This window comes from Phyllobates terribilis, unplaced genomic scaffold, assembly GCF_046119375.1.
Source record: "Phyllobates terribilis strain yellow unplaced genomic scaffold, ASM4611937v1 Scaffold_9__5_contigs__length_417890890, whole genome shotgun sequence".
In the NCBI taxonomy this organism is placed as follows: domain Eukaryota; kingdom Metazoa; phylum Chordata; class Amphibia; order Anura; family Dendrobatidae; genus Phyllobates; species Phyllobates terribilis.
In genome coordinates, this window is record NW_027362769.1 from 191,053,246 (window position 1) to 191,125,334 (window position 72,089).

Here is a 72,089-nt window from a genome sequence, read left to right on the forward strand (position 1 = left end):
TTTCTCATTTTCAGAGTCCATTGGCCCTCAAAGACTGCCCAAGTCGGGATCTGGAGGTTGGGTTGAGTTTGTTAAATTCTAGCAGGATCCCCGAGAAGTACTGGGACTTGACTTGGCGCTGCTTCCATGGTAAGCTGTATGTGAGGGACAATTTGAAGTTCAGGAGCTCCGAGGACAGGAATTGCCCCCGTGAGGCTTGTGCTAACGTGCTGGAAAGCATGGAGCACTTCCTGCTTCATTGTCCCTTTAATACAGAGGTGTACAACAGGGTGGGGGCTTCCATTGGTTGGCCGCGGCTGGCTACTCTGTCCTACGCCGGGTGGGCCTATGGAGCGTTCGGAGACCTTGGGAGAAGGGACCGAGACACTTTATTCATAGTCAGCGCAGTGGTGAGGTAGATGAAGTCTGTAGGAACATCCTAGGTGACCTGGTGAAGGTACGTTCTCTGGAGTATGAAAGACTGGGTGCCCGGAGGGCGGCCCGTCTCTGGAGGGGCTTTTCCTTCAGGGTGCCTTAGTCCGGTAGTACTCCTATATCCTGGTGGTGGGCTGATGTCTTTCCACCCTAGATTTTTGTTTTGTATTTCTGTCTCCTGAATAGAAGGTTTGCCGGCATCGAACTTGAGCCTTGGATGGTGAGTGTGTAGGTTGTGTTCTGTATATATTGTATATAATGTATAATAGGGGTCTTTAGTTAGGTTGGGTGGGGGATTTGGGGGGGTTCTTCATCAGCGGTGATAAGAGGACTGATCTGGCCTGGTCCAGGCCCCGCCTGGGGAAAAACTTTGGGGCCTGATCCTAGCTCGGAGTAATCCTGAACTTTGTGGCCAGAGCTGGATCAGGGGTGGTGGGATAGTTAGTGTAGGTCTGTGTTTTATGTATATATTAAAAAATTACAAAATATACAAAAAAAAAAAAGGTTTAAAATTGTTCATGTCACTATTGTATATATTGTTATTTTTGGTTTTCTGTGGTGTGAATGAGGTGCGGTAAGGGGGTGACTAAGGTCAGGCAGTGGGACCAGTAGGTCAGTGTTAGTTCCCGGTTGTATATACGTTATATTAGGTTTAGTGTTTTATTGTATATAATCTTGTATATAGGACGGTGTTTTATGTGTATATAGGATGGCGTGAGCGTTGTGTGGGATTGTATATAGTAGTATGAATGAAGCTGGGCCAGGGGTCTTATAGGTTTTATAATATTTATTTCCTGTATATATATATATATATATTCCTGCGGTGATTTATTTTGTTTCTATTTTCTGTGATTTGTCGTCTTGTTTTGTTCTTATGTTCGGTGTCCTGTAATGTATTATTGTTCTGTCATGTACTGTACTTATTCTATCAATAAAAAAAAGACCTGCAGTGTATATATACAGGACAGGAGGAGTGGTACTGTGCAGTGTATATATACAGGACAGGAGGAGTGGTACTGTGCAGTGTATATATACAGGACAGGAGGAGTGGTACTGTGCAGTGTATATATACAGGACAGGAGGAGTGGTACTGTGCAGTGTATATATACAGGACAGGAGGAGTGGTACTGTGCAGTGTATATACAGGACAGGAGGAGTGGTACTGTGCAGTGTATATTTACAGGACAGGAGAAGTGGTACTGTGCAGTGTATATATACAGGACAGGAGGAGTGGTACTGTGCAGTGTATATATACAGGACAGGAGGAGTGGTACTGTGCAGTGTATATATACAGGACAGGAGGAGTGGTACTGTGCAGTGTATATATACAGGACAGGAGGAGTGGTACTGTGCAGTGTATATATACAGGACAGGAGGAGTGGTACTGTGCAGTGTATATATACAGGACAGGAGGAGTGGTACTGTGCACTGTATATACAGGACAGGAGGAGTGGTGCTGTGCAGTGTATATATACAGGGCAGGAGGAGTGGTACTGTGCAGTGTATATATACAGGAGGAGTGGTGCTGTGCAGTGTATATATACAGGAGGAGTGGTGCTGTGCAGTGTATATATACAGGAGGAGTGGTACTGTGCAGTGTATATATACAGGAGGAGCTGTACTGTGCAGTGTATATATACAGGAGGAGCTGTACTGTGCAGTGTATATATACAGGAGGAGTGGTACTGTGCAGTGTATATATACAGGACAGGAGGAGTGGTACTGTGCAGTGTATATATACAGGACAGGAGGAGTGGTGCTGTGCAGTGTATATATACAGGAGGAGTGGTGCTGTGCAGTGTATATATACAGGAGGAGTGGTACTGTGCAGTGTATATATACAGGACAGGAGGAGTGGTGCTGTGCAGTTTATATATACAGGAGGAGTGGTACTGTGCAGTGTATATATACAGGACAGGAGGAGCTGTACTGTGCAGTGTATATATACAGGGGGAGCTGTACTGTGCAGTGTATATATACAGGACAGGAGGAGTGGTGCTGTGCAGTGTATATATACAGGACAGGAGGAGTGGTAATGTGCAGTGTATATATACAGAACAGGAGGAGTGGTACTGTGCAGGGTATATATACAGGAGGAGCTGTACTGTGCAGTGTATATATACAGGAGGAGCTGTACTGTGCAGTGTATATATACAGGGGGAGCTGTACTGTGCAGTGTATATATACAGGAGGAGCTGTACTGTGCAGTGTATATATACAGGGGGAGCTGTACTGTGCAGTGTATATATACAGGAGGAGCTGTACTGTGCAGTGTATATATACAGGGGGAGCTGTACTGTGCAGTGTATATATACAGGAGGAGCTGTACTGTGCAGTGTATATATACAGGAGGAGCTGTACTGTGCAGGGTATATATACAGGAGGAGCTGTACTGTGCAGTGTATATATACAGGAGGAGCTGTACTGTGCAGGGTATATATACAGGAGGAGCTGTACTGTGCAGGGTATATATACAGGAGGAGCGGTGCTGTGCAGTGTATATATACAGGAGGAGCTGTACTGTGCAGTGTATATATACAGGAGGAGCTGTACTGTGCAGTGTATATATACAGGAGGAGCTGTACTGTGCAGTGTATATATACAGGAGGAGTGGTGCTGTGCAGTGTATATATACAGGAGGAGTGGTGCTGTGCAGTGTATATATACAGGAGGAGTGGTGCTGTGCAGTGTATATATACAGGAGGAGTGGTGCTGTGCAGTGTATATATACAGGAGGAGTGGTGCTGTGCAGTGTATATATACAGGAGGAGCTGTACTGTGCAGTGTATATATACAGGAGGAGTGGTGCTGTGCAGTGTATATATACAGGAGGAGTGGTGCTGTGTAGTGTATATATACAGGAGGAGCTGTACTGTGCAGTGTATATATACAGGAGGAGCTGTACTGTGCAGTGTATATATACAGGAGGAGTGGTGCTGTGCAGTGTATATATACAGGAGGAGCTGTACTGTGCAGTGTATATATACAGGAGGAGTGGTGCTGTGCAGTGTATATATACAGGAGGAGTGGTGCTGTGCAGTGTATATATACAGGAGGAGTGGTGCTGTGCAGTGTATATATACAGGAGGAGCTGTACTGTGCAGTGTATATATACAGGGGGAGCGGTACTGTGCAGTGTATATATACAGGAGGAGCTGTACTGTGCAGTGTATATATACAGGAGGAGCTGTACTGTGCAGGGTATATATACAGGAGGAGCTGTACTGTGCAGTGTATATATACAGGAGGAGTGGTGCTGTGCAGTGTATATATACAGGAGGAGCTGTACTGTGCAGTGTATATATACAGGAGGAGCTGTACTGTGCAGTGTATATATACAGGAGGAGCTGTACTGTGCAGTGTATATATACAGGAGGAGCTGTACTGTGCAGTGTATATATACAGGGGGAGCTGTACTGTGCAGTGTATATATACAGGAGGAGCTGTACTGTGCAGTGTATATATACAGGAGGAGCTGTACTGTGCAGGGTATATATACAGGAGGAGCTGTACTGTGCAGGGTATATATACAGGAGGAGCTGTACTGTGCAGGGTATATATACAGGAGGAGCGGTGCTGTGCAGTGTATATATACAGGAGGAGCTGTACTGTGCAGTGTATATATACAGGAGGAGCTGTACTGTGCAGTGTATATATACAGGAGGAGCTGTACTGTGCAGTGTATATATACAGGAGGAGTGGTGCTGTGCAGTGTATATATACAGGAGGAGTGGTGCTGTGCAGTGTATATATACAGGAGGAGCTGTACTGTGCAGTGTATATATACAGGGGGAGCGGTACTGTGCAGTGTATATATACAGGAGGAGCTGTACTGTGCAGTGCATATATACAGGAGGAGCTGTACTGTGCAGTGTATATATACAGGAGGAGCTGTACTGTGCAGTGTATATATACAGGAGGAGTGGTGCTGTGCAGTGTATATATACAGGAGGAGTGGTGCTGTGCAGTGTATATATACAGGAGGAGCTGTACTGTGCAGTGTATATATACAGGGGGAGCTGTACTGTGCAGTGTATATATACAGGAGGAGCTGTACTGTGCAGTGTATATATACAGGAGGAGCTGTACTGTGCAGGGTATATATACAGGAGGAGCTGTACTGTGCAGTGTATATATACAGGAGGAGCTGTACTGTGCAGTGTATATATACAGGAGGAGCTGTACTGTGCAGTGTATATATACAGGAGGAGCTGTACTGTGCAGTGTATATATACAGGAGGAGTGGTACCGTGCAGTGTATATATACAGGAGGAGCTGTACTGTGCAGTGTATATATACAGGACAGGAGGAGTGGTACTGTGCAGTGTATATATACAGGAGGAGCTGTACTGTGCAGTGTATATATACAGGAGGAGTGGTGCTGTGCAGTGTATATATACAGGAGGAGCTGTACTGTGCAGTGTATATATACAGGGGGAGCTGTACTGTGCAGTGTATATATACAGGAGGAATGGTGCTGTGCAGTGTATATATACAGGAGGAGCTGTGCTGTGCAGTGTATATATACAGGAGGAGCTGTACTGTGCAGTGTATATATACAGGAGGAGCTGTACTGTGCAGTGTATATATACAGGAGGAGCTGTGCTGTGCAGTGTATATATACAGGAGGAGCTGTACTGTGCAGTGTATATATACAGGAGGAGCTGTACTGTGCAGTGTATATATACAGGAGGAGCTGTACTGTGCAGTGTATATATACAGGAGGAGTGGTATCGTGCAGTGTATATATACAGGAGGAGCTGTACTGTGCAGTGTATATATACAGGAGGAGCTGTACTGTGCAGTGTATATATACAGGAGGAGCTGTACTGTGCAGTGTATATATACAGGAGGAGTGGTGCTGTGCAGTGTATATATACAGGAGGAGCTGTACTGTGCAGTGTATATATACAGGAGGAGCTGTACTGTGCAGGGTATATATACAGGAGGAGCTGTACTGTGCAGTGTATATATACAGGAGGAGCGATACTGTGCAGTGTATATATACAGGAGGAGCTGTACTGTGCAGGGTATATATACAGGAGGAGCTGTACTGTGCAGTGTATATATACAGGAGGAGCTGTACTGTGCAGTGTATATATACAGGAGGAGCTGTACTGTGCAGGGTATATATACAGGAGGAGCTGTACTGTGCAGTGTATATATACAGGAGGAGCTGTACTGTGCAGTGTATATATACAGGAGGAGCTGTACTGTGCAGTGTATATATACAGGAGGAGCTGTACTGTGCAGTGTATATATACAGGAGGAGCGATACTGTGCAGTGTATATATACAGGAGGAGCTGTACTGTGCAGTGTATATATACAGGAGGAGCTGTACTGTGCAGTGTATATATACAGGAGGAGCGGTACTGTGCAGTGTATATACAGATACGTAGATTTGCACGGTCTCAGCCCGGCACCTTGTCGCTTTTGGAACTCTTGCCTTGTTAACATGTCCCAGCTCTGCTTCATGAGCACTGTCATTTTTGTTAACCACATTAGTATTTTCCCAGTGAATACTGGAGGAATGGTACCTGTGTGAATGACTGTTCTGACAATGACAAACTCTTCAGAGCAAACTCTGCAGTTAGAGGCATTAGAAGCTATTAATTAATGCACAATATACAAGACCAGCTTTTCAAAGTCAAATCTGTGTCTGGATTGCCCATCCTAAAGGCTTAAGGCCCCGTCACACTTAGCGACGCTGCTACGATCCCGACAACGATAGGACCTGTCAGAGATCGTTGCTGCATCGCTATGTGGTCGCTGGCGAGCTGTCAAACAGGCAGGCTCACCAACGATCAGGGGAGCAGCGACATCGTGGAAAGAATCGTTCCACGATGTCCTGCTCCTGGTTACCAGCCTGCTGAAGCAGGAGCAGGCTGGTAACCATGATAAACATCGGGTTACTAGGGGCACACGCGCACCTAGTAACCCGTTGTTTATCATGGTTACCACTCTGCTACAGTGAGCGGGAGGTTACCGATCACTTTAGCAGGCTCGTAATCATGATAAACAGTGGGTTACTAGGTGCGCTTGTGCCCCTAGTAACCCGATGTTTACCATAGTTACCAGCCTGATCGCTGCTCCCGCTGGTCACACACAGCGATGTGTGCTGACCAGCGGGAGAGCTACGACCAAAAAATGGTCCAGGACACTTTGCAGCGATCAGCGACCTCACAGCAGGGGCCTGATCGTTGCAAAGTGTCACACATAGCGACATCGCTGTTGCGTCACCAAAACCGTGACACAGCAGCGATCTCGCTATGTGAGACGGGGGCTTTAGAACTCAGTTGTCCAGTCATTTGTTTATTTACCTACCATAAAGATAAGCAGATAACCTCAGACTCCATACAGAATGCAGGACTCACTCATACACAATGGTACTCTGACAACAGTAGCCAGGCAGCCCATTTTATGACCTAAAAGACCAGCCCACCGGGCATCTGCCCGATAAGGCAGATTAGCAGTCCAGGCCTGTACACAATACTTACTATATATTATTATTATCTATCTCGTTCCTCTACTGTTCCTTTATTTTAATTCACTTGTCATTTTACCAGTTGTTACCAGCTTAGTACAATATATATTGATTTGATTGATGGTTTTGGCTGCACCTTTCCTTGTAGGTTGTACTATTTACACGGCTAAATTTGGTGCTTCATGCGCAGTGCAGACGCCGAATTGAAGGGTGACAGAACCGTATTTGGGACCATCCGGTACGATTGGAGTCTCTGTAATGAGGCCCAGCGGGTTGTAGAGGTGAGTCTCTGTAATGAGGCCCAGCGGGTTGTAGAGGTGAGTCTCTGTAATGAGGCCCGGCGAGTCATAGAGGTGAGTCTCTGTAATGAGGCTCGGCGAGTCATAGAGGTGAGTCTCTGTAATGAGGCTCGGCGAGTCATAGAGGTGAGTCTCTGTAATGAGGCTCGGCGAGTCATAGAGGTGAGTCTCTGTAATGAGGCTCGGCGAGTCATAGAGGTGAGTCTCTGTAATGAGGCTCGGCGAGTCATAGAGGTGAGTCTCTGTAATGAGGCTCGGCGAGTCATAGAGGTGAGTCTCTGTAATGAGGCCCGGCGAGTCATAGAGGTGAGTCTCTGTAATGAGGCTCGGCGAGTCATAGAGGTGAGTCTCTGTAATGAGGCCCGGCGAGTCATAGAGGTGAGTCTCTGTTATGAGGCCCGGCGGGTCATAGAGGTGAGTCTCTGTAATGAGGCTCGGCGAGTCATAGAGGTGAGTCTCTGTAATGAGGCCCGGCGAGTCATAGAGGTGAGTCTCTGTAATGAGGCCCGGCGAGTCATAGAGGTGAGTCTATGTAATGAGGCTCGGCAAGTCATAGAGGTGAGTCTCTGTAATGAGGCTCGGCGAGTCATAGAGGTGAGTCTCTGTAATGAGGCCCGGCGAGTCATAGAGGTGAGTCTCTGTTATGAGGCCCGGCGGGTCATAGAGGTGAGTCTCTGTAATGAGGCCCGGCGAGTCATAGAGGTGAGTCTCTGTAATGAGGCCCGGCGAGTCATAGAGGTGAGTCTCTGTTATGAGGCCCGGCGGGTCATAGAGGTGAGTCTCTGTAATGAGGCCCGGCGAGTCATAGAGGTGAGTCTCTGTAATGAGGCCCGGCGGGTCATAGAGGTGAGTCTCTGTAATGAGGCCCGGCGAGTCATAGAGGTGAGTCTCTGTAATGAGGCCCGGCGAGTCATAGAGGTGAGTCTCTGTAATGAGGCCCGGCGGGTCATAGAGGTGAGTCTCTGTAATGAGGCTCGGCGAGTCATAGAGGTGAGTCTCTGTAATGAGGCTCGGCGAGTCATAGAGGTGAGTCTCTGTAATGAGGCCCGGCGAGTCATAGAGGTGAGTCTCTGTAATGAGGCCCGGCGAGTCATAGAGGTGAGTCTCTGTAATGAGGCCCGGCGAGTCATAGAGGTGAGTCTCTGTAATGAGGCCCGGCGAGTCATAGAGGTGAGTCTCTGTAATGAGGCTCGGCGAGTCATAGAGGTGAGTCTCTGTAATGAGGCTCGGCGAGTCATAGAGGTGAGTCTCTGTAATGAGGCTCAGCGAGTCATAGAGGTGAGTCTCTGTAATGAGGCCCGGCGAGTCATAGAGGTGAGTCTCTGTAATGAGGCTCGGCGAGTCATAGAGGTGAGTCTCTGTAATGAGGCTCGGCGAGTCATAGAGGTGAGTCTCTGTAATGAGGCTCGGCGAGTCATAGAGGTGAGTCTCTGTAATGAGGCTCAGCGAGTCATAGAGGTGAGTCTCTGTAATGAGGCCCGGCGAGTCATAGAGGTGAGTCTCTATTATGAGGCCCGGCGGGTTGTAGAGGTGAGTCTCTGTAATGAGGCCCGGCGAGTCATAGAGGTGAGTCTCTGTAATGAGGCCCGGCGGGTCATAGAGGTGAGTCTCTGTAATGAGGCCCGGCAGGTCATAGAGGTGAGTCTCTGTAATGAGGCCCGGCAGGTCATAGAGGTGAGTCTCTGTAATGAGGCCCGGCGAGTTATAGAGGTGAGTCTCTGTAATGAGGCCCGGCGAGTCATAGAGGTGAGTCTCTGTAATGAGGCCCGGCGAGTCATAGAGGTGAGTCTCTGTAATGAGGCCCGGCGAGTCATAGAGGTGAGTCTCTGTAATGAGGCCCGGCGAGTCATAGAGGTGAGTCTCTGTAATGAGGCTCGGCGAGTCATAGTGGTGAGTCTCTGTTATGAGGCCCGGCGAGTCATAGAGGTGAGTCTCTGTAATGAGGCCCGGCGAGTCATAGAGGTGAGTCTCTGTAATGAGGCCCGGCGAGTCATAGAGGTGAGTCTCTGTAATGAGGCCCGGCGGGTCATAGAGGTGAGTCTCTGTAATGAGGCCCGGCGAGTCATAGAGGTGAGTCTCTGTAATGAGGCCCGGCGAGTCATAGAGGTGAGTCTCTGTAATGTGGCCCGGCGAGTCATAGAGGTGAGTCTCTGTAATGAGGCCCGGCGAGTCATAGAGGTGAGTCTCTGTAATGAGGCTCGGCGAGTCATAGAGGTGAGTCTCTGTAATGTGGCCCGGCGAGTCATAGAGGTGAGTCTCTGTAATGAGGCCCGGCGAGTCATAGAGGTGAGTCTCTGTAATGAGGCCCGGCGAGTCATAGAGGTGAGTCTCTGTAATGAGGCCCGGCGAGTCATAGAGGTGAGTCTCTGTAATGAGGCCCGGCGAGTCATAGAGGTGAGTCTCTGTAATGAGGCCCGGCGAGTCATAGAGGTGAGTCTCTGTTATGAGGCCCGGCGGGTCATAGAGGTGAGTCTCTGTAATGAGGCCCGGCGAGTCATAGAGGTGAGTCTCTGTAATGAGGCCCGGCGAGTCATAGAGGTGAGTCTCTGTAATGAGGCCCGGCGGGTCATAGAGGTGAGTCTGTTATGAGGTCCGGCGGGTCATAGAGGTGAGTCTGTTATGAGGTCCTTCTGATCATAGAGGTGAGTCTGTTATGAGGTCCTTCTGGTCATAGAGGTGAGTCTGTTATGAGGCCCGGCGGGTCATAGAGGTGAGTCTGTTATGAGGTCCTTCTGGTCATAGAGGTGAGTCTGTTATGAGGCCCGGCGGGTCATAGAGGTGAGTCTGTTATAAGGTCTTTCTGGTCATAGAGGTGAGTCTCTGTAATGAGGCTCGGCGAGTCATAGAAGTGAGTCTCTGTTATGAGGCCCGGCGAGTCATAGAGGTGAGTCTCTGTAATGAGGCCCGGCGAGTCATAGAGGTGAGTCTCTGTAATGAGGCCCGGCGAGTCATAGAGGTGAGTCTCTGTAATGAGGCCCGGCGAGTCATAGAGGTGAGTCTCTGTTATGAGGCCCGGCGGGTCATAGAGGTGAGTCTCTGTTATGAGGTCCTTCTGGTCATAGAGGTGAGTCTGTTATGAGGTCCTTCTGGTCATAGAGGTGAGTCTGTTATGAGGTCCTTCTGGTCATAGACGTGAGTCTCTGTAATGAGGCCCGGCGAGTCGGAGAGGTGAGTCTCTGTTATGAGGTCCTTCTGGTCATAGAGTTGAGTCTGTTATGAGGTCCTTCTGGTCATAGAGGTGAGTCTGTTATGAGGCCCGGCGGGTCATAGAGGTGAGTCTGTTTTGAGGTCCGGCGGGTCATAGAGGTGAGTCTGTTATGAGGTCCTTCTGGTCATAGAGGTGAGTCTGTTATGAGGTCCTTCTGGTCATAGAGGTGAGTCTGTTATGAGGTCCTTCTGGTCATAGAGGTGAGTCTGTTATGAGGCCCGGTGGGTCATAGAGGTGAGTCTGTTATGAGGTCCTTCTGGTCATAGAGGTGAGTCTGTTATGAGGTCCTTCTGGTCATAGAGGTGAGTCTGTTATGAGGTCCTTCTGGTCATAGAGGTGAGTCTGTTATGAGGCCCGGCGGGTCATAGAGGTGAGTCTGTTATGAGGCCCGGCGGGTCATAGAGGTGAGTCTGTTATGAGGTCCTTCTGGTCATAGAGGTGAGTCTGTTATGAGGTCCTTCTGGTCATAGAGGTGAGTCTGTTATGAGGCCCGGGGGGTCATAGAGGTGAGTCTGTTATAAGGTCTTTCTGGTCATAGAGGTGAGTTTGTTATGAGGCCCGGCGGGTCATAGAGGTGAGTCTGTTATGAGGCCCGGCGGGTCATAGAGGTGAGTCTCTGTTATGAGGTCTTTCTGGTCATAGAGGTGAGTCTGTAATGAGGCCCGGCGGGTCATAGAGGTGAGTCTCTGTTATGAGGTCTTTCTGGTCATAGAGGTGAGTCTCTGTTATGAGGTCTTTCTGGTCATAAAGGTGAGTCTGTTATGAGGTCCTTCTGGTCATAGAGGTGAGTCTGTTATGAGACCTGGCGGGTCGAAGAGGTGAGTTTCTGTAATGAGGCCCGGCGGGTCATAGAGGTGAGTCTCTGTTATGAGGTCTTTCTGGTCATAGAGGTGAGTCTGTAATGAGGCCCGGCGGGTCATAGAGGTGAGTCTCTGTTATGAGGTCTTTCTGGTCATAGAGGTGAGTCTCTGTTATGAGGTCTTTCTGGTCATAAAGGTGAGTCTGTTATGAGGTCCTTCTGGTCATAGAGGTGAGTCTGTTATGAGGCCCGGCGGGTCATAGAGGTGAGTCTGTTATGAGGCCCGGCGGGTCATAGAGGTGAGTCTGTTATGAGGTCCTTCTGGTCATAGAGGTGAGTCTGTTATGAGGTCCTTCTGGTCATAGAGGTGAGTCTGTTATGAGGCCCGGGGGGTCATAGAGGTGAGTCTGTTATAAGGTCTTTCTGGTCATAGAGGTGAGTTTGTTATGAGGCCCGGCGGGTCATAGAGGTGAGTCTGTTATGAGGCCCGGCGGGTCATAGAGGTGAGTCTCTGTTATGAGGTCTTTCTGGTCATAGAGGTGAGTCTGTAATGAGGCCCGGCGGGTCATAGAGGTGAGTCTCTGTTATGAGGTCTTTCTGGTCATAGAGGTGAGTCTCTGTTATGAGGTCTTTCTGGTCATAAAGGTGAGTCTGTTATGAGGTCCTTCTGGTCATAGAGGTGAGTCTGTTATGAGACCTGGCGGGTCGAAGAGGTGAGTTTCTGTAATGAGGCCCGGCGGGTCATAGAGGTGAGTCTCTGTTATGAGGTCTTTCTGGTCATAGAGGTGAGTCTGTAATGAGGCCCGGCGGGTCATAGAGGTGAGTCTCTGTTATGAGGTCTTTCTGGTCATAGAGGTGAGTCTCTGTTATGAGGTCTTTCTGGTCATAAAGGTGAGTCTGTTATGAGGTCCTTCTGGTCATAGAGGTGAGTCTGTTATGAGACCTGGCGGGTCGAAGAGGTGAGTTTCTGTAATGAGGCCTGGCGAGTCATAGAGGTGAGTCTCTGTAATGAGGCCCAGCGGGTTGTAGAGGTGAGTCTCTGTAATGAGGCCCGGCGAGTCATAGAGGTGAGTCTCTGTAATGAGGCCCGGCAGGTTGTAGAGGTGAGTCTCTGTTACAAGGCCCGGCAGATCGGAGAGGTGAATCTTTGTTATGAGGCCTGGCGGGTTGGAGAATTGAGTCTTTGTTATGAGGCCCGGCGGGTCATAGAGGTGAGTCTCTGTTATGAGGTCTTTCTGGTCATAGAGGTGAGTCTCTGTTATGAGGTCTTTCTGGTCATAAAGGTGAGTCTGTTATGAGGTCCTTCTGGTCATAGAGGTGAGTCTGTTATGAGACCTGGCGGGTCGAAGAGGTGAGTTTCTGTAATGAGGCCTGGCGAGTCATAGAGGTGAGTCTCTGTAATGAGGCCCAGCGGGTTGTAGAGGTGAGTCTCTGTAATGAGGCCCGGCGAGTCATAGAGGTGAGTCTCTGTAATGAGGCCCGGCAGGTTGTAGAGGTGAGTCTCTGTTACAAGGCCCGGCAGATCGGAGAGGTGAATCTTTGTTATGAGGCCTGGCGGGTTGGAGAATTGAGTCTTTGTTATGAGGCCCGGTGGGTCGAAGAGGTGAGTCTTCGTTATGAGGGTCGGAGGGGTGAGTCTTTGTTATGAGGCTTAGCAGGTCGGAGAGGTTAGTCTTTGTGATGAGGCCCGGCGGTCGGAGAGGTGAGTCTTCGTTATGAGGGTCGGAGGGGTGAGTCTTTGTTATGAGGCCCGGCGAGTCATAGAGGTGAGTCTCTGTAATGAGGCCCGGCGAGTCATAGAGGTGAGTTTCTGTAATGAGGCCCGGCGAGTCATAGAGGTGAGTCTCTGTAATGAGGCCCGGCGAGTCATAGAGGTGAGTCTCTGTTATGAGGCCCGGCGGGTCATAGACGTGAGTCTCTGTAATGAGGCCCGGCGAGTCATAGAGGTGAGTCTCTGTAATGAGGCCCGGCGGGTCATAGAGGTGAGTCTCTGTAATGAGGCTCGGCGAGTCATAGAGGTGAGTCTCTGTAATGAGGCTCGGCGAGTCATAGAGGTGAGTCTCTGTAATGAGGCTCGGCGAGTCATAGAGGTGAGTCTCTGTAATGAGGCTCGGCGAGTCATAGAGGTGAGTCTCTGTAATGAGGCTCAGCGAGTCATAGAGGTGAGTCTCTGTAATGAGGCCCGGCGAGTCATAGAGGTGAGTCTCTGTAATGAGGCCCGGCGGGTCATAGAGGTGAGTCTCTGTAATGAGGCCCGGCGGGTCATAGAGGTGAGTCTCTGTAATGAGGCCCGGCGGGTCATAGAGGTGAGTCTGTTTTGAGGTCCGGCGGGTCATAGAGGTGAGTCTGTTATGAGGTCCTTCTGGTCATAGAGGTGAGTCTGTTATGAGGTCCTTCTGGTCATAGAGGTGAGTCTGTTATGAGGTCCTTCTGGTCATAGAGGTGAGTCTGTTATGAGGTCCTTCTGGTCATAGAGGTGAGTCTGTTATGAGGTCCTTCTGGTCATAGAGGTGAGTCTGTTATGAGGTCCTTCTGGTCATAGAGGTGAGTCTGTTATGAGGTCCTTCTGGTCATAGAGGTGAGTCTGTTATGAGGCCCGGCGGGTCATAGAGGTGAGTCTGTTATGAGGTCCTTCTGGTCATAGAGGTGAGTCTGTTATGAGGTCCTTCTGGTCATAGAGGTGAGTCTGTTATGAGGTCCTTCTGGTCATAGAGGTGAGTCTGTTATGAGGCCCGGCGGGTCATAGAGGTGAGTCTGTTATGAGGTCCTTCTGGTCATAGAGGTGAGTCTGTTATAAGGTCTTTCTGGTCATAGAGGTGAGTTTGTTATGAGGCCCGGCGGGTCATAGAGGTGAGTCTCTGTTATGAGGCCCGGCGGGTCATAGAGGTGAGTCTCTGTTATGAGGTCTTTCTGGTCATAGAGGTGAGTCTCTGTTATGAGGTTCAGCGGGTCAGAGAGGTGAGTCTCTGTTATGAGGTCTTTCTGGTCATAGAGGTGAGTCTCTGTTATGAGGCTCAGCGGGTCAGAGAGGTGAGTCTCTGTTATGAGGCTCAGCGGGTCAGAGAGGTGAGTCTCTGTTATGAGGCTCAGCGGGTCAGAGAGGTGAGTCTCTGTTATGAGGCTCAGCGGGTCAGAGAGGTGAGTCTCTGTTATGAGGCTCAGCGGGTCAGAGAGGTGAGTCTCTGTTATGAGGCTCAGCGGGTCAGAGAGGTGAGTCTCTGTTATGAGGCTCAGCGGGTCAGAGAGGTGAGTCTCTGTTATGAGGCTCAGCGGGTCAGAGAGGTGAGTCTTTGTTATGAGGCTCAGCGGGTCAGAGAGGTGAGTCTTTGTTATGAGGCTCAGCGGGTCAGAGAGGTGAGTCTTTGTTATGAGGCTCAGCAGGTCAGAGAGGTGAGTCTTTGTTATGAGGCTCAGCGGGTCAGAGAGGTGAGTCTTTGTTATGAGGCTCAGCGGGTCAGAGAGGTGAGTCTCTGTTATGAGGCTCAGCGGGTCAGAGAGGTGAGTCTCTGTTATGAGGCTCAGCGGGTCAGAGAGGTGAGTCTCTGTTATGAGGCTCAGCAGGTCAGAGAGGTGAGTCTTTGTTATGAGGCTCAGCGGGTCAGAGAGGTGAGTCTTTGTTATGAGGCTCAGCGGGTCAGAGAGGTGAGTCTTTGTTATGAGGCTCAGCGGGTCAGAGAGGTGAGTCTCTGTTATGAGGCTCAGCGGGTCAGAGAGGTGAGTCTCTGTTATGAGGCTCAGCGGGTCAGAGAGGTGAGTCTCTGTTATGAGGCTCAGCAGGTCAGAGAGGTGAGTCTTTGTTATGAGGCTCAGCGGGTCGGAGAGGTGAGTCTTTGTTATGAGGCTCAGCGGGTCAGAGAGGTGAGTCTCTGTTATGAGGCTCAGCGGGTCAGAGAGGTGAGTCTTTGTTATGAGGCTCAGCGGGTCAGAGAGGTGAGTCTCTGTTATGAGGCTCAGCGGGTCAGAGAGGTGAGTCTTTGTTATGAGGCTCAGCGGGTCAGAGAGGTGAGTCTTTGTTATGAGGCTCAGCGGGTCGGAGAGGTGAGTCTCTGTTATGAGGCTCAGCGGGTCAGAGAGGTGAGTCTCTGTTATGAGGCTCAGCGGGTCAGAGAGGTGAGTCTTTGTTATGAGGCTCAGCGGGTCAGAGAGGTGAGTCTTTGTTATGAGGCTCAGCGGGTCAGAGAGGTGAGTCTCTGTTATGAGGCTCAGCGGGTCAGAGAGGTGAGTCTCTGTTATGAGGCTCAGCGGGTCAGAGAGGTGAGTCTTTGTTATGAGGCTCAGCAGGTCAGAGAGGTGAGTCTTTGTTATGAGGCTCAGCAGGTCAGAGAGGTGAGTCTTTGTTATGAGGCTCAGCGGGTCGGAGAGGTGAGTCTCTGTTATGAGGCTCAGCGGGTCAGAGAGGTGAGTCTCTGTTATGAGGCTCAGCGGGTCAGAGAGGTGAGTCTTTGTTATGAGGCTCAGCGGGTCAGAGAGGTGAGTCTTTGTTATGAGGCTCAGCGGGTCGGAGAGGTGAGTCTCTGTTATGAGGCTCAGCGGGTCAGAGAGGTGAGTCTCTGTTATGAGGCTCAGCGGGTCAGAGAGGTGAGTCTTTGTTATGAGGCTCAGCGGGTCAGAGAGGTGAGTCTCTGTTATGAGGCTCAGCGGGTCAGAGAGGTGAGTCTTTGTTATGAGGCTCAGCGGGTCAGAGAGGTGAGTCTTTGTTATGAGGCTCAGCGGGTCAGAGAGGTGAGTCTTTGTTATGAGGCTCAGCGGGTCGGAGAGGTGAGTCTCTGTTATGAGGCTCAGCGGGTCAGAGAGGTGAGTCTCTGTTATGAGGCTCAGCGGGTCAGAGAGGTGAGTCTTTGTTATGAGGCTCAGCGGGTCAGAGAGGTGAGTCTTTGTTATGAGGCTCAGCGGGTCATAGAGGTGAGTCTCTGTTATGAGGCTCAGCGGGTCAGAGAGGTGAGTCTCTGTTATGAGGCTCAGCGGGTCAGAGAGGTGAGTCTTTGTTATGAGGCTCAGCGGGTCAGAGAGGTGAGTCTTTGTTATGAGGCTCAGCGGGTCAGAGAGGTGAGTCTTTGTTATGAGGCTCAGCGGGTCAGAGAGGTGAGTCTCTGTTATGAGGCTCAGCGGGTCAGAGAGGTGAGTCTCTGTTATGAGGCTCAGCGGGTCAGAGAGGTGAGTCTTTGTTATGAGGCTCAGCGGGTCAGAGAGGTGAGTCTTTGTTATGAGGCTCAGCGGGTCATAGAGGTGAGTCTCTGTTATGAGGCTCAGCGGGTCAGAGAGGTGAGTCTCTGTTATGAGGCTCAGCGGGTCAGAGAGGTGAGTCTTTGTTATGAGGCTCAGCGGGTCAGAGAGGTGAGTCTTTGTTATGAGGCTCAGCGGGTCGGAGAGGTGAGTCTCTGTTATGAGGCTCAGCGGGTCAGAGAGGTGAGTCTCTGTTATGAGGCTCAGCGGGTCAGAGAGGTGAGTCTTTGTTATGAGGCTCAGCGGGTCAGAGAGGTGAGTCTTTGTTATGAGGCTCAGCGGGTCATAGAGGTGAGTCTCTGTTATGAGGCTCAGCGGGTCAGAGAGGTGAGTCTCTGTTATGAGGCTCAGCGGGTCAGAGAGGTGAGTCTCTGTTATGAGGCTCAGCGGGTCAGAGAGGTGAGTCTTTGTTATGAGGCTCAGCGGGTCAGAGAGGTGAGTCTTTGTTATGAGGCTCAGCGGGTCAGAGAGGTGAGTCTTTGTTATGAGGCTCAGCGGGTCAGAGAGGTGAGTCTTTGTTATGAGGCTCAGCGGGTCAGAGAGGTGAGTCTTTGTTATGAGGCTCAGCGGGTCAGAGAGGTGAGTCTTTGTTATGAGGCTCAGCGGGTCAGAGAGGTGAGTCTTTGTTATGAGGCTCAGCGGGTCAGAGAGGTGAGTCTTTGTTATGAGGCTCAGCGGGTCAGAGAGGTGAGTCTCTGTTATGAGGCTCAGCGGGTCAGAGAGGTGAGTCTCTGTTATGAGGCTCAGCGGGTCAGAGAGGTGAGTCTTTGTTATGAGGCTCAGCGGGTCAGAGAGGTGAGTCTTTGTTATGAGGCTCAGCGGGTCAGAGAGGTGAGTCTTTGTTATGAGGCTCAGCGGGTCAGAGAGGTGAGTCTCTGTTATGAGGCTCAGCGGGTCAGAGAGGTGAGTCTTTGTTATGAGGCTCAGCGGGTCAGAGAGGTGAGTCTCTGTTATGAGGCTCAGCGGGTCAGAGAGGTGAGTCTTTGTTATGAGGCTCAGCGGGTCAGAGAGGTGAGTCTTTGTTATGAGGCTCAGCGGGTCAGAGAGGTGAGTCTTTGTTATGAGGCTCAGCGGGTCAGAGAGGTGAGTCTTTGTTATGAGGCTCAGCAGGTCAGAGAGGTGAGTGTTTGTTATGAGGCCCGGCGGGTTGAAGAGGTGAATCTTTGTTATGAGGCTCAGCGGGTCAGAGAGGTGAGTCTTTGTTATGAGGCTCAGCGGGTCAGAGAGGTGAGTGTTTGTTATGAGGCCCGATCAGTATACAGCCTCATCTGTATGTATACAGTATACGTCGCCCCCTGGTGGTGCCTCTGTGTGAGGTATTAACATCATAGAAGGTTTGGGTCCGTGTTCTTGTGCAAAGTCGCTCACCCTCAGAGCTGTGCTCCTGCCTATGCACCCTGCCCCGCTGCACCCTGCCCCGCTGCACCCTGCCCCGCTGCACCCTGCCACGTCATCTGCTGGAAATTCCTGCACTTTGCACATAGCGATCAGGTGCTCAGCCCCAGAAAGCTTCGCCCTTCGTCCCAAGGGGGAGCGAGCTGCCGGCCGCCATCCTCCTCCCCACCAGCGTATAATGTTACTATGGATGGAGCCTCCAGGGGGAATAAGTCTGAAATCGCAGTCACAGGAATCACAGTCGCAGTCTCACCGCAGTCTCATCGCAGTCGCAGTCTCATCGCAGTCGCAGTCTCATCGCAGTCGCAGTCGCATCGCAGTCTCATCGCAGTCGCAGTCTCGTCGCAGTCGCAGTCTCATCGCAGTCGCAGTCGCATCGCAGTCTCATCGCAGTCGCAGTCTCATCGCAGTTGCAGTCTCGTCGCAGTCGCAGTCTCGTCGCAGTCTCATCGCAGTCGCAGTCGCATCGCAGTCTCATCGCAGTCGCAGTCTCGTCGCAGTCGCAGTCTCGTCGCAGTCGCAGTCTCGTTGCAGTCTCATCGCAGTCGCAGTCTCGTCGCAGTCGCAGTCTCGTCGCAGTCTCATCGCAGTCGCAGTCTCATCGCAGTCTCGTCGCAGTCGCAGTCTCGTCGCAATCGCAGTCTCGTCGCAGTCTCATCGCAGTCGCAGTCTCATCGCAGTCTCATCGCAGTTGCAGTCTCATCGCAGTCGCAGTCTCATCGCAGTCGCAGTCTCATCGCAGTCTCGTCGCAGTCTCATCGCAGTCGCAGTCTCATCGCAGTCGCAGTCTCGTCGCAGTCTCATCGCAGTCGCAGTCTCATCGCAGTCGCAGTCTCATCGCAGTCTCGTCGCAGTCTCATCGCAGTCGCAGTCTCATCGCAGTCGCAGTCTCATCGCAGTCGCAGTCTCGTCGCAGTCTCATCGCAGTCGCAGTCTCATCGCAGTCGCAGTCTCGTCGCAGTCTCATCGCAGTCGCAGTCTCATCGCAGTCGCAGTCTCGTCGCAGTCTCATCGCAGTCGCAGTCTCATCGCAGTCGCAGTCTCATCGCAGTCTCATCGCAGTCTCGTCGCAGTCTCATCGCAGTCGCAGTCTCATCGCAGTCGCAGTCTCGTCGCAGTCTCATCGCAGTCGCAGTCTCATCGCAGTCTCATCGCAGTCGCAGTCTCATCGCAGTCTCATCGCAGTCGCAGTCTCATCGCAGTCTCATCGCAGTCTCGTCGCAGTCTCATCGCAGTCGCAGTCTCATCGCAGTCTCATCGCAGTCTCGTCGCAGTCTCATCGCAGTCGCAGTCTCATCGCAGTCTCATCGCAGTCTCGTCGCAGTCTCGTCGCAGTCTCGTCGCAGTCTCATCGCAGTCGCAGTCTCGTCGCAGTCTCATCGCAGTCTCGTCGCAGTCTCATCGCAGTCGCAGTCTCATCGCAGTCTCATCGCAGTCTCGTCGCAGTCTCGTCGCAGTCTCATCGCAGTCTCATCGCAGTCGCAGTCTCGTCGCAGTCTCATCGCAGTCTCGTCGCAGTCTCATCGCTGCAGAAATGAACAAAAAAACAGTAAAGAGACAAAATGTGGCAAAAAATGTAATTGAAAAATAAAGACTTTATGTCATTAAAAAGTACAAGGAGCGGGGCAGCGGTGGTCCTGAGACGCGTCTTAATCACAAGATTATTCCATAAATCCGCTTCCTCTTAAAACCATTAACCCCTCATGGTAATGACATCATAATATGTAAATAAACATTATAAGACGAAGAACAACAAATAAGATCAAGACTCAATAGCTGTAGACGAGGCCTCTGCGGAGATCCACGGTCCCTCGCGGCTCCAGCTTTATTCGGCTTTCTCCGGTTATCGCTTCTTTTGGGCGCATTAACTCTTTCGATTCCGAAGAAGCAAAAGGAGTTGAAATTACTTTGATGCATTTGAACAGAATGATTGGCTGCTCCAGAGGAAAGTCACCTGACAAGATCACCGAAGCGTTCAGAGATGGGACATCCAATGTGCAGCATGTTGCATAAATCACAACTAATTCCATAAACTAAATATTTGGTATCACAATTATTAAAGGAATTAATAGAAAAAGATCAACTGACAAATGTTGTTGTTCTGTAAATTGACGCATATTACATTTGGCTCCAGCGCATTTAAGAAGCCTTTTTGCGCCAAGCAATTCTTGCTGGAAGTGGAGTCATGAAAAAGGCCTGGAGACAAAAGGACACTCAGGGTTTGACCCCTACATGGGACATATTCTATACCAGGACCTCAGATAGGGAGGGATTGTACAGAATCTCTTTGTATTTCCTGTGTTGTGTCATCCCCGTTAGTGATACGTGCTCCATTGGTGACAGTACCGTCCAGTGCACACTTGTCGCTCAGCCGTGTGAGGGTGCATACTGCTGTGAGCACGTCATATATATGGAAACCCAAGTACTGGATCTAAATGAGCAGCTGATGACACTGAGATCCATTGACAATATGGAAAGGAGTCTGCTGCTCCCTGAGCCGGTGCTCCCTGAGCCGGTGCTCCCTGGGCCGGTGCTCCCTGAGCCGGTGCTCCCTGGGCCGGTGCTCCCTGGGCCGGTGCTCCCTGGGACGGTGCTCACTGGGCCGGTGCTCCCTGAGCCGGTACTCCCTGGGCCGGTGCTCACTGAGCCGGTGCTCCCTGAGCCGGTACTCCCTGGGCCGGTGCTCACTGAGCCGGTGCTCCCTGAGCCGGTACTCCCTGGGACGGTGCTCACTGGGCCGATGCTCCCTGAGCCGGTACTCCCTGGGCCGGTGCTCACTGAGCCGGTGCTCCCTGAGCCGGTACTCCCTGGGCCGGTGCTCACTGAGCCGGTGCTCCCTGGGCCGATGCTCCCTGAGCCGGTGCTCACTGGGGTAGATGTGGGGGAGGACAGGGCCATCTGAACGCATGGGCCTGATGGGCAATTGCCCGGGAGCCCCACGAATATAAGGGCCGCTGCTAATCTGTGTATGTTAAAGCATAACTAAAGTTTAGGACAACTTTACACTAAAAGAATGGCCGCGTTTAGCTGAGCATTTTTCATGCTTGTGACAGTAGTGCGCTGCCTCCGTCACCCTTAAAAACAGCAGAATGTAGCCTGAAAAAGAAGAGATTTTTATTAGGGAAGATCGAGCATGCTTGGTACTCAATCGAGTATCGTGGGTGCTTGAGCGCCATGCTCGAGTCCCCACCTCGCATGTTTGGTGCCTGTAAGACATCCAATAAACATGTGGCGATTGCCTACCATGTACGGTTATGCCGTAGCCATGTTGGATACTGGCATTACTGTGATTGGCCGGCCGCATTGTGTCATGGGGTCTTATATATGACCCGGTGATGCGATGCTCTGCACACGGTGTTCAGGAAGCTGTTCAGGGAGAGTTGTTACAGGAGGGAGAGCTTAGATTACAGCAGGGATATAGTCAGGGTTTAATATTGCTATTACAGTACTTATATTCCACTGCTGCACCATTAAAAGAAAAGTCCTTTTCAGGGCTAAATATTTTCTTTTTCCTATTATTACTGGAAAGTTTGCCGGCATATATACCTAATTTAAAATGCACAAGGCGTGTGGTAATGGATGGGGAAGTGGACGTGCTGCTGATGGTGCACGCAGAGGCCGAGGTTTTGGACCAGGTGAAACTGTGCCTGCTGCGGGAGTATAACAAACACACTCATTCACGATACCTAGCTTTCTGTCCCACTTTGCAGCGGCCGTAGGACACCACTCTTGAAGCCAGAACAGTGCAAACAGGTTGTCGGTTTGATAGCAGATAATGCTTCCAGTGTGTTTCCCAGCACCACCCTGTCTTCCACACGGTCCAGTCTCAGTAGCCGTGAGTCTGGACCACATAACCCTCACCCTGATCCTCCTTCCTCCCTTCATGACAAGTCCCAGGAGACATGTGATCCCACACTTGGACACTCTTTACATTTCCATTTATTGATTCTGGCCTCTCACCCTGCATGTTTCAAGAGGGACATGAGGAGATCATGTGTAGTGATGCCCAAATATTTGAGCAGCCACGGTTAGAAGAAGATGATGGTGGGGAACAGCCAACACATCAGGAGGACCAGAGTGCGGTAGTGGAAGACGAGGTGGTGGACGATGAGGTCACTGACTCAACCTGACAAGGTGGCATGCAGAGCGAGCACAGCAGTGGGAGGGATCCGCAACACCGCAACAGACTGGAAGAGGGAGTGAGGTGACCAGAGGGAGAAGGCAGGCGGCTGTGCCCCAGAGCACCCACACACGGCAAGTTACCAGGCCAAGGGTTAGGTGTTCCCCTGTCTGACAATTTTTTTTAAGAGAGTGCAAAGTATAAAGAACCAGTGTGCAAAGCTTTTGAGGACATCATAAGAGACGAGCTGCAGAGTTATATCGCAGAGAATAATATAATAAATGATAATCAGCGCCGATTCATGAAGGATCAGTCGTGTCTGACAACATGTTGGGTCTATGAGGAGGTGAGTGCAGATCTGGATGGTGGATGCGGCTGATGTGATTTACCTGGACTTTGATCCTGCACCACATAACAGCCTTATACTGAAGCTACAGAAGATGGGACTGGGGGAACTATAGGTAGATGGGTGAGGAATTGGCTAAATGATAGGAAACAAAGGGTCATCATAAATGGTACGTTCTCTAAATGGGATATAGTCAATAGTGGGGACCGCAGGAATCTGTATTGGGAGCAGTGGGGGCCGCAGGGATCTGTACTGGTAGCAGTGGGGGCCGCAGGGATCTATACTGGGAGCCGTGGGGACCGCAGGGATCTGTACTGGGAGCCGTGGGGACCGCAGGGATCTGTACAGGGAGCAGTGGGGACCGCAGGGATCTGTACTGGGAGCTGTGGGGACCGCAGGGATCTGTACCGGGAGCGGTGGGGACCGCAGGGATCTGTACCGGGAGCGGTGGGGACCGCAGGGATCTGTACCGGGAGCAGTGGGGACCGCAGGGATCTGTACCGGGAGCCGTGGGGACCGCAGGGATCTGTACCGGGAGCGGCGGGGGCCGCAGGGATCTGTACCGGGAGCGGCGGGGACCGCAGGGATCTGTACCGGGAGCGGCGGGGACCGCAGGGATCTGTACCGGGAGCCGTGGGGACCTCAGGGATCTGTACCGGGAGCCGTGGGGACCGCAGGGATCTGTACCGGAATCAGTGGGGACAGCAGGGATCTGTACCGGGAGCAGTGCGGACCGCAGGGATCTGTACCGGGAGCAGTGGGGACCGCAGGGATCTGTACCGGGAGCCGTGGGGACCGCAGGGATCTGTACCGGGAGCCGTGGGGACCGCAGGGATCTGTACCGGGGGCAGTGGGGACAGCAGGGATCTGTACCGGGAGCAGTGCGGACCGCAGGGATCTGTACCGGGAGCAGTGGGGACCGCAGGGATCTGTACCGGGAGCCGTGGGGACCGCAGGGATCTGTACCGGGAGCCGTGGGGACCGCAGGGATCTGTACCGGGAGCCGTGGGGACCGCAGGGATCTGTACCGGGAGCCGTGGGGACCGCAGGGATCTGTACCGGGAGCAGTGGGGACCGCAGGGATCTGTACCGGGAGCCGTGGGGACCGCAGGGATCTGTACCGGGAGCCGTGGGGACCGCAGGGATCTGTACCGGGAGCCGTGGGGACCGCAGGGATCTGTACCGGAATCAGTGGGGACAGCAGGGATCTGTACCGGGAGCAGTGCGGACCGCAGGGATCTGTACCGGGAGCAGTGGGGACCGCAGGGATCTGTACCGGGAGCAGTGGGGACCGCAGGGATCTGTACCGGGAGCCGTGGGGACCGCAGGGATCTGTACCGGGAGCCGTGGGGACCGCAGGGATCTGTACCGGAATCAGTGGGGACAGCAGGGATCTGTACCGGGAGCAGTGCAGACCGCAGGGATCTGTACCGGGAGCAGTGGGGACCGCAGGGATCTGTACCGGGAGCCGTGGGGACCGCAGGGATCTGTACCGGGAGCCGTGGGGACCGCAGGGATATGTACCGGGAGCAGTGGGTTGCAGGGATCTGTACCGGGAGCAGTGGGGACCGCAGGGATATGTACCGGGAGCAGTGGGGACCGCAGGGATCTGTACCGGGAGCAGTGGGGACAGCAGGGATCTGTAACGGGAGCAGTGGGGACCGCAGGGATCTGTAACGGGAGCAGTGGGGACCGCAGGGATCTGTACCGGGAGCAGTGGGGACCGCAGGGATCTGTACCGGGAGCAGTGGGGACAGCAGGGATCTGTACCGGGAGCAGTGGGGACCGCAGGGATCTGTAACGGGAGCAGTGGGGACCGCAGGGATCTGTACCGGGAACGGTGGGGACCGCAGGGATCTGTACCGGGAGCGGTGGGGACCGCAGGGATCTGTACCGGGAGCGGTGGGGACAGCAGGGATCTGTACCGGGAGCGGTGGGGACCGCAGGGATCTGTACCGGGAGCGGTGGGGACCGCAGGGATCTGTACCGGGAACGGTGGGGACCGCAGGGATCTGTACCGGGAGCGGTGGGGACAGCAGGGATCTGTACCGGGAGCGGTGGGGACCGCAGGGATCTGTACCGGGAACAGTGGGGACCGCAGGGATCTGTACCGGGAGCAGTGGGGACCGCAGGGATCTGTAACGGGAGCAGTGGGGACCGCAGGGATCTGTAACGGGAGCAGTGGGGACCGCAGGGATCTGTACCGGGAACAGTGGGGACCGCAGGGATCTGTACCGGGAACAGTGGGGACCGCAGGGATCTGTGCTAGGACCGATTCTTTTAAGGCTATGTGCCCACGATGCAGAAATGCTCCAGATTTTTTCCTGAGCGTTTCTGCATCTCCCTGGCAGAAAAAACGCATGCGGATTGTACATGCGGATTGTACATGCGGATTGTACATGCGGATTGTACATGCGTTTTTCCTACCAGGGACATGCGGATGTGACGTGTTCTTCACATACATTTCTGCATGCGGGTTGTGATTTTAGCATCACTTGGAAAGTGCTTGAAAAACTTGGTCACACTATATAAATCCATGCAACCGGCAACCGGCATATACAGTGTGACCGAAAGAATGGTAAAAAATAAATATTATACTTACCTTCTGATGGCCCCCGGTGTCTTTATCCGATGCGTCTTGGCTGCCGGCAGCTTGCGGTACATGAAGGACCTGCCGACGTCAGCGGTCGTGTGACCCATCACATGACTAAATGACGTCATGGCAGGTCCTTGAGTCCACCCCGAGCTGCCGGCAGCCAAGACGCATCGGATAAAGACACCGGGGGCCATCAGAAGGTAAGTATAATATTTATTTTTCATTTTATTCTTTTTTTTTACAGGTTCTATGGTACCCGGGTCTGGAGGAGAGTCTCCTGACCTCCACACCTGGGTGCCATCCGCACATTGAACAGCATGTGTGGCGCCCCTGAGGGTTCAGTCGCCACAGGGGTACTGCACCTCAGAACGAGGTGTGGTATCTCCTCTCCCAGGTAAGGATGGAGTACCACACAGGACCCCAAAAACACACTCAACACTACACCACTCCAGTTCTGAAGGGGGCCTAAAGCACAATAGTGCTGCCCTGGGCCTGAATGGAGGAGTTGGGGGGAACCAAAGTTAGGGGGAACCATGTAGTGAGTGAGGGTGGAGGAAGCACTTTACCTAAGCACTTAATAGAATCATATATAACCGGAGGCCATTTTAAGAACCGGGTCTTTGGTCGTGGGTCCTTGGTGCGGCAGGTCAGCACAAGGCTGCAGCCGGCTGAGGGTCCACGGTTCCCGGTGTCAGGCCTCGAGACGGGGGATTGGGGCAGAGTTATACCTGTCTCTGTCCCCGGTTGGAGTCCAACCAAGAAGGCCCAGGAGGGGAGCAGAGGAGTTAGGCTCCACAGGCAAAAGGATCTCAGGGGGTGCGGACGGAGCGGAGTCGCCACCTGCATGCCTTATTCTGGCCCAGTAGAGAGACCCTGCCGCAAGAGGGGGTACCGGTCCCCAATTATCTGACTTTGCACTTCACGTCTCTGTCGGAAAAGTCCGGAGGCTTATGTGGATCCCAGGGGGATACGGACGGAGCGGAGTCGCCACCTGTATGCCCTAATCTGAGTTTATCCAGAGGGACCCGGCCTTACGCCACGTTCTCACCACCAGTCACCAATAAGGGCACCCAGTCGGTCCGGAAACTACACGTTACCCACAAGGGACATTGCAGTACCCGTACGGGACTCAGTGGGGGACACAAGGCGGGAGAAGTTTAACAAGAGAGGAACACACTAGAGCGGGGTCCTGACAAGTGATCCTGAACTACCTGGAGTGTGCTGAACTCCACCCTGGCGGCCGCAGCTCGTCGTGTGACAGGAGAGAGAAGCTCTGAGCTGAGAAAACACTACCGTGAGTAAAGACTTGGACGACTTCAACTACCGCCTCTGTCTGTTCTTTCCTCCGCGGTTCTGCACCCGCCGACGCTCTACTCTGCATCCCTCTCTACGCTGCCCTGAGGCCCCGCTCCACACAGCCGCACCAACTAAGCTGCCTGAACACCGGCCTCAGAGGACTGTCGCAGCGCTGGTGATCCTCACCAGACACCACGGGTGGCGTCACGAACATTCCACTTTCCCATACACCTTTCCCCCTTCCTCCCTTTTTAAGAGTGACCCCAGGGTACAGGCCCGGGAGCCAGCCACCGCGACATCCCCCAACACCATCAACAAGGTCCGGGCGCCGAGTCGTCCCCCCATCATCCCCTGGGCGCGTCACATGTAATCCGCATGTACAGATCCAGTGATACGGATTACATGCGTTCCAATGCAAGTCAAGGGCGGCGAAAACGCAGCGCTTACGCAAAATAATTGGTAGTGCTGCGGATTTTTCCACAATGATAATCCGCAGCGGAAATTTCATAGAATCATAGAATGGTAGAGTTGGAAGGGACCTCCTGGGTCATCTGGTCCAACCCCCTGCTCAAAGCAGGATTCACTAGATCATCTCAGACAGATGTCTGTCCAGCCTCTGTTTGAAGACGTCCATTGAAGGGGAACTCACCACCTCTCGTGGCAGCCTGTTCCACTCATTAATCACCCTAACTGTCAAAAAGTTTTTTCTAATATCTAATCTGTGTCTCCTCCCATTTAGTTTCATCCCATTGCTTCTAGTCTTTCCTTGTGCAAATGAGAATAAAGCTGATCCCTCTGCAGTGTGACAGCCCTTCAGATATCTGTAGACGGCTATTTGTAGCACAGCACAGCGGATTATCGTTTTTTAAGTGTTTCTGTAGCGGAATTGCCACTGTGGAAACGCTTAAAAAACTCATAGTGGGCACACAGCCTTAACCTCTCTATTAAAAGGGTCGCCCTCTACTATTCAAAATAGCCCAATGTATTTTTATGCAGAATAGAAGCTTCTTTATAATTACCTCCCGCTGCTGTTTCTGCCTGTGAGTGGCGCTATCGGTGGCCGCTCACAGGCAGCACGTGACCCCCTGCTGACGTCATGTCAAGTGAGGTATGACTCAGCGCTGGGGTCCCAATGAATGGGAGCGCGCAATGGATGCTGGGTGTGACGCGCGGGGGGTAACCTCACCCACAACCCAGCAGCCACTGTGGAACGCAGAAGAGGGACCCTCAGCTGCATCCGGAATCATGACGTGACGTCAGCGGATGTCAGAGCCGGCAGCAGCCGGGGGTCACGTGATGCCGTTGAGCGCCACTCACAGGCAGAAACAGCAGAGGGAGGTAAGTAGAAAGAAGCTTCTATTCAGCATAAAAACACATTGGGCTATTATGAATAGTAGTGGACAACCCCTTTAATGACAGAAGAGGAGAAGGACGGGGGATTCTAGTTACAAGTCAGCTGAGCAGCAGAACTCAATGTCAAGTAGCAGCCGCAAAAGCAAACAAGATTTTAGGATGTATAAAAAGAGAAATAAAATCCTGCGATCCCAACGTATTGTTACCCCTTAAGGGTGAGGCCTCATCTGGAATATGGGATCCAGTTTTAGGCTCCACATTTTAAAAAGGAGATTCAGAAGTTAGAGTCAGTTCAAAGGCGGCAACTAGATTATTACACGGGACGGAGGCCTCCTCTATTACACGGGATGGAGGCCTCTCCTCTATTACACGGGATGGAGGCCTCTCCTCTATTACACGGGATGGAGGCCTCTCCTCTATTACACGGGATGGAGGCCTCTCCTCTATTACACGGGATGGAGGCCTCTCCTACATTACACGGGATGGCCTCTCCTACATTACACGGGATGGCCTCTCCTATATTACACGGGATGGAGGCCTCTCCTATATTACACGGGATGGAGGCCTCCCCTACATTACACGGGATGGAGGCCTCCCCTATATTACACGGGATGGAGGCCTCCCCTACATTACACGGGATGGAGGCCTCCCCTATATTACACGGGATGGAGGCCTCCCCTATATTACACGGGATGGAGGCCTCCCCTATATTACACGGGATGGAGGCCTCCCCTACATTACACGGGATGGCCTCTCCTATATTACACGGGATGGAGGCCTCTCCTATATTACACGGGATGGAGGCCTCCCCTACATTACACGGGATGGAGGCCTCCCCTATATTACACGGGATGGAGGCCTCCCCTACATTACACGGGATGGAGGCCTCCCCTATATTACACGGGATGGAGGCCTCCCCTATATTACACGGGATGGAGGCCTCCCCTATATTACACGGGATGGAGGCCTCCTATATTACACAGGATGGAGGCCTCTCCTATATTACACGGGATGGAGGCCTCTCCTATATTACACGGGATGGAGGCCTCTCCTATATTACACGGGATGGAGGCCTCCCCTACATTACACGGGATGGAGGCCTCCCCTATATTACACGGGATGGAGGCCTCCCCTATATTACACGGGATGGAGGCCTCCCCTATATTACACGGGATGGAGGCCTCCTATATTACACGGGATGGAGGCCTCTCCTATATTACACGGGATGGAGGCCTCTCCTATATTACACGGGATGGAGGCCTCTCCTATATTACACGGGATGGAGGCCTCTCCTACATTACACGGGATGGAGGCCTCTCCTACATTACATGGGATGGAGGCCTCTCCTATATTACAGGGCACGGAGGCCTCTCCTATATTACAGGGGACGGAGGCCTCTCCTATATTACACGGGACGGAGGCCTCTCCTATATTACACGGGATGGAGGCCTCTCCTATATTACACGGGATGGAGGCCTCTCCTACATTACACGGGATGGAGGCCTCCCCTATATTACACGGGATGGAGGCCTCCTATATTACACGGGATGGAGGCCTCTCCTATATTACACGGGATGGAGGCCTCTCCTATATTACACGGGATGGAGGCCTCTCCTATATTACACGGGATGGAGGCCTCTCCTACATTACACGGGATGGAGGCCTCTCCTACATTACATGGGATGGAGGCCTCTCCTATATTACAGGGCACGGAGGCCTCTCCTATATTACAGGGGACGGAGGCCTCTCCTATATTACACGGGACGGAGGCCTCTCCTATATTACACGGGATGGAGGCCTCTCCTATATTACACGGGATGGAGGCCTCCCCTATATTACACGGGATGGAGGCCTCACCTATATTACAGGGGACAGAGGCCTCTCCTATATTACACGGGACGGAGGCCTCTCCTACATTACACGGGATGGAGGCCTCTCCTATATTACACGGGACGGAGGCCTCTCCTATATTACACGGGACGGAGGCCTCTCCTACATTACACGGGATGGAGGCCTCTCCTACATTACACGGGATGGAGGCCTCTCCTACATTACACGTGATGGAGGCCTCTCCTACATTACACGGGATGGAGGCCTCTCCTATATTACACGGGATGGAGGCCTCTCCTATATTAAATGGGATGGAGGCCTCCCCTACATTACACGGGATGGAGGCCTCCCCTATATTACACGGGATGGAGGCCTCCCCTATATTACACGGGATGGAGGCCTCCCCTATATTACACGGGATGGAGGCCTCTCCTATATTACACGGGATGGAGGCCTCTCCTATATTACACGGGATGGAGGCCTCCCCTATATTACACGGGATGGAGGCCTCTCCTACATTACACGGGATGGAGGCCTCTCCTACATTACACGGGATGGAGGCCTCTCCTATATTACAGGGGACGGAGGCCTCTCCTATATTACAGGGGACGGAGGCCTCTCCTATATTACACGGGATGGAGGCCTCCTATATTACACGGTATGGAGGCCTCTCCTATATTACACGGGATGGAGGCCTCTCCTATATTACACGGGATGGAGGCCTCTCCTATATTACACGGGATGGAGGCCTCTCCTATATTACACGGGATGGAGGCCTCTCCTATATTACACGGGATGGAGGCCTCTCCTACATTACACGGGATGGAGGCCTCTCCTACATTACACGGGATGGAGGCCTCTCCTACATTACACGGGATGGAGGCCTCTCCTACATTACACGGGATGGAGGCCTCTCCTATATTACAGGGGACGGAGGCCTCTCCTATATTACAGGGGACGGAGGCCTCTCCTATATTACAGGGGACGGGGGCCTCTCCTATATTACACGGGACGGAGGCCTCTCCTACATTACACGGGACGGAGGCCTCTCCTACATTACACGGGATGGAGGCCTCTCCTATATTACAGGGGACGGAGGCCTCTCCTATATTACAGGGGATGGAGGCCTCTCCTATATTACAGGGGAAGGAGGCCTCTCCTATATTACACGGGACGGAGGCCTCTCCTATATTACACGGGACGGAGGCCTCTCCTATATTACACGGGACGGAGGCCTCTCCTATATTACACGGGATGGAGGCCTCTCCTATATTACACGGGATGGAGGCCTCCCCTATATTACACGGGATGGAGGCCTCACCTATATTACAGGGGACGGAGGCATCTCCTATATTACACGGGACGGAGGCCTCTCCTACATTACACGGGATGGAGGCCTCTCCTATATTACACGGGACGGAGGCCTCTCCTATATTACACGGGACGGAGGCCTCTCCTACATTACACGGGACGGAGGCCTCTCCTACATTACACGGGACAGAGGCCTCATATGATGAGAGGTTGAAAACGTTGAGCTTGTTTAGCTTAGAAAAATGACGCCTCACAGGAGATCTCATTTACATGTATAAATATCTGTGTATTCAGTACTAAGGACCAGGGGGCACTGATTACAGGGGGAAGAAAGGAGATTCTGGCACCTAAACAGGAAAGGATTCTCTACAGTCAGAGCAGTCAGACTGAGGAATGCCGACCACAAGAGGTAGTGATGGCCGACATTATAACAGCTTTATACAGGAGCCGACACTATAACGGCTTTATACAGGGGCCGACACTATAACAGCTTTATACAGGGGCCGACACTATAACAGCTTTATACAGGGGCCGACACTATAACAGCTTTATACAGTGGCCGACACTATAACAGCTTTATACAGGAGCCGACACTATAACAGCTTTATACAGGGGCCGACACTATAACGGCTTTATACAGGAGCCGACACTATAACAGCTTTATACAGGGGCCGACACTATAACAGCTTTATACAGGAGCCGACACTATAACAGCTTTATACAGGGGCCGACACTATAACGGCTTTATACAGGGGCCGACACTATAACAGCTTTATACAGGGGCCGACACTATAACGGCTTTATACAGGAGCCGACACTATAACAGCTTTATACAGGGGCCGACACTATAACGGCTTTATAGAGGGGCCGACACTATAACGGCTTTATACAGGAGCCGACACTATAACAGCTTTATACAGGGGCCGACACTATAACAGCTTTATACAAGGGCCGACACTATAACAGCTTTATACAGGAGCCGACACTATAACAGCTTTATACAGGAGCCGACACTATAACAGCTGTATAGAGGGGCCGACACTATAACAGCTTTATACAGGGGCCGACACTATAACGGCTTTATACAGGAGCCGACACTATAACAGCTGTATAGAGGGGCCGACACTATAACAGCTTTATACAGGAGCCGACACTATAACAGCTTTATACAGGGGCCGACACTATAACAGCTTTATACAGGGGCCGACACTATAACAGCTTTATACAGGAGCCGACACTATAACAGCTTTATACAGGGGCCGACACTATAACAGCTTTATACAGGGGCCGACACTATAACGGCTTTATACAGGAGCCGACACTATAACAGCTTTATACAGGGGCCGACACTATAACGGCTTTATACAGGAGCCGACACTATAACAGCTGTATAGAGGGGCCGACACTATAACAGCTTTATACAGGGGCCGACACTATAACGGCTTTATACAGGAGCCGACACTATAACAGCTGTATAGAGGGGCCGACACTATAACAGCTTTATACAGGAGCCGACACTATAACAGCTTTATACAGGGGCCGACACTATAACAGCTTTATACAGGAGCCGACACTATAAAAGCTTTATACAGGGGCCGACACTATAACAGCTGTATAGAGGGGCCGACACTATAACAGCTTTATACAGGAGCCGACACTATAACAGCTTTATACAGGGGCCGACACTATAACAGCTTTATACAGGAGCCGACACTATAACGGCTTTATACAGGGGCCGACACTATAACGGCTTTATACAGGGGCCGACACTATAACAGCTTTATACAGGGGCCGACACTATAACAGCTTTATACAGGGGCCGACACTATAACAGCTTTATACAGGGGCCGACACTATAACAGCTTTATACAGGGGCCGACACTATAACGGCTTTATACAGGGGCCGACACTATAACAGCTTTATACAGGGGCCGACACTATAACAGCTTTATACAGGGGCCGACACTATAACAGCTGTATACAGGGGCCGATACTATAACAGCTTTATACAGGAGCCGACACTATAACGGCTTTATACAGGGGCCGACACTATAACGGCTTTATACAGGGGCCGACACTATAACAGCTTTATACAGGGGCCGACACTATAACGGCTTTATACAGGGGCCGACACTATAACAGCTTTATACAGGGGCCGACACTATAACAGCTGTATACAGGGGCCGACACTATAACAGCTTTATACAGGGGCCGACACTATAACGGCTTTATACAGGGGCCGACACTATAACAGCTTTATACAGGGGCCGACACTATAACAGCTTTATACAGGGGACGACACTATAACGGCTTTATACAGGGGACGACACTATAACGGCTTTATACAAGGGCCGACACTATAACGGCTTTATACAGGGGCCGACACTATAACAGCTTTATACAGGGGACGACACTATAACGGCTTTATACAGGGGCCGACACTATAACGGCTTTATACAGGGGCCGACACTATAACGGCTTTATACAGGGGCCGACACTATAACGGCTTTATACAGGGGCCGACAATATAACGGCTTTATACAGGGGCCGACACTATAACGGCTTTATACAGGGGCCGACACTATAACGGCTTTATACAGGGGACGACACTATAACGGCTTTATACAGGGGCCGACACTATAACGGCTTTATACAAGGGCCGACACTATAACGACTTTATACAGGGGCCGACACTATAACGGCTTTATACAAGGGCCGACACTATAACGGCTTTATACAGGGGCCGACACTATAACGGCTTTATACAGGGGCCGACACTATAACGGCTTTATACAGGGGACGACACTATAACGGCTGTATACAGGGGCCGACACTATAACGGCTTTATACAGGGGACGACACTATAACGGCTTTATACAGGAGCCGACACTATAACGGCTTTATACAAGGGCCGACACTATAACAGCTTTATACAGGGGCCGACACTATAACGGCTTTATACAGGAGCCGACACTATAACGGCTTTATACAGCGGCCGACACTATAACAGCTTTATACAGGGGCCGACACTATAATAGCTTTATACAGGGGCCGACACTATTACAGCTTTATACAGGGGCCGACACTATTACAGCTTTATACAGGGGCCGACACTATAACAGCTGTATACAGGAGCCGACACTATAACGGCTTTATACAGGAGCCGACACTATAACGGCTTTATACAGGGGCCGACACTATAACAGCTTTATACAGGAGCCGACACTATAACAGCTTTATACAGGGGCCGACACTATAACAGCTGTATACAGGGGCCGACACTATAACGGCTTTATACAGGAGCCGACACTATAACAGCTTTATACAGGGGCCGACACTATAACAGCTTTATACAGGGGCCGACACTATAACAGCTTTATACAGGGGCCGACACTATAACAGCTGTATACAGGGGCCGACACTATAACAGCTTTATACAGGGGCCGACACTATAACAGCTTTATACAGGGGCCGACACTATAACGGCTTTATACAGGAGCCGACACTTTAACGGCTTTATACAGGGGCCGACACTATAACAGCTTTATACAGGGGCCGACACTATAACAGCTTTATACAGGGGCCGACACTATAACAGCTGTATACAGGGGCCGACACTATAACAGCTTTATACAGGGGCGACACTATAACAGCTTTATACAGGGGCGACACTATAACAGCTTTATACAGGGGCCGACACTATAACAGCTTTATACAGGGACCGACGCTATAACAGCTTTATACAGGGGCCGACACTATAACAGCTTTATACAGGGGCGAGGCTATAACAGCTTTATACAGGGGCGACACTATAACAGCTTTATACAGGGGCGAGGCTATAACAGCTTTATACAGGAGCCGACACTATAACGGCTTTATACAGGGGCCGACACTATAACAGCTGTATACTGGGGCCGACACTATAACAGCTTTATACAGGGGCCGACACTATAACAGCTTTATACAGGGGCCGACACTATAACAGCTTTATAGAGGAGCCGACACTATAACAGCTTTATACAGGAGCCGACACTATAACGGCTTTATACAGGGGCCGACACTATAACGGCTTTATACAGGGGCCGACGCTATAACAGCTTTATACAGGGGCCGACACTATAACAGCTGTATACTGGGGCCGACACTATAACAGCTTTATACAGGGGCCGACACTATAACAGCTTTATACAGGGGCCGACACTATAACAGCTTTATACAGGGGCCGACACTATAACAGCTTTATACAGGAGCCGACACTATAACAGCTTTATACAGGAGCCGACACTATAACAGCTGTATACTGGGGCCGACACTATAACAACTTTATACAGGGGCCGACACTATAACAACTTTATACAGGGGCCGACACTATAACAGCTGTATACTGGGGCCGACACTATAACAGCTTTATACAGGGGCCGACACTATAACAGCTTTATACAGGGGCCGACACTATAACAGCTTTATACAGGGGCCGACACTATAACAGCTTTATACAGGGGCCGACACTATAACAGCTTTATACAGGAGCCGACACTATAACGGCTTTATACAGGGGCCGACACTATAACAGCTTTATAGAGGGGCCGACACTATAACAGCTTTATACAGGGGCCGACACTATAACAGCTTTATAGAGGGGCCGACACTATAACAGCTTTATACAGGGGCCGACACTATAACAGCTTTATACAGGAGCCGACACTATAACGGCTTTATACAGGGGCCGACGCTATAACAGCTTTATACAGGGGCCGACACTATAACAGCTGTATACTGGGGCCGACACTATAACAGCTTTATACAGGGGCCGACACTATAACAGCTTTATACAGGGGCCGACACTATAACAGCTTTATACAGGGGCCGACACTATAACAGCTTTATACAGGAGCCGACACTATAACAGCTGTATACTGGGGCCGACACTATAACAACTTTATACAGGGGCCGACACTATAACAACTTTATACAGGGGCCGACACTATAACAGCTGTATACTGGGGCCGACACTATAACAGCTTTATACAGGGGCCGACACTATAACAGCTTTATACAGGGGCCGACACTATAACAGCTTTATACAGGGGAGGACACTATAACAGCTTTATACAGGGGCCGACACTATAACAACTTTATACAGGGGCCGACACTATAACAGCTGTATACTGGGGCCGACACTATAACAGCTTTATACAGGGGCCGACACTATAACAGCTTTATACAGGGGCCGACACTATAACAGCTTTATACAGGAGCCGACACTATAACAGCTTTATACAGGAGCCGACACTATAACAGCTTTATACAGGGGCCGACACTATAACAGCTTTATACAGGGACCGACGCTATAACAGCTTTATACAGGGGCCGACACTATAACAGCTTTATACAGGGGCGAGGCTATAACAGCTTTATACAGGGGCGACACTATAACAGCTTTATACAGAAGCCGACACTATAACAGCTTTATACAGGGGCCGACACTATAACAGCTGTATGCTGGGGCCGACACTATAACAGCTTTATACAGGGGCCGACACTATAACAGCTTTATACAGGGGCCGACACTATAACAGCTTTATACAGGAGCCGACACTATAACAGCTGTATACTGGGGCCGACACTATAACAACTTTATACAGGGGCCGACACTATAACAACTTTATACAGGGGCCGACACTATAACAGCTGTATACTGGGGCCGACACTATAACAGCTTTATACAGGGGCCGACACTATAACAGCTTTATACAGGGGCCGACACTATAACAGCTTTATACAGGAGCCGACACTATAACAGCTTTATACAGGGGCCGACACTATAACTTTTATGTTCTGCTACCAGAGAAAGAGAGGAGATCTGTCCCTACGATAGAACTCAGCTGAATCCCTACGATGTAACAGGGAACCTGATCCTGCTAAAGTCCTAAGCTAGTCTGTACGGAGACCTATAGATGTGGGGAAGGAATCCCTACAAGTACTAAGGACTGGGAGGAAAATGGGACACCTCCTAACAGAAATAGTAGCAGACAGACAAACAAACAAAATATATAGAACATAGAGGTCCGTAGACCAAGCAAACTAACAGAGTTAGATACAGAGCACAGGCTAGCTAGAAAGTAGTTATACAATGAAGTCCAGCAAAGCCAGAAGGGCGGAGCAGGATTAAATAGGCCAACAAGGTCATGTGACCAGCAAAGGAAAAAAACCTAAGAGCAAGGTTCTAACAGTACCCCCCCTTCTAAGAGGATCCTCCGGATCCCCTAGGACCAGGCTTATCAGGAAATCTCCTGTGAAACGCTCTGATAAGTCTGGACGCGGAAACATCATCCGACCTCACCCAAGAGTTATCCTCGGGTCCGAAACCTTTCCAGGCCACAAGATACTGCAAACTACCTCTATACAGTCTAGAGTTAAGGATGCGAGAAATTTCATATTCCCCGTCCTCCACCACCGGAGGAACAGAGGCAGAGGCGTCACAATCCGATACAACAGCTTTTTTCAACAGAGAGACATGAAATACCGGATTAATTCTCCAGGAGGTAGGAACCTCCAACCTAACAGCAGATTGGTTGACAACCTGAAGCACCTTAAAGGGCCCTACAAACTTGGGACCCAATTTCTTAGAAGGAATCCTCAACCGCAGATTCCTAGAGGACAACCAAACCATGTCACCAACAGCGAACAAAACCTCCTGTCGTTTCCTATCAAAGTAGTCTTTAGATTTTCTGTTGGCCTCCTGAAGATTACCACGCACATCCGTCCAAACTCTCTCCAAATCACCGGAAAAATTCTCCTCCTCAGGCACGGCAGATCCCAACTTGGAGAACGACCCAAACGACGGATGTCTCCCAGAACAACAAAAAAAAGGCGAACAACCAGCAGAAGAAGATGTATGATTGTTCAGAGCAAATTCAGCAAGTGGCAGAAACTCAGACCACCCCTCTTGATTGTCTGCCACAAAACAACGCAAGAACTGCTCAACATCCTGGTTTTTCCTTTCTGTCTGGCCATTAGATTCAGGATGATATCCGGACGAGAACGACAAATGAACTCCCAACCTGTCACAAAAGGCACGCCAAAAACGAGCCACGAACTGAGGACCCCTATCAGAAACAATGTCAGTAGGAACGCCATGAAGTCTGACAATTTCCTTGACAAAGGCCTTAGCGAGAGTTTTAGCGCAGGGCAGTTTGACGAAGGGAACCAAGTGACACATCTTGCTAAAACGGTCCACGACCACCCAGATGACAGTAAAACCCTCAGAGGGGGGAAGGTCAGTTATAAAGTCCATAGCCAAATGTGTCCAAGGAGCACTGGGAACCTCCAAAGGACAAAGCAACCCCGCAGCAGGAGTATGTGAGGACTTAGATCTAGCACATATAGTACATTGACGCACCCACTTAATGACTTCCTTCTGCCATCCAGGCCACCAAAAACTGCGACCCACCAGTCTCTTGGTCTCAGAGATTCCGGGATGACCTGCCAACCGAGATTCGTGACACTCAACAAACAAATCTCTCCTAAAGGTCCCAGGCACAAACAACCTCCCATGAGGAGTGTTAGATGGGGCATTCTCCTGAGCTTTAAGAATCTCATCTTCCAAAACGGAGTCTAAAGCAGCTATCACAACACCTTCTTGTAGAATGTTCTCCTCTTTCTCAGCACCGACTATGGGAGAAAAACTGCGAGACAAGGCATCCGCCTTAACATTCTTAGTACCAGGGATGTAAGTAACGGAGAAATTAAACCGCGAGAAAAACAGTGCCCACCTAGCCTGACGGGCATTCAGGCGCTTGGCAGCATCAAGATATATCAGATTTTTATGATCCGTAAGAACCTGAACGGGAAATTCCGCACCTTCCAAGAAGTGGCGCCAGTGTTCAAATGCGAGTTTAATAGCCAATAATTCCCGATTACCAATATCGTAATTCAATTCAGTCTCCGAAAATTTTTTTGAAAAAAAGGCACAGGGATGTAATCCATCCCCGTTATCCTGAGACAATACTGCGCCAACCCCCACAGAGGAAGCATCAACCTCAACCAAAAACGGCCTAGTAACATCAGGCTGCATAAGGATGGGAGCAGAGGTGAACCTCTCCTTGAGATACACAAAAGCTTCAATGGCCTCAGAAGACCACTGAACCGCATCAGCACCTTTCCTGGTGAGATCAGTCAGAGGTTTGACAATACTAGAAAAATTTTTTATGAATTTTCTATAGTAATTGGCGAAACCCAAAAACCTCTGTATCGATTTCAAACCAATAGGCCTAGGCCATTCCTGCACAGCCTGAACCTTAACCGGATCCATCTCAAAACCCTCGCTGGAGATAATGTAGCCCAAAAAACTAATTCTCTGTACAGCGAACTCACATTTCTCCAGCTTAGCAAAAAGCGAATTGTCCATTAATAACTGTAATACCTCACGTATGCTCCGCCAATGAGACTCCAGATCCGGCGAATAAATCAAAATGTCATCCAAATACACAACCACATTTTTACCGATCAAAGGTCTAAGGATGTCATTAATAAGATTCTGAAAAAATGCAGGAGCATTAGTAAGACCAAAAGGCATAACCAGATTCTCAAAATGACCCACAGGAGTGTTAAAAGCAGTCTTCCATTCATCACCCTCCTTCATGCGCAACAGATTGTATGCCCCCTTAAGGTCAATCTTAGAGAACCACTTGGCCCCCATTAACTGGTTAAACAGATCAGGAATCAATGGCAGTGGGTAAGGATTGCGTACAGTAATTTTGTTAATCTCACGTACCAGACAAGGACGTAAACCGCCGTCCTTTTTTTTTACAAAAAAAAATCCAACCGCCACAGGAGACTTAGAAGGCCTAATGTGACCGGCGGCCAAACTTGTCTGTATGTATTCCTCCAAAGCCTTCCTCTCAGGAATAGTAAGGTTAAATAAACGACTTTTAGGAAGAGTCGCTCCAGGGACAAATTCAATAGAACAATCATAGTCTCTATGGGGAGGCAAAACCTGCGATTCCTTCTCAGAAAAAACTCTCCAAAAATCCTGAATAGGAACAGGCAATTCTCCCCTATCCAAAGCTGCAATACGCCCGTTACAACACTTGTCATAACATTTATGGCTCCAGGATTTAATTTCACTGGTAGACCAATCCAGTACAGGATTGTGACATTTTAACCAGGGCAATCCCAATATTACTGGAGAAGGCAAGTTATTCAACACTACCAAATCCAATTTCTCATGGTGAACACCATTAATAGTGAGAGGAAATTCACTGACCTTGAGAGTAATATTCTTCAAAGGGAGCCATCCACAGAAACCACAGCAATGGGGGATGATAAAGGTCCAGGTTTTAAATTGAGTCTTTCCACGAATCCCCCATCAATTACATTCAGAGTAGACCCACAATCAACAAACACCTGAAATTCCATTAATTTTTCCTGAGCAATCGTGGAAGCAGCTAAAAATACACCCTTGGAATTTAAACAGGCAATACGGGCATGACTGACCATTTTTTTTTCTTTCTTCATACGAAGCTCACAGCCTTTAATCAAATGACCAGATTTTCCGCAATAGAAACACAAGCCTTCAGAAAATCTACGGTCTTTTTCTTGAGAGCGAGGTGCCACCGATCCAATCTCCATCGGTTCACCACTGTTAGTACACACATTCTCATAACCAGAAACTGACATAGCAGAGGATTTGCTCTCATTAACCCTAGCACACAGTCTCCTATCCACCCGTATAGCTAATTGCATAGCCTGTTGCAAATCTTCAGGTGTAGGATAAGCAATTAGCAGGTCTTTAACCCTTTCATTGAGCCCAGCAAGAAATAGACTTTTCAGAGCAGAATCGTTCCACCCTGTTTGAGTAGACCAACGACGGAAATGAGTACAATATTTTTCCACATTACCTGATCCCTGTTTCAAACGTCTCAACTCAGTCTCAGCTGATGCGACACGGTCAGGATCATCATATAATAGTCCCAAAGCAGGAAAAAAAACTATCCACTGATCTGAAGCATGTATCACTAGGTTGCAAAGAAAAGGCCCACTCCTGAGGCTCTTTGCGCAAAAGTGACATTATGAACCCTATGCGCTGGGATTCATCCCCAGAGGACTTGGGTCTCAAACGAAAATACAATAAGCAAGCATTTTTAAATGAAAAAAATTCTCAGTGTTCACCAAAAAATAAATCCGGCAAACATACCTTAGGCTCCAAGAAATGTGCTCCAGGACAGTTACTCACGTGCTGACGGAGCTCGGCCACCTCCAGAGAGACTCCCTGCAGGCGATGAACCAAATCCTGAACCGACACCATGATGGAACAGAAAAATCTTTCCTTAGAGAATTTGCAGGCTGGACTTACTGTTATGTTCTGCTACCAGAGCTAAGGAAAAAGAGGAGATCTGTCCCTACGATAGAACTCAGCTGAATCCCTACGATGTAACAGGGAACCTGATCCTGCGATCAGACCTGCTAAAGTCCTAAGCTAGTCTGTACGGAGACCTATAGATGTGGGGAAGGAATCCCTACAAGTACTAAGGAGGAAAATGGGACACCTCCTAACAGAAATAGTAGCAGACAGACGAACAAAATATATAGAACATAGAGGTCCGTAGACCAAGCAAACTAACAGAGTTAGATACAGAGCACAGGCTAGCTAGAAAGTAGATATACAATGAAGTCCAGCAAAGCCAGAAGGGCGGAGCAGGACTAAATAGGAAGGTCATGTGACCAGCAAAGGAAAAAACCTAAGAGCAAGGTTCTAACAATAACAGCTTTATACAGGGGCAGACACTATAACAGCTTTATTCAGGGGTCGACACTATAACAGCTTTATACAGGGGCCGACACTATAACAGCTTTATTCAGGGGTCGACACTATAACAGCTTTATACAGGGGCCGACACTATAACAGCTTTATTCAGGGGTCGACACTATAACAGCTTTATTCAGGGGTCGACACTATAACAGCTTTATACAGGGGCCGACACTATAACAGCTTTATTCAGGGGTCGACACTATAACAGCTTTATACAGGGGCCGACACTATAACAGCTTTATACAGGGCCGACACTATAACAGCTGTATACAGGGGCCGACACTATAACAGCTTTATACAGGGGCCGACACTATAACAGCTTTATACAGGGGCCGACACTATAACAGCTGTACACAGGGGCCGACACTATAACAGCTTTATACAGGAGCCGACACTATAACAGCTTTATACAGGAGCCGACACTATAACAGCTTTATACAGGAGCCGACACTATAACAGCTTTATACAGGGGCCGACACTATAACAGCTTTATACAGGGGCCGACACTATAACAGCTTTATACAGGAGCCGACACTATAACAGCTTTATACAGGAGCCGACACTATAACAGCTTTATACAGGGGCCGACACTATAACAGCTTTATACAGGAGCCGACACTATAACAGCTTTATACAGGAGCCGACACTATAACAGCTTTATACAGGAGCCGACACTATAACGGCTTTATACAGGGGCCGACACTATAACAGCTTTATACAGGAGCCGACACTATAACAGCTTTATACAGGGGCCGACACTATAACAGCTTTATACAGGGGCCGACACTATAACAGCTTTATACAGGAGCCGACACTATAACAGCTTTATACAGGAGCCGACACTATAACAGCTTTATACAGGGGCCGACACTATAACAGCTTTATACAGGAGCCGACACTATAACGGCTTTATACAGGGGCCGACATTATAACAGCTGTATACAGGGGCCGACACTATAACAGCTTTATACAGGGGCCGACACTATAACAGCTTTATACAGGGGCCGACACTATAACAGCTTTATTCAGGGGTCGACACTATAACAGCTTTATACAGGGGCCGACACTATAACAGCTTTATACAGGGCCGACACTATAACAGCTGTATACAGGGGCCGACACTATAACAGCTTTATACAGGGGCCGACACTATAACAGCTTTATACAGGGGCCGACACTATAACAGCTGTACACAGGGGCCGACACTATAACAGCTTTATACAGGAGCCGACACTATAACAGCTTTATACAGGAGCCGACACTATAACAGCTTTATACAGGAGCCGACACTATAACAGCTTTATACAGGGGCCGACACTATAACAGCTTTATACAGGGGCCGACACTATAACAGCTTTATACAGGAGCCGACACTATAACAGCTTTATACAGGAGCCGACACTATAACAGCTTTATACAGGGGCCGACACTATAACAGCTTTATACAGGAGCCGACACTATAACAGCTTTATACAGGAGCCGACACTATAACAGCTTTATACAGGAGCCGACACTATAACAGCTTTATACAAGGGCCGACACTATAACAGCTTTATACAAGGGCCGACACTATAACAGCTTTATACAGGGGCCGACACTATAACGGCTTTATACAGGAGCCGACACTATAACAGCTTTATACAGGAGCCGACACTATAACAGCTTTATACAGGGGCCGACACTATAACAGCTTTATACAGGGGCCGACACTATAACAGCTTTATACAGGAGCCGACGCTATAACAGCTTTATACAAGGGCCGACACTATAACAGCTTTATACAGGGACCGACACTATAACAGCTTTATACAGGAGCCGACACTATAACAGCTTTATACAGGGGCCGACACTATAACAGCTTTATACAGGGGCCGACACTATAACAGCTTTATACAAGGGCCGACACTATAACAGCTTTATACAAGGGCCGACACTATAACAGCTTTATACAGGGGCCGACACTATAACAGCTTTATACAGGGGCCGACACTATAACAGCTTTATACAAGGGCCGACACTATAACAGCTTTATACAAGGGCCGACACTATAACAGCTTTATACAGGGGCCGACACTATAACGGCTTTATACAGGAGCCGACGCTATAACAGCTTTATACAAGGGCCGACACTATAACAGCTTTATACAAGGGCTGACACTATAACGGCTTTATACAGGGGCCGACACTATAACAGCTTTATACAGGGGCCGACACTATAACAGCTTTATACAAGGGCCGACACTATAACGGCTTTATACAGGGGCCGACACTATAACAGCTTTATACAGGGGCCGACACTATAACAGCTTTATACAAGGGCCGACACTATAACAGCTTTATACAGGGGCCGACACTATAACAGCTTTATACAAGGGCCGACACTATAACAGCTTTATACAAGGGCCGACACTATAACGGCTTTATACAGGGGCCGACACTATAACAGCTTTATACAGGGGCCGACACTATAACAGCTTTATACAGGGGCCGACACTATAACAGCTTTATACAAGGGCCGACACTATAACAGCTTTATACAAGGACCGACACTATAACAGCTTTATACAGGAGCCGACACTATAACAGCTTTATACAGGAGCCGACACTATAACAGCTTTATACAGGAGCCGACACTATAACAGCTTTATACAAGGGCTGACACTATAACAGCTTTATACAAGGGCCGACACTATAACGGCTTTATACAGGGACCGACACTATAACGGCTTTATACAGGAGCCGACACTATAACGGCTTTATACAGGGACCGACACTATAACGGCTTTATACAGGAGCCGACACTATAACAGCTTTATACAGGAGCCGACACTATAACAGCTTTATACAGGGGCCGACACTATAACGGCTTTATACAGGAGCCGACACTATAACAGCTTTATACAGGGGCCGACACTATAACAGCTTTATACAGGAGCCGACACTATAACAGCTTTATACAGGGGCCGAAACTATAACAGCTTTATACAAGGGCCGACACTATAACAGCTTTATACAAGGGCCGACACTATAACGGCTTTATACAGGGGCCGACACTATAACAGCTTTATACAGGGACCGACACTATAACAGCTTTATACAAGGGCCGACACTATAACAGCTTTATACAAGGGCCGACACTATAACGGCTTTATACAGGAGCCGACACTATAACAGCTTTATACAAGGGCCGACACTATAACAGCTTTATACAGGGACCGACACTATAACAGCTTTATACAGGGACCGACACTATAACAGCTTTATACAGGGACCGACACTATAACAGCTTTATACAGGGACCGACACTATAACAGCTTTATACAGGGGCCGACACTATAACAGCTTTATACAGGGACCGACACTATAACAGCTTTATACAAGGGCCGACACTATAACAGCTTTATACAGGGGCCGACACTATAACAGCTTTATACAGGGACCGACACTATAACAGCTTTATACAAGGGCCGACACTATAACAGCTTTATACAAGGGCCGACACTATAACAGCTTTATACAGGGGCCGACACTATAACGGCTTTATACAGGGGCCGACACTATAACAGCTTTATACAGGGACCGACACTATAACAGCTTTATACAGGAGCCGACACTATAACAGCTTTATACAAGGACCGACACTATAACGGCTTTATACAGGAGCCGACACTATAACAGCTTTATACAGGGGCCGACACTATAACAGCTTTATACAAGGGCCGACACTATAACAGCCTTATACAAGGGCCGACACTATAACGGCTTTATACAGGAGCCGACACTATAACAGCTTTATACAGGGGCCGACACTATAACAGCTTTATACAAGGGCCGACACTATAACAGCTTTATACAAGGACCGACACTATAACAGCTTTATACAAGGGCCGACACTATAACAGCTTTATACAAGGGCCGACACTATAACAGCTTTATACAAGGACCGACACTATAACGGCTTTATACAGGAGCCGACACTATAACATCTTTATACAGGAGCCGACACTATAACAGCTTTATACAGGAGCCGACACTATAACAGGTTTATACAAGGACCGACACTATAACAGCTTTATACAAGGGCCGACACTATAACAGCTTTATACAGGGGCCGACACTATAACAGCTTTATACAGGAGCCGACACTATAACAGCTTTATACAGGAGCCGACACTATAACAGCTTTATACAGGAGCCGACACTATAACAGGTTTATACAAGGACCGACACTATAACAGCTTTATACAAGGGCCGACACTATAACAGCTTTATACAGGGGCCGACACTATAACAGCTTTATACAGGAGCCGACACTATAACAGCTTTATACAAGGGCCGACACTATAACAGCTTTATACAAGGGCCGACACTATAACAGCTTTATACAGGGGCCGACACTATAACGGCTTTATACAGGGGCCGACACTATAACAGCTTTATACAGGGACCGACACTATAACAGCTTTATACAGGAGCCGACACTATAACAGCTTTATACAGGGGCCGACACTATAACAGCTTTATACAGGAGCCGACACTATAACAGCTTTATACAAGGGCCGACACTATAACAGCTTTATACAAGGGCCGACACTATAACAGCTTTATACAGGGGCCGACACTATAACGGCTTTATACAGGGGCCGACACTATAACAGCTTTATACAGGGACCGACACTATAACAGCTTTATACAGGAGCCGACACTATAACAGCTTTATACAGGGGCCGACACTATAACAGCTTTATACAAGGACCGACACTATAACGGCTTTATACAGGAGCCGACACTATAACAGCTTTATACAGGGGCCGACACTATAACAGCTTTATACAAGGGCCGACACTATAACAGCTTTATACAAGGGCCGACACTATAACGGCTTTATACAGGAGCCGACAATATAACAGCTTTATACAGGGGCCGACACTATAACAGCTTTATACAAGGGCCGACACTATAACAGCTTTATACAGGAGCCGACACTATAACAGCTTTATACAGGGGCCGACACTATAACAGCTTTATACAGGAGCCGACACTATAACAGCTTTATACAAGGGCCGACACTATAACAGCTTTATACAGGAGCCGACACTATAACAGCTTTATACAGGGGCCGACACTATAACAGCTTTATACAGGAGCCGACACTATAACAGCTTTATACAGGGGCCGACACTATAACAGCTTTATACAGGGGCCGACACTATAACAGCTTTATACAAGGGCCGACACTATAACAGCTTTATACAAGGGCCGACACTATAACGGCTTTATACAGGAGCCGACAATATAACAGCTTTATACAGGAGTCGACACTATAACAGCTTTATACAGGAGCCGACACTATAACAGCTTTATACAGGAGCCGACACTATAACAGCTTTATACAGGGGCCGACACTATAACAGCTTTATACAGGAGCCGACACTATAACAGCTTTATACAGGGGCCGACACTATAACAGCTTTATACAGGGGCCGACACTATAACGGCTTTATACAGGAGTCGACACTATAACAGCTTTATACAGGGGCCGACACTATAACAGCTTTATACAGGGGCCGACACTATAACAGCTTCATACAGGGGCCGACACTATAACAGCTTTATACAGGGGCCGACACTATAACAGCTTTATACAGGGGCCGACACTATAATAGCTTTATACAGGGGACGACACTATAACAGCTTTATACAAGGGCCGACACTATAACAGCTTTATACAGGGGCCGACACTATAACAGCTTTATACAGGGGCCGACACTATAACAGCTTTATACAAGGGCCGACACTATAACAGCTTTCTACAAGGGCCGACACTATAACGGCTTTATACAGGGGCCGACACTATAACAGCTTTATACAGGGGCCGACACTATAACGGCTTTATACAGGAGCCGACGCTATAACAGCTTTATACAAGGGCCGACACTATAACAGCTTTATACAGGGACCGACACTATAACAGCTTTATACAGGAGCCGACACTATAACAGCTTTATACAGGGGCCGACACTATAACAGCTTTATACAGGGGCCGACACTATAACAGCTTTATACAAGGGCCGATACTATAACAAGTTTATACAGGAGCCGACACTATAAGGGCTTTATACAGGGGCCGACACTATAACAGCTTTAAACAGGGGCCGACACTATAACAGCTTTATACAGGGGCCGACACTATAACAGCTTTATACAAGGGCCGACACTATAACAGCTTTATACAAGGGCTGACACTATAACAGCTTTATACAAGGGCCGACACTATAACAGCTTTATACAAGGGCCGACACTATAACGGCTTTATACAGGGGCCGACACTATAACAGCTTTATACAAGGGCTGACACTATAACAGCTTTATACAAGGGCCGACACTATAACAGCTTTATACAAGGGCCGACACTATAACAGCTTTATACAAGGGCCGACACTATAACGGCTTTATACAGGGGCCGACACTATAACAGCTTTATACAAGGGCTGACACTATAACAGCTTTATACAAGGGCCGACACTATAACAGCTTTATACAAGGGCTGACACTATAACAGCTTTATACAGGGGCCGACACTATAACGGCTTTATACAGGGGCCGACACTATAACAGCTTTATACAGGGGCCGACACTATAACAGCTTTATACAAGGGCCGACACTATAACAGCTTTATACAGGGGCCGACACTGTGGGGGTCGTGATGACATTCCACTCGTCCTCCAGTCACTCCAAATTAAGGCTATGAGCATGGGTCAACCATTCAAAGAATGAGTCAGACAACAAGCTGGTTCAAGCTCAGAGCATGCTCAGAAGACTACTACAGTCAACATCCTCAGCAATGTTCTGCCTTTATTTTTACATGCACAAATCTAAATACACTACATAATGGGAGGGGATAGGGGTTGTCCGGGGCGGGGTAAACCATGAAAGTCCAGTGTCTGGCCACTCCTGATTGGTCCACATCTCCTTATCTCAGTCTCTGGGCAGATATTGCAGCCGTCAGCTTATAATCTTGTTTCGTTTCTCTGAAATAAGTTTTGGCAACACTAGAAATATCTTAGTTTAAGTTTCGATTTGAGTATTACGTAGCAAGGAAAGCTTATTGTTATATGACACAAAATGGTGGTTAGTACATTAGCAAAAAAGCGTATAAAAGTTACAAAAGTATAAAAGTTACAAATATATATATTCTCTTTTACCCCGACATTCCCCCCTAAACACTAAGCTTTCCTTTGCTTTGGGGCCTTTGAGACTGTCCATGTGTGGGGAGAGGGGAGGTGGATTTCTTCACCCAATCATCTTAGAAGCTGCCCCCTTATGGGACGCCCCCAGACAATCGAGCCCTATCCTGGATGACACATGGAGTTCTCCCAACTGATCCTAAACTGAATCTTTCAATTGAACTTTGTTATGGGGGGGGGTCTGGTTAGACTTGTTCAAAGAAGTGTATTTCTCCATATCTTCTCTTGATTCAGAAAGGTCCCGGAGGTTGGGACAGCATTGGTTATAGCTTTCCTATATAAGGGGACTATGCAGCACAGGACCACCAGGCCCAATACTAGTAGACCTCCCATTACTAGACAAACTTGTTGGAAGAATCCCTTGAGCCCTCCCAACCAACTTGAGAAGAAGGAGGTATCTACCCCTGTGTGGTAGCTGTCCACTCTGGGACAGACAGTAAGCATATGGAAAGGATATAGAAGAAGGTAGTCATCTTTTATAGACTCGTTCTGTCTCTCTTGCAGTGGGAGGCGTGAATCCAGGTGCTCTTGCCCTCAAGCTTCAGAGCCGTCGGGGTGGTGAGAAGCACAGTGTACGGTCCCTCGAACCGCGGCTGGAGGCAGTCTTTCCGGACAAACTTCTTCACATACACTAGATCGCCTGGGATGAAATCATGTACTGCATCACCTGTAGATTCTGGGAGAGAAGCAGATACTGGAGAGCGGGTGTTAGTCAATTCTCTAGACAAGGCAATCACAAATTTTACCACTCTATCATGTGTTTCAGACAACTCTTGGGGCCTAATCTCTCCTATCTTGGGTGGGGTCCCAAACAAAATTCTATAGGGAGTCAGCCCATGTTTGGCCTGAGAAGTGTGTGTGATATGATACAATACTATGGGGAGTAGGTCGGGCCAGGGGAGGGGATGATCTTGGGTCATTTTCAAGAGCTGGGTCTTGAGTGTGGAATTCATTCTCTCCACTTTGCCTGAACTGGCAGGATGGTATGGAGTGTGGAGGCCCAAATCTGTTCCCAACATGTTCCAGAGTTCTTCGTAGATATTTGCTGTGAAAGCTGGTCCTTGATCCGATTCTATGACTTGGGGAACTCCAAATCTGCAGGCAATTTTAGTGATCAGTTTCTTGGCTGTGACTTTAGCAGTCATGTTGACAACCGGGTAGGCCTCGGGCCAGGCTGAGAACATATCCACGGCTACCAAAACGTACTCCTATTTTCTTGCTTTAGACATTTGGATATGGTCGACTTGTATTCTCTGCCAAGAGTAGTCTGGTTTAGCCAGGTGTTGGAGAGGGACCCGTGCCGTACACGTTGGGTTGCAGGTAGCGCAGACAGAGCAGGATTTTGAGTACGCAGTCACAGTGGAAGAGATTCCGGGTGCAAAGTACAGTTTCTTGATACATGCCAAGGCTTGATTCTTTCCTCTGTGTGTAGGCCCGTGAGCCCATGCTGTCACAGCTGAGTACATGCGTCTAGGCAAGCAAGGCTTCCCATCCACTTGGTAAAGAGTCGAGTTGACCTTTGAATCTTTGCGACCTGCCAGCACAGCTCCTGCCGCTTTCCATTGCTTGACTTCTTCAGTGGGGAGTCTTCCTTTGTTCCTCACGCAATTTTTCTTCAGGCATCTTGACCCCCCTGGATTCCACTCGTGTCTCCGCTGGACTTGTATGGTCTTCCGCCGGCTGTTCTTTGGCTCTTGCTCTAGTGAGCGCCACAGCTACGGTTTGCAGGGTCTCCCCCATCTCTTCTTCCTTTTCCTGCCACTTTGATGACACATTCTCCACTGCTGCAGTCTTGGCTGCTTGGTCAGCTAGGTGGTTGCCCCTGGCTTCTCTGGATTCTAGTCTTCCATGAGCCTTGACCTTCATAACAGCAACCTGAATGGGTAGTTCCAGGGCCTTCATTAGGGCCTTAATCCATGAGACATGTTTCACTGGTGTACCTGCAGCTGTGATGAATCCTCTAGACTTCCACAAGAGTCCAGAATCATTGCAAATTCCATGTCCATACCTGGAATCGGTATATATATATTCGCCTTTGTTCCTGCTGCCAGGTGGCAGGCATCTGTGAGAGCCACAAGTTCAGCTTCTTGTGCAGACATGTATGGTGGTAGAGCTTCAGCCTTGAGGACTGTTAGGTCTGTTGTGACAGCATATCCCGTGTGGAACTTCCCTTAAGGGTCTGCGAAACGGGATCCATCAGTCCATAGGTGCAAGGCAGGGTCTGCGAGCGGATGTGCCACCATATTCTCTGGAGCAGAAGTCTCTTCCTGCAAAATTTTTATACAATCATGAAGTTCCACCAATGGATCTTCACCCTCTTCACCTTCCCCCCTAGAAGGTGGAAGCAAAGTGGCAGGGTTGATAGTCAGACATCTGGTCAGCTGACTTGTCAAGGAGGATGTGAGCAGCGTGGACCGCCTTAAGGCACGTGGGGGCAGTTCGGGCGACAGGGTCCAGGCGGGCTGAGTAGTAGCCCAAAGGCCGATACTTAAGATCATAGCGTTGTGCTAGAACTCCAGAGACATGACCTTCCGATTCCGAGACAAAAAGGTGAAATGGCTGAGTATAGTCTGGTAAGCCCAAGACCGGGGCAGAGACAACAGCCTGTTTAAGGCGGTCAAAACATAGTCTGTGTTGATGAGAAACACGTGGATCTTCAGCATGAAGCCAAACTGAGCCTTCATTCTTGAGACAGTCGTACAGAAATTGCATGAGCTTTGAGGCATCAGGGATCCATTGCCTGCAGTAAGTGATGAGGCCAAGGAAAGTCTGCATAGCGGAGTAGGTGGTTGGGAAGGTGATATCCATGATGGCTTGTTTTCTTTCTTCAGTCAGATGTCTAGCACCTTGTAATATACAATGTTCGAGAAAAATGACCTTGGGCAGACACCATTGGACTTTGCCTTTCGAGACTTTATAGTTAGCTGAGTGAAGAAACCAGAATAGGGATGCTGACATCTCTGGCAAATTTTCTTCAGTGCCACATAGCAAAAGATCATCCACATACTGTAGAAGGGTGACCTGAGGGTTCTCTTGAACCCATGACTCCAGAATAGACTTCATAGAATGAGTGAATTGGTTAGGAGAGTTCTGGGCTCTTTGCGGAGTCCTGGTCCATGTAAACTGTGCTCCTTGAAAGGTGAAGGCAAAAAGAAACCACGAATCTTCATGTAAGGGTATACTGAAGAAGGCGTTGGCCAGATCTAACACCGTAAACAAGGTGGCCGTTGGAGGCAGCTGAGACAAGAGGGTGTTTGGGTTGGGTACCACTGGAGTTTCTAAAATGGTAGCTGCATTGACGGCTCTGAGATCCTGAACCAACCGGTATCTTAGAGGCTCTCCCGGAGCGGTTTTCTTTTTACAGAAAAGAGGGGTGTATTGCATGGAGATACACATCTGACAAGGACTCCTGATTCCAGGAGGGAAACGATTTGGGTACCCAAGCTTTGTTCTTGTGCAGCCTTGAGGGGGGGGGGTATTGTGGCAACCGTGGGTACCAGTGTCCAGGCTAGAGGTGTACTCGGACCGGGGGAACCTGCAGGAGGCCGACGTCCTCTGGCCCACTGGACCACAGAGAGTGAGGTTGTATGGTCATCATCATAAAAGGGAAGGCTTTAAGAACACAGCGGTCTTCAGTCCCTTGTTCGGAATGAGGGTCCCGCAAAAGAAGCTCCATACCATGGTTTCCGAAGGTAATTGTTGCCTTCATCCGCTCTAAGAGATCGGCTCCCAACAGATTGACAGGGCAAGTTTCAGAGACCAAGAATCTTGTGAGTACTCCGGTGAACGGTCCTGCAGACACAGGGACTGTGAGTGGAAAGGAAATATGTTGGCCTTCCACCCCAACACAGGTGAGGGTATCCGGTGATAGGGATACAGAAGGAGGGAGCTGTGCAGAGGAAATGACAGATGTGGCCGCCCCAGTGTCCACCAGGAACTCCAGTGGTTGATGGTCCACCTGTAAAGTGACAGTCTCTGAGGATGTGGTCAAGGCTACCACACTCCCAACATAACATTCATCCTTCAGAATCACGAGGTTGTCTTCTGTTTCTAGATGATCCCTTGTCATCTCTTCTGTCTTGTTTTCTATATGTGGGAGGAGTATCATCACCTGTGCCTTTAACCATTACCCACTTGATTCCATGTTGGTTGCCAGGGGGTGGGTAGCTTTCTTGAGCTTGATATACCATGGCAGAAACGGCTTTCTTCCTTGGCTTAGTTTCCTTTTCCATTTTTAGCATGTCTTTTTGGAAAGCTTTGACAATGTTTACTGCGTCGTTAAAAGAAGAAGAACGAATCTCGGGCCGTACTCTCAGGATGTCATCTCTGAAAGCGTCTTGTAGGCCATCTACTAGGGCCTGAACCAACAGGGCGGCCTGCGTCTTGACGTGAGGACTGTATCCGAGATCCTCAAAATGCAAGCTGAGTCTTGCAGCATATCTTTCCACAGATTCATCAGGGTCTTGTTGAACATCTTGTACAGACCCAGCTTGATCTGACAAGCGATTCTGAGCCCAGGCTTTTAACTGTTTCATGTATTCTAGGCCGGATTCATACGTACTAAGGGGTCCTGCTTTTGTGGAATCCATGGTCTTTTGAAAGCTCTCCGTTTTCGGCTAAGTGAGCCTGGCATTCTGCAGCCAGAGTAGAACCAGCAGCAAGGGCAATTTTACGAGCCAATCCTCCAACATGGCTCATAGGGTGTTTGCAGGGTTGACTATGGCCCCCACCCGATGTGTAAGGATGTCACCATAGCCTATTGACAGAGTGACAGGGCGTCCTGATGGGTCTACTAGGTTCCGGGAGCGGCAGGGGTCCCAGACTTCTGAGGGGCTGAGGGGTGGTGTTCTGTCAGCAGTTGTTTGGAGCAAGGGCCGGAGTACGGGTAATGGATATGGGGTGGAGGATGCCATAGGAGACGTATGGGGTAAAGGGGGGGCTGGAGTATCTTGAGCCCATCCCTCATCTGGCTCCGTATCGTCTTGAGTAACAGTATGTTGGCGGAGGGAGAGCAGTCTGGCCTGAAATTCTGGGGAGTTGAGGAGGATATCCCCAGGGTTGTGGGTGACTCCCATAGGAAACAGGGGAAGCGTCTCAGCATCGTGGACTGGAGCAGAGGGTGTCACATTAGTTTCAGATGGGTACTCTGGGACTACGGGCTTTTCCACCTGTGCTGGTGGCTGGTAATATGCACCGGACGGATCTAGTAGTGGATATAGGCCGGATTGGGGCTTTCCGGGCCTCCCACAACAAGTAAGAGGTGTAGCAAGATGGCCGTTGGAGGGAGGAGGTGGGAGTGGGGGTGGGATTGTTCTTGGGGGCAGGCTGGGCATCGTGCCATGGGTGGCCCCCCCCCCACAGACACAGCAGAACTTCGGGTTCTGCTGTCAGCACATACGACACGTCCATCCTTCCGATGATTTAGCGTCGGCGCCATTATAGGGTGGTGGCTGAGGGCTCGGTGTAGTGACAGGCATCAACGGGGTTACGGCCAATTTAGGGTCACATAACAAATCACAATCTGCAGCTTTCATGTATCCGAACAAAGGCTCGGCATTATCTGTTCCCCCCCTGCACCATCTACTCTAAGATGTGCATGAGCCTGGAGTAGAAATCCTCACCCAACTTTCCCAACTTCTGTATAACACATTCATTCTAAACTGAAAGCTGGAGCCTGCCTGTACTGAATAAGCTTATCATGTTATACAAATTCCTAACATTCTTCTTGCCTTCTTGCCTTCCCGTAACTCCACTAATTGGCTTAACTCTCACAGCAGCATTCCGCAACTTACGAAATCTTTCAAATTTGAATATACGCAACATTTTCTTATAGAATGCAATGATCTGTCGCGACTCAGATCACTGGTGCAGTCCACAGGTCGCCATTCCTCAGTGTAGAGACACCTCAATACACTGTTGAGATAGAGAGACACCTCAATCTATCTCCTTTCCTACCACGGTACCACCCGACAGTGTAGAGACACCTCGATACACTGTTTAGATAGAGAGACACCTCAATCTATCTGCTTTCCTACCACGGTACCACCCGACAGTGTAGAGACACCTCGATACACTGTTTCCTAACCTTGACTTTACAGCAGTCTCTGTGTTAGACGAAGAGCACACCTCAATTCGTCACAGATTCTTTCTCCCTTACACTACAATTCAGGAATGCTTTGTAACCTTGACTATCAGTTACGGGAGGCAGCTATCTAAGAAAAGTACAGTGACCGGGGGAGGAGGAGGTGGTGTGCACACGAGCACGCGCAGGCATGCGACGTCACTCGGTTTAACACTTGCTGGTTCAGGACGTGGTGCGGGACGCCCAAGGTCTCACCACTCGACCGGTCACCCACCCAGATCCAACCTGACAATCCCACAGGAACCGCTGCGGCTGACACACAGGCAAGTGAGACATATAAAATACATCTCAACTTACCGTGTTCGATGGAGGTTGATCAGGCCTCAAATTCAGCCACCGCGGTCACCACCAGGGAAATCAGCAATATGGGTCCGGGAGGGCAGCGTACCGCTAGCCACGCCGCACGTTGAGCGCCATTTGTGGGGGTCGTGATGACATTCCACTCGTCCTCCAGTCACTCCAAATTCAAACTATGAGCATGGGTCAACCATTCAAAGAATGAGTCAGACAACAAGCTGGTTCAAGCTCAGAGCATGCTCAGAAGACTACTACAGTCAACATCCTCAGCAATGTTCTGCCTTTATTTTTACATGCACAAATCTAAATACACTACATAATGGGAGGGGATAGGGGTTGTCCGGGGCGGGGTAAACCATGAAAGTCCAGTGTCTGGCCACTCCTGATTGGTCCACATCTCCTTATCTCAGTCTCTGGGCAGATATTGCAGCCGTCAGCTTATAATCTTGTTTCGTTTCTCTGAAATAAGTTTTGGCAACACTAGAAATATCTTAGTTTAAGTTTCGATTTGAGTATTACGTAGCAAGGAAAGCTTATTGTTATATGACACAAAATGGTGGTTAGTACATTAGCAAAAAAGCGTATAAAAGTTACAAAAGTATAAAAGTTACAAATATATATATTCTCTTTTACCCCGACAACACTATAACAGCTTTATACAAGGGCCGACACTATAACAGCTTTATACAGGAGCCGACACTATAACAGCTTTATACAGGGGCCGACACTATAACGGCTTTATACAGGGGCCGACACTATAACGGCTTTATACAGGGGCCAACACTATAACGGCTTTATACAGGAGCCGACACTATAACGGCTTTATACAGGGGCCGACACTATAACGGCTTTATACAGGGGCCGACACTATAACGGCTTTATACAGGGGCCGACACTATAACGGCTTTATACAGGGGACGACACTATAACGGCTTTATACAGGGGCCGACACTATAACGGCTTTATACAGGGGCCGACACTATAACGGCTTTATACAGGGGCCGACACTATAACGGCTTTATACAGGGGCCGACACTATAACGGCTTTATACAGGGGCTGACACTATAACGGCTTTATACAGGGGGCCGACACTATAACGGCTTTATACAGGGGCCGACACTATAACGGCTTTATACAGGGGCTGACACTATAACGGCTTTATACAGGAGCCGACACTATAACGGCTTTATACAGGGGCTGACACTATAACAGCTTTATACAGGGGCTGACACTATAACGGCTTTATACAGGGGCCGACACTATAACAGCTTTATACAGGAGCCGACACTATAACGGCTTTATACAGGAGCCGACACTATAACAGCTTTATACAGGGGCCGACACTATAACGGCTTTATACAGGAGCCGACACTATAACAGCTTTATACAGGAGCCGACACTATAACGGCTTTATACAGGAGCCGACACTATAACAGCTTTATACAGGGGCCGACACTATAACGGCTTTATACAGGAGCCGACACTATAACAGCTTTATACAGGAGCCGACACTATAACAGCTTTATACAGGAGCCGACACTATAACAGCTGTATACAGGGGCCGACACTATAACGGCTTTATACAGGGGCCGACACTATAACGGCTTTATACAGGGGCCGACACTATAACAGCTTTATACAGGGGCCGACACTATAACGGCTTTATACAGGAGCCGACACTATAACAGCTTTATACAGGGGCCGACACTATAACGGCTTTATACAGGAGCCGACACTATAACGGATTTATACAGGGGCCGACACTATAACGGCTTTATACAGGAGCCGACACTATAACAGCTTTATACAGGAGCCGACACTATAACGGCTTTATACAAGGGCCGACACTATAACAGCTTTATACAGGGGCCGACACTATAACGGCTTTATACAGGGGCCGACACTATAACGGCTTTATACAGGGGCCGACACTATAACAGCTTTATACAGGGGCCGACACTATAACGGCTTTATACAGGAGCCGACACTATAACAGCTTTATACAGGGGCCGACACTATAACGGCTTTATACAGGAGCCGACACTATAACGGATTTATACAGGGGCCGACACTATAACAGCTTTATTCAGGGGCCGACACTATAACAGCTTTATATAGGAGCCGACACTATAACAGCTTTATATAGGAGTCGACACTATAACGGCTTTATACAGGGGCTGACACTATAACAGCTTTATACAGGGGCCGACACTATAACAGCTTTATACAAGGGCCGACACTATAACAGCTTTATACAAGGGCCGACACTATAACTGCTTTATACAGGAGCCGACACTATAACAGCTTTATACAGGGGCCGACACTATAACGGCTTTATACAGGGGCCGACACTATAACGGCTTTATACAGGGGCCAACACTATAACGGCTTTATACAGGGGCCGACACTATAACGGCTTTATACAGGGGCCGACACTATAACGGCTTTATACAGGGGCCGACACTATAACGGCTTTATACAGGGGACGACACTATAACGGCTTTATACAGGGGCCGACACTATAACGGCTTTATACAGGGGCCGACACTATAACGGCTTTATACAGGAGCCGACACTATAACGGCTTTATACAGGGGCCGACACTATAACAGCTTTATACAGGGGCCGACACTATAACAGCTTTATACAGGGGCCGACACTATAACGGCTTTATACAGGGGCCGACACTATAACGGCTTTATACAGGGGCCGACACTATAACGGCTTTATACAGGAGCCGACACTATAACGGCTTTATACAGGGGCCGACACTATAACGGCTTTATACAGGGGCCGACACTATAACGGCTTTATACAGGGGCCGACACTATAGCAGCTTTATACAGGGGCCGACACTATAACGGCTTTATACAGGGGCCGACACTATAACGGCTTTATACAGGAGCCGACACTATAACGGCTTTATACAGGAGCCGACACTATAACGGCTTTATACAGGGGCCGACACTATAACGGCTTTATACAGGGGCTGACACTATAACGGCTTTATACAGGGGGCCGACACTATAACGGCTTTATACAGGGGCCGACACTATAACGGCTTTATACAGGGGCTGACACTATAACGGCTTTATACAGGAGCCGACACTATAACGGCTTTATACAGGAGCCGACACTATAACGGCTTTATACAGGGGCCGACACTATAACAGCTTTATACAGGGGGCCGAAACTATAACGGCTTTATACAGGGCCCGACACTATAACGGCTTTATACAGGGGCCGACACTATAACAGCTTTATACAGGGGCCGACACTATAACGGCTTTATACAGGGGCCGACACTATAACGGCTTTATACAGGGGCTGACACTATAACGGCTTCATACAGGGGCCGACACTATAACGGCTTTATACAGGGGCTGACACTATAACGGCTTCATACAGGGGCCGACACTATAACAGCTTTATACAGGGGCCGACACTATAACGGCTTTATACAGGAGCCGACACTATAACGGCTTTATACAGGAGCCGACACTATAACAGCTTTATACAGGAGCCGACACTATAACAGCTTTATACAGGGGCCGACACTATAACAGCTTTATACAGGAGCCGACACTATAACGGCTTTATACAGGAGCCGACACTATAACAGCTTTATACAGGGGCCGACACTATAACGGCTTTATACAGGAGCCGACACTATAACAGCTTTATACAGTAGCCGACACTATAGCAGCTTTATACAGGAGCCGACACTATAACAGCTGTATACAGGGGCCGACACTATAACGGCTTTATACAGGGGCCGACACTATAACGGCTTTATACAGGGGCCGACACTATAACAGCTTTATACAGTAGCCGACACTATAGCAGCTTTATACAGGAGCCGACACTATAACAGCTGTATACAGGGGCCGACACTATAACGGCTTTATACAGGGGCCGACACTATAACAGCTTTATACAGGGGCCGACACTATAACGGCTTTATACAGGAGCCGACACTATAACAGCTTTATACAGGGGCCGACACTATAACGGCTTTATACAGGAGCCGACACTATAACGGATTTATACAGGGGCCGACACTATAACAGCTTTATTCAGGGGCCGACACTATAACAGCTTTATATAGGAGCCGACACTATAACAGCTTTATATAGGAGTCGACACTATAACAGCTTTATACAGGGGCCGACACTATAACAGCTTTATATAGGAGCCGACACTATAACAGCTTTATATAGGAGCCGACACTATAACAGCTTTATATAGGAGTCGACACTATAACAGCTTTATACAGGAGCCGACACTATAACAGCTTTATACAGGAGCCGACACTATAACAGCTTTATACAGGAGCCGACACTATAACAGCTTTATACAGGAGCCGACACTATAACAGCTTTATACAGGGGCCGACACTATAACAGCTTTATACAGGAGCCGACACTATAACAGCTTTATACAGGAGCCGACACTATAACAGCTTTATACAGGAGCCGACACTATAACAGCTTTATACAGGAGCCGACACTATAACAGCTTTATACAGGGGCCGACACTATAACAGCTTTATACAGGGGCCGACACTATAACAGCTTTATACAGGAGCCGACACTATAACAGCTTTATACAGGAGCCGACACTATAACAGCTTTATACAGGAGCCGACACTATAACAGCTTTATACAGGGGCCGACACTATAACAGCTTTATACAGGGGCCGACACTATAACAGCTTTATACAGGGCCGACACTATAACAGCTTTATACAGGGGCGACACTATAACAGCTTTATACAGGAGCCGGCACTATAACAGCTTTATACAGTAGCCGACACTATAACGGCTTTATACAGGAGCCGACACTATAACAGCTTTATACAGGGGCCGACACTATAACAGCTTTATACAGGGGCGACACTATAACAGCTTTATAAAGGGGCGACACTATAACAGCTTTATACAGGGGCCGACACTATAACGGCTTTATACAGGAGCCGACACTATAACGGCTTTATACAGGGGCCGACACTATAACAGCTTTATACAGGAGCCGACACTATAACAGCTTTATACAGGGGCCGACACTATAACGGCTTTATACAGGAGCCGATTCTATAACGGCTTTATACAGGAGCCGACACTATAACAGCTTTATACAGGAGCCGGCACTATAACAGCTTTATACAGGGGCGACACTATAACAGCTTTATACAGGAGCCGACACTATAACAGCTTTATACAGGGGCGACACTATAACAGCTTTATACAGGGGCGACACTATAACAGCTTTATACAGGGGCGACACTATAACGGCTTTATACAGGAGCCGACACTATAACGGCTTTATACAGGGGCCGACACTATAACGGCTTTATACAGGAGCCGACACTATAACGGCTTTATACAGGGGCCGACACTATAACGGCTTTATACAGGGGCCGACACTATAACAGCTTTATACAGGGGCCGACACTATAACAGCTTTATACAGGAGCCGACACTATAACAGCTTTATATAGAAGCCGACACTATAACAGCTTTATATAGGGGCCGACACTATAACAGCTTTATACAGGGGCCGACACTATAACGGCTTTATACAGGGGCCGACACTATAACGGCTTTATACAGGAGCTGACACTATAACAGCTTTATACAGGGGCCGATACTAAAACAGCTTTATACAGGGGCCGACACTATAACAGCTTTATACAGGGGCCGACACTATAACGGCTTTATACAGGGGCCGACACTATAACGGCTTTATACAGGGGCCGACACTATAACGGCTTTATACAGGGGACGACACTATAACGGCTTTATACAGGGGCCGACACTATAACGGCTTTATACAGGGGCCGACACTATAACGGCTTTATACAGGGGCCGACACTATAACGGCTTTATACAGGGGCCGACACTATAACGGCTTTATACAGGGGCCGACACTATAACGGCTTTATACAGGGGCCGACACTATAACGGCTTTATACAGGGGCCGACACTATAACGGCTTTATACCGGGGCCGACACTATAACGGCTTTATACAGGAGCCGACACTATAACGGCTTTATACAGGAGCCGACACTATAACGGCTTTATACAGGGGCCGACACTATAACGGCTTTATACAGGGGCTGACACTATAACGGCTTTATACAGGGGGCCGACACTATAACGGCTTTATACAGGGGCCGACACTATAACGGCTTTATACAGGGGCTGACACTATAACGGCTTTATACAGGAGCCGACACTATAACGGCTTTATACAGGAGCCGACACTATAACGGCTTTATACAGGGGGCCGAAACTATAACGGCTTTATACAGGGCCCGACACTATAACAGCTTTATACAGGGGCCGATACTAAAACAGCTTTATACAGGGGCCGACACTATAACAGCTTTATACAGGGGCCGACACTATAACAGCTTTATACAGGGGCCGACACTATAACAGCTTTATACAGGAGCCGACACTATAACAGCTTTATACAGGGGCCGACACTATAACGGCTTTATACAGGGGCCGACACTATAACAGCTTTATACAGGGGCCGACACTATAACGGCTTTATACAGGGGCCGACACTATAACGGCTTTATACAGGGGCCAACACTATAACGGCTTTATACAGGGGCCGACACTATAACGGCTTTATACAGGGGCCGACACTATAACGGCTTTATACAGGAGCCGACACTATAACGGCTTTATACAGGAGCCGACACTATAACGGCTTTATACAGGGGCCGACACTATAACGGCTTTATACAGGGGGCCGACACTATAACGGCTTTATACAGGGGCCGACACTATAACGGCTTTATACAGGGGCCGACACTATAACGGCTTTATACAGGAGCCGACACTATAACGGCTTTATACAGGAGCCGACACTATAACGGCTTTATACAGGGGCCGACACTATAACGGCTTTATACAGGGGGCCGACACTATAACGGCTTTATACAGGGGGCCGAAACTATAACGGCTTTATACAGGGGCCGACACTATAACGGCTTTATACAGGGGCCGACACTATAACGGCTTTATACAGGAGCCGACACTATAACGGCTTTATACAGGAGCCGACACTATAACAGCTTTATACAGGGGCCGACACTATAACGGCTTTATACAGGGGGCCGACACTATAACGGCTTTATACAGGGGCCGACACTATAACGGCTTTATACAGGGGCTGACACTATAACGGCTTTATACAGGAGCCGACACTATAACGGCTTTATACAGGAGCCGACACTATAACGGCTTTATACAGGGGGCCGAAACTATAACGGCTTTATACAGGGGGCCGACACTATAACGGCTTTATACAGGAGCCGACACTATAACGGCTTTATACAGGGGCCGACACTATAACGGCTTTATACAGGGGCTGACACTATAACGGCTTTATACAGGGGCTGACACTATAACAGCTTTATACAGGAGCCGACACTATAACGGCTTTATACAGGGGCCGACACTATAACGGCTTTATACAGGGGCTGACACTATAACGGCTTTATACAGGGGGCCGACACTATAACGGCTTTATACAGGGGCTGACACTATAACGGCTTTATACAGGAGCCGACACTATAACAGCTTTATACAGGAGCCGACACTATAACGGCTTTATACAGGGGCCGACACTATAACGGCTTTATACAGGAGCCGACACTATAACAGCTTTATACAGGAGCCGACACTATAACGGCTTTATACAGGAGCCGACACTATAACGGCTTTATACAGGGGCTGACACTATAACGGCTTTATACAGGGGCTGACACTATAACGGCTTTATACAGGGGGCCGACACTATAACGGCTTTATACAGGAGCCGACACTATAACGGCTTTATACAGGGGCCGACACTATAACGGCTTTATACAGGGGCTGACACTATAACGGCTTTATACAGGGGCCGACACTATAACGACTTTATACAGGGGCTGACACTATAACGGCTTTATACAGGAGCCGACACTATAACGGCTTTATACAGGAGCCGACACTATAACGGCTTTATACAGGGGCTGACACTATAACAGCTTTATACAGGGGGCCGACACTATAACGGCTTTATACAGGAGCCGACACTATAACAGCTTTATACAGGGGCCGACACTATAACGGCTTTATACAGGAGCCGACACTATAACAGCTTTATACAGGGGCTGACACTATAACAGCTTTATACAGGGGCCGACACTATAACAGCTTTATACAGGAGCCGACACTATAACAGCTTTATACAGGAGCCGACACTATAACAGCTTTATACAGGGGCCGACACTATAACGGCTTTATACAGGAGCCGACACTATAACGGCTTTATACAGGGGCCGACACTATAACGGCTTTATACAGGGGCCGACACTATAACGGCTTTATACAGGAGCCGACACTATAACAGCTTTATACAGGGGCTGACACTATAACAGCTTTATACAGGGGCCGACACTATAACGGCTTTATACAGGAGCCGACACTATAACAGCTTTATACAGGAGCCGACACTATAACAGCTTTATACAGGGGCCGACACTATAACAGCTTTATACAGGAGCCGACACTATAACGGCTTTATACAGGAGCCGACACTATAACAGCTTTATACAGGGGCCGACACTATAACGGCTTTATACAGGAGCCGACACTATAACAGCTTTATACAGGGGCCGACACTATAGCAGCTTTATACAGGAGCCGACACTATAACAGCTGTATACAGGGGCCGACACTATAACGGCTTTATACAGGGGCCGACACTATAACGGCTTTATACAGGGGCCGACACTATAACGGCTTTATACAGGGGCCGACACTATAACGGCTTTATACAGGGGCCGACACTATAACAGCTTTATACAGGGGCCGACACTATAACGGCTTTATACAGGAGCCGACACTATAACAGCTTTATACAGGGGCCGACACTATAACGGCTTTATACAGGAGCCGACACTATAACAGCTTTATACAGGGGCCGACACTATAACGGCTTTATACAGGGGCCGACACTATAACAGCTTTATACAGGGGCGACACTATAACAGCTTTATACAGGAGCCGACACTATAACAGCTTTATACAGGGGCCGACACTATAACAGCTTTATACAGGGGCGACACTATAACAGCTTTATACAGGGGCGACACTATAACAGCTTTATACAGGGGCGACACTATAATGGCTTTATACAGGGGCCGACACTATAACGGCTTTATACAGGAGCCGACACTATAACGGCTTTATACAGGGGCCGACACTATAACAGCTTTATACAGGGGCCGACACTATAACAGCTTTATACAGGAGCCGACACTATAACAGCTTTATATAGAAGCCGACACTATAACAGCTTTATATAGGGGCCGACACTATAACAGCTTTATACAGGGGCCGACACTATAACGGCTTTATACAGGGGCCGACACTATAACGGCTTTATACAGGAGCCGACACTATAACAGCTTTATACAGGGGCCGATACTAAAACAGCTTTATACAGGGGCCGACACTATAACGGCTTTATACAGGAGCCGACACTATAACGGCTTTATACAGGGGCCGACACTATAACGGCTTTATACAGGGGCCGACACTATAACGGCTTTATACAGGGGCCGACACTATAACGGCTTTATACAGGGGCCGACACTATAACGGCTTTATACAGGGGCCGACACTATAACGGCTTTATACAGGGGCCGACACTATAACGGCTTTATACAGGGGCCGACACTATAACGGCTTTATACAGGGGCCGACACTATAACAGCTTTATACAGGAGCCGACACTATAGCGGCTTTATACAGGGGCCGACACTATAACAGCTTTATACAGGGGCCGACACTATAACGGCTTTATACAGGGGCCGACACTATAACAGCTTTATACAGGAGCCGACACTATAACGGCTTTATACAGGGGCCGACACTATAACAGCTTTATACAGGGGCCGACACTATAACGGCTTTATACAGGGGCCGACACTATAACAGCTTTATACAGGGGCCGACACTATAACAGCTTTATACAGGAGCCGACACTATAACAGCTTTATACAGGACCGACACTATAACAGCTTTATACAGGAGCCGACACTATAACAGCTTTATACAGGGGCCGACACTATAACGGCTTTATACAGGACCGACACTATAACAGCTTTATACAGGACCGACACTATAACAGCTTTATACAGGAGCCGACACTATAACAGCTTTATACAGGAGCCGACACTATAACAGCTTTATACAGGACCGACACTATAACAGCTTTATACAGGAGCCGACACTATAACAGCTTTATACAGGGGCCGACACTATAACGGCTTTATACAGGGGCCGACACTATAACAGCTTTATACAGGGGCCGACACTATAACAGCTTTATACAGGAGCAGACACTATAACAGCTTTATACAGGGGCCGACACTATAACGGCTTTATACAGGGGCCGACACTATAACGGCTTTATACAGGGGCCGACACTATAACGGCTTTATACAGGGGCCGACACTATAACGGCTTTATACAGGGGCCGACACTATAACGGCTTTATACAGGGGCCGACACTATAACAGCTTTATACAGGACCGACACTATAACAGCTTTATACAGGGGCCGACACTATAACGGCTTTATACAGGGGCCGACACTATAACGGCTTTATACAGGAGCCGACACTATAACAGCTTTATACAGGAGCCGACACTATAACAGCTTTATACAGGGGCCGACACTATAACAGCTTTATACAGGAGCCGACACTATAACAGCTTTATACAGGAGCCGACACTATAACAGCTTTATACAGGAGCTGACACTATAACAGCTTTATACAGGGGCCGACACTATAACAGCTTTATACAGGAGCCAACACTATAACAGCTTTATACAGGAGCCGACACTATAACAGCTTTATACAGGAGCCGACACTATAACAGCTTTATACAGGGGCCGACACTATAAGAGCTTTATACAGGAGCCGACACTATAACAGCTTTATACAGGGGCCGACACTATAACAGCTTTATACAGGAGCCGACACTATAACAGCTTTATACAGGGGCCGACACTATAACAGCTTTATACAGGAGCCGACACTATAACAGCTGTATACAGGGGCCGACACTATAACAGCTTTATACAGGAGCCGACACTATAACAGCTGTATACAGGGGCCGACACTATAACGGCTTTATACAGGAGCCGACACTATAACGGCTTTATACAGGGGCCGACACTATAACAGCTTTATACAGGAGCCGACACTATAACAGCTGTATACAGGGGCCGACACTATAACAGCTTTATACAGGGGCCAACATTATAACAGCTTTATACAGGAGCAGACACTATAACAGCTTTATACAGGAACCGACACTATAACAGCTTTATACAGGGGCCGACACTATAACAGCTTTATACAGGAGCCGACACTATAACAGCTGTATACAGGGGCCGACACTATAACGGCTTTATACAGGAGCCGACACTATAACAGCTTTATACAAGAGCCGACACTATAACGGCTTTATACAGGAGCAGACACTATAACAGCTTTATACAGGGGCCGACACTATAACGGCTTTATACAGGGGCCGACACTATAACAGCTGTATACAGGGGCCGACACTATAACGGCTTTATACAGGAGCCGACACTATAACAGCTTTATACAGGAGCCGACACTATAACAGCTGTATACAGGGGCCGACACTATAACGGCTTTATACAGGAGCCGACACTATAACAGCTTTATACAAGAGCCGACACTATAACGGCTTTATACAGGAGCCGACACTATAACGGCTTTATACAGGGGCCGACACTATAACGGCTTTATACAGGGGCCGACACTATAACGGCTTTATACAGGAGCCGACACTATAACGGCTTTATACAGGGGCCGACACTATAACGGCTTTATACAGGGGCCGACACTATAACAGCTTTATACAGGGGCCGACACTATAACGGCTTTATACAGGGGCCGACACTATAACGGCTTTATACAGGGGCCGACACTATAACGGCTTTATACAGGAGCCGACACTATAACGGCTTTATACAGGGGCTGACACTATAACGGCTTTATACAGGAGCCGACACTATAACGGCTTTATACAGGGGCCGACACTATAACAGCTTTATACAGGGGCCGACACTATAACAGCTGTATACAGGAGCCGACACTATAACAGCTTTATACAGGAGCCGACACTATAACGGCTTTATACAGGGGCCGACACTATAACAGCTTTATACAGGGGCCGACACTATAACGGCTTTATACAGGGGCCGACACTATAACGGCTTTATACAGGGGCCGACACTATAACGGCTTTATACAGGAGCCGACACTATAACGGCTTTATACAGGGGCTGACACTATAACGGCTTTATACAGGAGCCGACACTATAACGGCTTTATACAGGGGCCGACACTATAACAGCTTTATACAGGGGCCGACACTATAACGGCTTTGTACAGGGGCCGACACTATAACGGCTTTATATAGGGGCCGACAATATAACAGCTTTATACAGGAGCCGACACTATAACAGCTTTATACAGGGGCCGACACTATAACGGCTTTATACAGGAGCCGACACTATAACAGCTTTATACAGGGGCCGACACTATAACAGCTTTATACAGGGGCCGACACTATAACAGCTTTATACAGGACCGACACTATAACAGCTTTATACAGGAGCCGACACTATAACGGCTTTATACAGGGGCCGACACTATAACGGCTTTATACAGGGGCCGACACTATAACGGCTTTATACAGGGGCCGACACTATAACGGCTTTATACAGGGGCCGACACTATAACAGCTTTATACAGGGGCCGACACTATAACAGCTTTATACAGGAGCCGACACTATAACAGCTTTATACAGGGGCCGACACTATAACAGCTTTATACAGGAGCCGACACTATAACAGCTGTATACAGGGGCCGACACTATAACGGCTTTATACAGGAGCCGACACTATAACGGCTTTATACAGGGGCCGACACTATAACAGCTTTATACAGGGGCCGACACTATAACAGCTTTATACAGGGGCCGACACTATAACAGCTTTATACAGGGGCCGACACTATAACAGCTTTATACAGGGGCCGACACTATAACAGCTTTATACACGGGCCGACACTATAACAGCTTTATACAGGGGCCGACACTATAATAGGTTTATACAGGAGCCTACACTATAACAGCTGTATACAGGGGCCGACACTATAACAGCTTTATACAGGAGCCGACACTATAACAGCTGTATACAGGAGCCGACACTATAACAGCTGTATACAAGGGCCGACACTATAACAGCTTTATACAGGAGCCGACACTATAACAGCTGTATACAGGGGACGACACTATAACGGCTTTATACAGGAGCCGACACTAGAATGGCTTTATACAGGGGCCGACACTATAACAGCTTTATACAGGAGCCGACACTATAACAGCTGTATACAGGGGCCGACACTATAACAGCTTTATACAGGGGCCGACACTATAACAGCTTTATACAGGAGCCGACACTATAACAGCTTTATACAGGAGCCGACACTATAACAGCTGTATACAGGGGCCGACACTATAACGGCTTTATACAGGGGCCGACACTATAACGGCTTTATACAGGGGCCGACACTATAACGGCTTTATACAGGGGCCGACACTATAACAGCTTTATACAGGAGCCGACACTATAACAGCTTTATACAGGGGCCGACACTATAACAGCTTTATACAGGAGCCGACACTATAACAGCTTTATACAGGGGCCGACACTATAACGGCTTTATACAGGAGCCGACACTATAACAGCTGTATACAGGGGCCGACACTATAACAGCTTTATACAGGAGCCGACACTATAACAGCTTTATACAGGGGCCGACACTATAACGGCTTTATACGGGAGCCGACACTATAACGGCTTTATACAGGGGCCGACACTATAACGGCTTTATACAGGGGCCGACACTATAACAGCTTTATACAGGACCCGACACTATAACAGCTTTATACAGGGGCCGACACTATAACAGCTTTATACAGGGGCCGACACTATAACAGCTTTATACAGGGGCCGACACTATAACAGCTTTATACAGGGGCCGACACTATAACAGGTTTATACAGGAGCCTACACTATAACAACTGTATACAGGAGCCGACACTATAACAGCTTTATACAGGAGCCGACACTATAACAGCTTTATACAGGGGCCGACACTATAACGGCTTTATACAGGGGCCGACACTATAACGGCTTTATACGGGAGCCGACACTATAACGGCTTTATACAGGGGCCGACACTATAACGGCTTTATACAGGGGCCGACACTATAACAGCTTTATACAGGACCCGACACTATAACAGCTTTATACAGGCGCCGACACTATAACAGCTTTATACAGGGGCCGACATTATAACAGCTTTATACAGGGGCCGACACTATAACAGGTTTATACAGGAGCCTACACTATAACAACTGTATACAGGAGCCGACACTATAACAGCTTTATACAGGGGCTGACACTATAACGGCTTTATACAGGAGCCGACACTATAACGGCTTTATACAGGGGCCGACACTATAACAGCTTTATACAGGGGCCGACACTATAACAGCTGTATACAGGAGCCGACACTATAACAGCTTTATACAGGAGCCGACACTATAACGGCTTTATACAGGGGCCGACACTATAACAGCTTTATACAGGGGCCGACACTATAACGGCTTTATACAGGGGCCGACACTATAACGGCTTTATACAGGGGCCGACACTATAACGGCTTTATACAGGGGCCGACACTATAATGGCTTTATACAGGAGCCGACACTATAACGGCTTTATACAGGGGCTGACACTATAACGGCTTTATACAGGAGCCGACACTATAACGGCTTTATACAGGAGCCGACACTATAACGGCTTTATACAGGGGCTGACACTATAACGGCTTTATATAGGGGCCGACAATATAACAGCTTTATACAGGAGCCGACACTATAACAGCTTTATACAGGAGCCGACACTATAACGGCTTTATACAGGAGCCGACACTATAACAGCTTTATACAGGGGCCGACACTATAACAGCTTTATACAGGGGCCGACACTATAACAGCTTTATACAGGACCGACACTATAACAGCTTTATACAGGAGCCGACACTATAACAGCTTTATACAGGGGCCGACACTATAACGGCTTTATACAGGGGCCGACACTATAACGGCTTTATACAGGGACCGACACTATAACGGCTTTATACAGGAGCCGACACTATAACGGCTTTATACAGGGGCCGACACTATAACAGCTTTATACAGGGGCCGACACTATAACAGCTTTATACAGGAGCCGACACTATAACAGCTTTATACAGGGGCCGACACTATAACAGCTTTATACAGGAGCCGACACTATAACAGCTGTATACAGGGGCCGACACTATAACGGCTTTATACAGGAGCCAACACTATAACGGCTTTATACAGGGGCCGACACTATAACGGCTTTATACAGGGGCCGACACTATAACGGCTTTATACAGGAGCCGACACTATAACAGCTTTATACAGGGGCCGACACTATAACAGCTTTATACAGGAGCCGACACTATAACAGCTTTATACAGGGGCCGACACTATAACAGCTTTATACAGGAGCCGACACTATAACAGCTTTATACAGGGGCCGACACTATAACAGCTTTATACAGGGGCCGACACTATAACAGCTTTATACAGGACCGACACTATAACAGCTTTATACAGGAGCCGACACTATAACAGCTTTATACAGGGGCCGACACTATAACGGCTTTATACAGGGGCCGACACTATAACGGCTTTATACAGGGACCGACACTATAACGGCTTTATACAGGAGCCGACACTATAACGGCTTTATACAGGGGCCGACACTATAACAGCTTTATACAGGGGCCGACACTATAACAGCTTTATACAGGAGCCGACACTATAACAGCTTTATACAGGGGCCGACACTATAACAGCTTTATACAGGAGCCGACACTATAACAGCTGTATACAGGGGCCGACACTATAACGGCTTTATACAGGGGCCGACACTATAACGGCTTTATACAGGAGCCGACACTATAACAGCTTTATACAGGGGCCGACACTATAACGGCTTTATACAGGAGCCGACACTATAACAGCTTTATACAGGGGCCGACACTATAACAGCTTTATACAGGGGCCGACACTATAACAGCTTTATACAGGACCGACACTATAACAGCTTTATACAGGAGCCGACACTATAACAGCTTTATACAGGGGCCGACACTATAACGGCTTTATACAGGGGCCGACACTATAACGGCTTTATACAGGGACCGACACTATAACGGCTTTATACAGGAGCCGACACTATAACGGCTTTATACAGGGGCCGACACTATAACAGCTTTATACAGGGGCCGACACTATAACAGCTTTATACAGGAGCCGACACTATAACAGCTTTATACAGGGGCCGACACTATAACAGCTTTATACAGGAGCCGACACTATAACAGCTGTATACAGGGGCCGACACTATAACGGCTTTATACAGGAGCCAACACTATAACGGCTTTATACAGGGGCCGACACTATAACGGCTTTATACAGGGGCCGACACTATAACAGCTTTATACAGGGGCCGACACTATAATAGGTTTATACAGGAGCCTACACTATAACAGCTGTATACAGGGGCCGACACTATAACAGCTTTATACAGGAGCCGACACTATAACAGCTGTATACAGGAGCCGACACTATAACAGCTGTATACAAGGGCCGACACTATAACAGCTTTATACAGGAGCCGACACTATAACAGC